The following is a 60,948-nucleotide window of genomic DNA, read 5'->3' as shown; positions in this document are numbered from 1 at the left end:
ATAGGTAGTGATCACTATCCTATATGGATAGAAGTAAGGAAACAGAGTATAAGGCTAGAAGAAAACTGGAGACCAAGATGGAAAATGAGAGAGGCCAATTGGGGGATGTATAGTTTTAAAGCAAGCAATAAATTAAACGAATGTATGGGAAATATGGGTGAAGATATTGAGGAATTAAACAACAGGATTAAAAACATAATACATGAAGTAGCAAAAGAAACAATAGGAAAAACAAGCGGAATAAGGAAAAAGAAAATGGTACCGTGGTGGTCTGACGAATGTAGAAAGGCTGTTAAAAGCAGGAAAAAAGCCCTCAAAATCATTAAAAATAATCACACATTTGACAACTTAATAGGATACAAAAAAGCACAAGCAAAAGCAAAAAGAGTTATAAAAGAGGCTAAACGGAAGTACTGGAGAGAATTTTGTGGCAACATCGGAACAGAGATACAAGTTAATGACATATGGGGAATGATTAGAAAAATGGGAGGCATAAGAAGGGACATCACAATACCTATTTTAAAAAATAACAACTTAGAAGCAATAACAAGTAGAGAAAAAGCCGAAATGCTAGCAAAAGCATTTGTAAGAGTACACAGCTCAAAAAACCTATCCATGCAAGAAATAAACAAAAGAAACAGGATCATAGAAGAAAATAAAGAGGCACTGGGAATGAAGCAAATAGGAGAAAACATATTAGACAAAAAATTCACACTTTTTGAATTAAAAAGAGCATTGATAGGCATCAAAAATACCTCACCAGGGAGAGATGAAATCTGCTACAAAATGATTGAAGAGTTATCGGATGTAGCCAAAAATGTAATATTGATGCTATATAATAAAATTTGGGAGCAAGGAAAATTGCCCACTGACTGGAAACATGCAGTGATAGTGCCCGTAGGGAAATCAGGGAAAGACAAATCAGAGGTCAAAAGCTATAGGCCTATAGCCTTAACATCTAATCTATGTAAACTGATGGAAAGAATGATGACCAAAAGACTATTGTACAGACTAGAAAGTAGAGGATTGATGTCACCCTATCAGAGTGGTTTTCGTAATGGAAGAACAACAATGGACCCAGTGATTTGCCTAGAGAATGAAGTACGGAAAGCGCAAGTTAATAAAGAAACTGTGCTCGCAACATTTTTTGATATAGAGAAAGCGTATGATATGCTTTGGACAGAAGGCCTTTTAATGAAACTGAATAGAATGGAAATTGGGGGTAAAATGTTTAATTGGATAAAGGACTTTCTAGAAAACAGAACAATCGAGGTCAGGGTAGGTGTGGAGTCATCAAGAACATTCACAATAGAAAATGGTACCCCACAAGGAAGTGTATGCAGCTCAACATTATTTAATATTATGATTAACGACATCTTTGATGGAGTGGATCAAAGGGTAAGCAGAGCGTTATATGCAGATGATGGGGCATTATGGGTAAGGGGTCGGAACATCGATAACCTACAGTATAGAATGCAATTAGCAATAAGACAGGTTGAAAAATGGTCATTTGAATGGGGATTTCATCTCTCAGTCGAAAAAACACAAAACATCTGTTTCACGAAAAAAAGGGTTAGACCTACAATAGACCTAAAGTTATATGGACAAACACTAAAGCAGGTCAGTGAAATTAGGTATCTAGGAGTGTGGTTCGACTCTAAGCTCACTTTTAAAACTCATGTACAAAAAGTAATTGATAAATGTAAGAAGGCCATCAATATACTGAAATGTCTATCAGGGTACAACTGGGGGGCAACAGGTCTCTCATTGAAAAGAATTTACATAGCAGTGATTCGATCAAAGCTTGATTATGGAAGTACAGTATATAAATCAGCAGCAAAATCCACAATAGCTGAACTAGATAGGGTGCAGGCCAAAGCTCTCAGACTGTGTTGTGGAGCATTTCGAACTTCCCCTATCCCATCATTACAAATAGAAGCAGGAGAGATGCCGTTAAGTCTCAGGAGGCTAAAGCTCTCTCTTGCATACTGGGTTAACTTGAAAGGACATGAAAGTTCACATCCCACAAAACAAGTTTTAAAAGAATGCTGGGAGTACGGGCACAAGGTGCAAAATAGTTTCGGATGGTATGGTGATAAAGAAGCAGAGAATATGGGAATTAGAAATATACAGTGCAATAAAACCGTTACCATGAGCACAATCCCGCCGTGGCTTTTCGTATATCCGGCAGTCAACCTAGAAATAAAAAATATAATCAAGATTAGAGGTCATCAAAACATTCAACAGTACCTTCATGAAACATATAATGAAGTAGTACAAATATTCACAGATGCGTCTAAAGAGCCAACAGATAAAACGGGCGTGGCAGTTTACATACCCAAATACAACAGAACAATAAAAAAAAAAACCACAGATCACATCTCAATATTCACTGCAGAGATGATGGCCATTATATTAGCACTACACTGGGTAGAAGAAGCTAAACCACATAAAACAGTAATTTGTTCAGACTCAATGTCCGCTCTAACAAGCATACAAACCGGTAAATCCACAAGTAGACAAGATTTGGTTGATGAAGCACATCAGATGATTTACATAATAAATCAACAAAATGTACAGTTACAGTTCACCTGGATTCCAGCACACATAGGTATTGAGGGAAATGAAAGGGTAGATAAGCTGGCAAAAGAAGCAACACAATCAGAACAGGTAGAAGTACAGATCCCACTAAGTAAATTAGAATTTAAAACAATAATTAAAGAAGGTATTCAAAAAGTATGGCAGGAAAAATGGAGTAAAGAAGGAAAAGGGAGACACTTGTATAATATCCAGCAAAAGGTAACAAATAGGAAAAACATCTCATTCTCACGGCAGGAGGAAACATGGATTACTAGACTAAGAATAGGGCACACAGGTTTAAACAGCGGCCTATACATTTTAGGAAAACACGACACTGGGATGTGCCCATACTGTAATGAGGTAGAAACTGTAAAACATGTATTACTTATATGCAGATATTATTCCAAAGAAAGAGAAGAATTAAAGAAGGCAATAAAGAAACCGTTAACACTGAATAACTTATTAAATCTAGAAACAGAATCCACAAGCAAAGCGGTCATGAAATTCCTAAAGGAAACTCAAATCACAAGGAGACTATACATTTTATTGTTTCTTTATTAACATGAAGTCCTAAAGTGATCACACATCAGTCCAGTGGATGGCGGTAATGCACAGAGAATGCAAACTGCCAATAAAAATCACAGAAGAAGAAGAAGTCTGTAGATGGCAGTAAAGCTCTGTGTTAGTAATTGTACAACTACAGAAGAAAAGCGAACAGCTAAAAGCGGGTTAAAGAAAATGGAGAAAATCACGAATCAAGAGTTGATCTTTGTTGAGCTGAGGCAGCGCCTGCAAAGTGGCTTACTGATTATACGGCAAGTTTATATCAACTTTCTTTATTAATATATATTATTGTTTTTAGCTGGTTGGCTGTCAAAGCTGTTTTAGTGGCAGCACTGTTTAATTGTACATATAGTGCTAAAGTGTACAATCATCAGTAGTATATGACTTTAATTTAACGCTGTTCCGTACACTTTGAAGTGATTGCGTGGTCTTTTTATAAGCACACCTAAATGTGAAGACGCTAGTGTGAGATGAGAGCTACATTTTAAGCATCTATTTTCCAGTTTTCGACAAGTAGAATTAAGTATAAAGTCCATTTTTACTGTCTGAATATGCAAATAAACACTGGTGTTAGTATATTAGTCTAAGTTTATTATCTAATTGCTCAAGTAATGTCATGGTATTCCGTACAAAGCGTCTAGCCCCTTAGCAGACATCCCAAGTTACAAAAAAGCAGCTCCTAACTTTTAGGAGCTGCTAACTGAGCTACTAAGCTAACTATTCGCGTCACAAACACATTAATGTGAACTACATAGTTTACTAGATAGTGTGAAAGCTAATAGATTTATGTTCCCTACATAGTGCACTAGATTGTATATTAGAAAAGAATTTATGTTCCTTACTTAGTGCACTAGATAGTGTACTGGATAATAGACTTATGTTTCTTACATAATGCTTTAGGTAGCATATTAGTTAACGGATTTAGGTTCCCTACATACTGCACTAAATTGTATATCAGATAACGGATTTATGTTCCCTACATAGTGCAGTAGATAGTAAATTGGACAATTGGTTTATGTTCCCTACACAGTGCACTAGATTGTATATCAGATCACGGATTTATGTTCCCTACATAGTGCACTAGATAGTGTATTAGATAACGCATTCATGTTCACTACATAGTGCACTAGAAAGTATAACTAGATGATGATTTGTGTTCCTTACATAGTGCACTAGATAGTGTATTACATAATTAATTATGTTCCCTACATAGTGCACTAAATTGTATATCAGATAACGGATTTATGTTCCCTACATAGTGCACTAGATAGTAATTTAGATATGAATTTATGTTCCCTATGTAGTGCACTAGAGTGAATTAGACAATTGGTTTATGTTCCCTACACAGTGCACTAGATTGTATATCAGATCACGGATTTATGTTCCCTACATAGTGCACTAGATAGTGTATTAGATAACGCATTCATGTTCACTACATAGTGCACTAGAAAGTCTAACTAGATGAGGATTTGTGTTCCTTACATAGTGCACTAGATAGTGTATTACATAATTAATTATGTTCCCTACATAGTGCACTAAATTGTATATCAGATAACGGATTTATGTTCCCTACATAGTGCACTAGATAGTAATTTAGATATGAATTTATGTTCCCTATGTAGTGCACTAGATAGTGAATTAGACAATTGGTTTATGTTCCCTACACAGTGCACTAGATTGTATATCAGATCACGGATTTATGTTCCCTACATAGTGCACTAGATAGTGTATTAGATAACGCATTCATGTTCACTACATAGTGCACTAGAAAGTCTAACTAGATGAGGATTTGTGTTCCTTACATAGTGCACTAGATAGTGTATTACATAATTAATTATGTTCCCTACATAGTGCACTAAATTGTATATCAGATAACGGATTTATGTTCCCTACATAGTGCACTAGATAGTAATTTAGATATGAATTTATGTTCCCTATGTAGTGCACTAGATAGTGAATTAGACAATTGGTTTATGTTCCCTACACAGTGCACTAGATTGTATATCAGATCACGGATTTATGTTCCCTACATAGTGCACTAGATAGTGTATTAGATAACGCATTCATGTTCACTACATAGTGCACTAGAAAGTCTAACTAGATGAGGATTTGTGTTCCTTACATAGTGCACTAGATAGTGTATTACATAATTAATTATGTTCCCTACATAGTGCACTAAATTGTATATCAGATAACGGATTTATGTTCCCTACATAGTGCACTAGATAGTAATTTAGATATGAATTTATGTTCCCTATGTAGTGCACTAGATAGTGAATTAGACAATTGGTTTATGTTCCCTACACAGTGCACTAGATTGTATATCAGATCACGGATTTATGTTCCCTACATAGTGCACTAGATAGTGTATTAGATAACGCATTCATGTTCACTACATAGTGCACTAGAAAGTATAACTAGATGATGATTTGTGTTCCTTACATAGTGCACTAGATAGTGTATTACATAATTAATTATGTTCCCTACATAGTGCACTAAATTGTATATCAGATAACGGATTTATGTTCCCTACATAGTGCACTAGACAGTATATTAGACAATTGATTTAGGTTCCCTACACAGTGCGCTAGATTGTATATCAGATAACGAATTTAATATGCGATCGGGGGAAAAAGTCTGTGTCGCCTTCTTGCACGTGTGTGTGCTCTTGGCCGCTTGTTCTACTGTAGATTCCGGGAGATTTTATCTGACTTGAGGGCATCAGGGAGCTGCTGTGGAGACTCCCGGAACTTCCGGGACACTTGGGATGTCTGCCTTAGTCCAGTACATTTAACTTTTGTCAGTGAATTTTAACTAAAATCTTTATGCCTGTCATTAAACTAGATAAATATTTATAACAAATTATAATTTGTTTTACTATTTATCAGTCGAAAGCTTACTCGTACCTTGCAGGTGTAAAGGTTTTGTCTTTGAGTGGTGTTTACAGGAGCAGAGATGGAATTCATATAATGTTGTGGTAATTTGAGGTAAAGATTTTCCCCTTAAACTTCCTTATGATTTTAACAATTACAGTGGACCCTTGACTTATGAATTTAATTGGTTCCGAAGGGCTGTTCTTAAGTCAAAATGTTCGTTAGTTAAACCTATTTTTCCCATAGGAAATAATGTAAAAACAATTAATCCGTGCCAGATCTCCCAAACCACCCCCTTACCTAACCTTTCTAATGTCTTAAATGGTCTTTTTTGTTATAAATACAAATATATTTTCCCTTAAATCTTAAATTATATAATAGACATTCCTGTAATAAACAATACTAAACAATACACAGTAGTACTGTACATAAAACACACACCACATTTCAGTACAGTACGTGTGCTTTACCATACACCATAATACATTTCCTTCTTTTTTTTTTTATAAAATGTATCTACCAGAAACAACAATGACTCTCATATCTCTCTATTATTTCCTTCTTTATTTCAATAGTGTTGTATTTTGTAGGTGTAATTGCACGAAAGAAAGAATACTTTACTCAGCGATTTCCTTCTTCTCTCTCACTAACTGTCCCCTCTGTCTGATACAGTGACAGCTACTGGCAGGAGTAATTATACAACACAACAAATAGTAATAGATTTGTTCATTTTCTCAGCACTACGATCCCTCTGCACCTTTGAGCCCATTTTAATATTTAATTTTACAAAATATAAAGAAAACACAGAAAAAAACACTGTTTCGGTTCGTAATCCGAAATTTGTTCGCACGTTAAGTTGAAAAAGATCGTTCATAACCCAAAATGTTCATATGGTAAACCGTTCGTAACCCAAGGGTCTACTATACAGACCTATGCAAAATTCCATGTTTTGTTCCATTTTGGAGTGGAAATAAATCCTCTTTACAAGATGCAAAATTATTACTGTGAAAACTAACAGCTTCATTTATGCCAATTGCACTACTTAAATGATTCAACCCTTGTTGCAAAATAGGTTTATTAGCAAGTTTTAATGATTACTGCAGTTGTATTTGGAGAAGCAACTTGTTCAATTTAACAATTGTTCTTGTTTGATTTATTGCAAATACACCTAATTTACTATGAGGATTGAATAATTTTGTTTGCAACTGGCAGCTATTACACTGCTAACTGAACTGAAGCATTCAATACCTGTTTACTGCCTTTTTAATATGTTCAGGGATGTCCTAATATGTTTGCCTGATTTTAAATGTATTTAATCTGTTATATTTTACAACCCCAAATCAGAAAAAGGTGGGACAGTATGGGAAATGCAAATAAATTAAAAATGCAGTGTTCCTTACATTTACTTTTATTTGATTGCAGACAGGATGAACCTGAAATATTTCATGTTTTATCTGCTTAACTACATTTCATTTGTTAATAAACCTCCATTCCTGCGTTTCAGGCCTGCAGCACATTCCAAAAAAAAGTTGACACGGGGGCAATTTAGGGCTAGTAATATGATGAAAAAACTAAATAATGATGTGATTCCTAACAGGTGATGTCAACAGGTGATTGTAATCATGGTTTGGTACAAAAGCATCATCCAGGAAAGAGTCCTTGATGAGCAAAGATGATCAGAGGATCTCCAGTTTGTAAACAAATGTGTGAGAAAATGATTGAAATGTTTAAAAACAATGTACCTCAAAGAAAGATTGGAAGGGATTTGCATATTTCTCCCTCTACAGTGCATAATATCATTACATGATTCAAGGAATCGGGAGGAATTTTAGTGCATAAAGGTCAAAGGCGCAAGCTTAAGCTGAAAACCTGTGATATTTGATCCCTTAAACGGCACTGCATCAAGAACCGCCACTCAACAATAGCTGATATATCCACATGGGTGAGGGATTACTTTGGCAAACCTTTGTCAAGCACTACAATACAGAGTTACATGCACAAATGCCACTTACAACTTTACTGTGCAAAAAAGAAGCCTTATGTTAACCATGTACAGAAGTGGCGGCGTGTTTTTTCATTATTTGTATTTTCCATGGTGTCCTAACTTATCTGATTTGGGGTTGTAAGTAATGTAGCATTTAAATGTTTACTACCTTATTTTATCTTGCATAATGTCAAAGTTGACTTGTGCACTTTCTTAGTTGCTGATTATTAGATTAATCTGGCAGTATATACTGGTGCTGGTCATAAAATTAGAATATCATGAAAAAGTTGATTTATTTCAGTAATTCCATTCAAAAAGTGAAACTTGTATATTATATTCATTCATTACACACAGACTGATATATTTCAAATGTTTATTTCTTTTAATGTTGATGATTATAACTGACAACTAATGAAAACCCCAAATTCAGTATCTCAGAAAATTAGAATATTACTTAAGACCAATACAAAAAAAGGATTTTTAGAAATGTTGGCCAACTGAAAAGTATGAACATGAAAAGTATGAGCATGTACAGCACTCAATACTTAGTTGGGGCTCCTTTTGCCTGGATTACTGCATTAATGCGGCGTGGCATGGAGTCCATCAGTCTGTGGCACTGCTCAGGTGTTATGAGAGCCCAGGTTGCTCTGATAGTGGCCTTCAGCTCTTCTGAATTGTTGGGTCTGGCGTATCGCATCTTCCTCTTCACAATACCTCATAGATTTTCTATGGGGTTAAGGTCAGGTGAGTTTGCTGGCCAATTAAGAACAGGGATACCATGGTCCTTAAACCAGGTACTGGTAGCTTTGGCACTGTGTGCAGGTGCCAAGTGCTGCTGGAAAATGAAATCTGCATTTCCATAAAGTTGGTCAGCAGCAGGAAGCATGAAGTGCTCTAAAACTTCCTGGTAGACGGCTGCGTTGACTTTGGACCTCAGAAAACACAGTGGACCAACACCAGCAGATGACATGGCACTCCAAACCATCACTGACTGTGGAAACTTTACACTGGACCTCAAGCAATGTGGATTCTGTGCCTCTCCTCTCTTCCTCCAGACTCTGGGACCTTGATTTCCAAAGGTAATGCAAAATTTACTTTCATCAGAGAACATAACTTTGGACCACTCAGCAGTCCTTTTTGTCTTTAGCCCAGGCGAGAAGCTTCTGACGCCGTCTCTTGTTCAAGAGTGGCTTGACACAAGGAATGCGACAGCTGAGACCCATGTCTTGCATACGTCTGTGCGTGGTGGTTCTTGAAGCACTGACTCCAGCTGCAGTCCACTCTTTGTGAATCTCCCCCACATTTTTGAATGGGTTTTGTTTCACGATCCTCTCCAGGGTGCGGTTATCCCTATTGCTTGTACACTTTTTTCTACCACATCTTTTCCTTCCCTTCGCCTCTCAATTAATGTGCTTGGACACAGAGCTCTGTGAACAGCCAGCCTCTTTAGCAATGACCTTTTGTGTCTTGCCCTCCTTGTGCAAGGTGTCAATGGTCGTCTTTTGGACAACTGTCAAGTCAGCAGTCTTCCCCATGATTGTGTAGCCTACAGAACTAGACTGAGAGACCATTTAAAGGCCTTTGCAGGTGTTTTGAGTTAATTAGCTGATTAAAGTGTGGCACCAGGTGTCTTCAATATTGTACCATGTTACAATATTCTAATTTTCTGAGATACTGAATTTGGGGTTTTCATTAGTTGTCAGTTATAATCATCAACATTAAAAGAAATAAACATTTGAAATATATCAGTCTGTGAGTAATGAATGAATATAATATACAAGTTTCACTTTTCGAATGGAATTACTGAAATAAATCAACTTTTTCATGATATTCTAATTTTATGACCAGCACCAGTGTATATATGTATGTACTGTATATGTACAGGGGTTGGACAAAATAACTGAAACACCTGGTTTTAGACCACAATAATTTATTAGTATGGTGTAGGGCCTCCTTTTGCGGCCAATACAGCGTCAATTCGTCTTGGAAATGACATATACAAGTCCTGCACAGTGGTCAGAGGGATTTTAAGCCATTCTTCTTGCAGGATAGTGGCCAGGTCACTACGTGATGCTGGTGGAGGAAAACGTTTCCTGACTCGCTTCTCCAAAACACCCCAAAGTGGCTCAATAATATTTAGATCTGGTGACTGTGCAGGCCATGGGAGATGTTCAACTTCACTTTCATGTTCATCAAACCAATCTTTCACCAGTCTTGCTGTGTGTATTGGTGCATTGTCATCCTGATACACGGCACCGCCATTGGATGCACATGGTCCTCCAGAATGGTTCGGTAGTCCTTGGCAGTGACGCGCCCATCTAGCACAAGTATTGGGCCAAGGGAATGCCATGATATGGCAGTCCAAACCATCACTGATCCACCCCCATGCTTCACTCTGGGCATGCAACAGTCTGGGTGGTACGCTTCTTTGGGGCTTCTCCACACCGTAACTCTCCCGGATGTGGGGAAAACAGTAAAGGTGGACTCATCAGAGAACAATACATGTTTCACATTGTCCACAGCCCAAGATTTGCGCTCCTTGCACCATTGAAACTGACGTTTGGCATTGGCACGAGTGACCAAAGGTTTGGCTATAGCAGCCCGGCCGTGTATATTGACCCTGTGGAGCTCCCGACGGACAGTTCTGGTGGAAACAGGAGAGTTGAGGTGCACATTTAATTCTGCCGTGATTTGGGCAGCCGTGGTTTTATGTTTTTTGGATACAATCCGGGTTAGCACCCGAACATCCCTTTCAGACAGCTTCCTCTTGCGTCCACAGTTAATCCTGTTGGATGTGGTTTGTCCTTCTTGGTGGTATGCTGACATTACCCTGGATACCGTGGCTCTTGATACATCACAAAGACTTGCTGTCTTGGTCACAGATGCGCCAGCAAGACGTGCACCAACAATTTGTCCCCTTTTGAACTCTGGTATGTCACTCATAATGTTGTGTGCATTGCAATATTTTGAGCAAAACTGTGCTCTTACCCTGCTAATTGAACCTTCACACTCTGCTCTTACTGGTGCAATGTGCAATTAATGAAGATTGGCCACCAGACTGGTCCAATTTAGCCATGAAACCTCCCACACTAAAATGACAGGTGTTTCAGTTTCATTGTCCAACCCCTGTATGTATATGTATGTACACCCCATCACATTTCTGCAAATATTTTATTATATCTTTTCATGGGACACTATAGAAATAAAACTTTGATATAACTTAGAGTAGTCAGTGTACAACTTGTATAGCAGTGTAGATGTACTGTCTTCTGAAAATAACTCAACACACAGCCATTAATGTCTAAATGGCTGGCAACATAAGTGAGTACACCCCACAGTGAACATGTCCAAATTGTGCCCAAAGTGTCAATATTTTGTGTGACCACCATTATTATCCAGCACTGCCTTAACCCTCCTGGGCATGGAATTCACCAGAGCTGCACAGGTTGCTACTGGAATCCTCTTCCACTCCTCCATGATGACATCACGGAGCTGGTGGATGTTAGACACCTTGAACTCCTCCACCTTCCACTTGAGGATGCGCCACAGGTGCTCAATTGGGTTTAGTCCATCACTTTTACCTTCAGCTTCCTCAGCAAGGCAGTTGTCATCTTGGAGGTTGTGTTTGGGGTCGTTATCCTGTTGGAAAACTGCCATGAGGCCCAGTTTTCGAAGGGAGGGGATCATGCTCTGTTTCAGAATGTCACAGTACATGTTGGAATTCATGTTTCCCTCAATGAACTGCAGCTCCCCAGTGCCAGCAACACTCATGCAGCCCAAGACCATGATGCTACCACCACCATGCTTGACTGTAGGCAAGATACAGTTGTCTTGGTACTTCTCACCAGGGCGCCGCCACACATGCTTGACACCATCTGAGCCAAACAAGTTTATCTTGGTCTTGTCAGACCACAGGGCATTCCAGTAATCCATGTTCTTGGACTGCTTGTCTTCAGCAAACTGTTTGCAGGCTTTCTTGTGTGTCAGCTTCCTTCTGGGATGACGACCATGCAGACCGAGTTGATGCAGTGTGCGGTGTATGGTCTGAGCACTGACAGGCTGACCTCCCACGTCTTCAACCTCTGCAGCAATGCTGGCAGCACTCGTGTCTATTTTTTAAAGCCAACCTCTGGATATGACGCCGAACACGTGGACTCAACTTCTTTGGTCGACCCTGGCGAAGCCTGTTCCGAGTGGAACCTGTCCTGGAAAACCGCTGTAAGACCTTGGCCACCATGCTGTAGCTCAGTTTCAGGGTGTTAGCAATCTTCTTATAGCCCAGGCCATCTTTGTGGAGAGCAACAATTCTATTTCTCACATCCTCAGAGAGTTCTTTGCCATGAGGTGCCATGTTGAATATCCAGTGGCCAGTATGAGAGAATTGTACCCAAAACACCAAATTTAACAGCCCTGCTCCCCATTTACACCTGGGACCTTGACACATGACACCAGGGAGGGACAACGACACATTTGGGCACAATTTGGACATGTTCATTGTGGGGTGTACTCACTTATGTTGCCAGCTATTTAGACATTAATGGCTGTGTGTTGAGTTATTTTCAGAAGACAGTAAATCTACACTGCTATACAAGCTGTACACTGGACATGAAACTTGGATATAACTTAGAATAGTCATAGTGTTGTCCCATGAAAAGATATAATGAAATATTTGCAGAAATGTGAGGGGTGTACTCACTTTTGTGATACACTGTATGTATATATATATGTGTATATTTATATATTTATAAATAAATAAATATTTATATATTTATATATAATTTAATGAATGAATGAATGTCTTGCATATTATGGGTATTTGTGACACTGAGGTCAATGTTTACCTCATGTTTACCACCTAAGCCCCCACCCCCAATTAAAAAAGAAAACTGTGCTTACATTCCCTAAAACCAGATCTCTGTACACCTCTGAAACACTGGGTCCAAGGCAGGAATATTCTAGACAGGGTGCCAGTACACTCATACATTGATCTTTATATTGCTTAGAAGTGTTTTCCCCTTGGTAACCTCTTATAAATCCCTTTTCCCTAGTCTTTTTAGGACTTATGTACACTAAAAATAGCTGTGTCTGGAGACATCTTTAGTCTTTGTGTTTCTGTGACTTTTATGACTTCCCAGATTTTATGATTTCCCAGAGTCCTAGAACATTAGAAAATAAACTGTAATAATTTCCAGACTTTTTTCAGCTTCTTTGGATTGTCATAGTGTTGTTTTGTACATTGTTAACCTAGATATTTTGGCTACTAAAATGTCTTATTGCAAGGTCAAAAAGCTGAACCACATCTTCATACGAGACAACCTTGAGCTAAAATCAGCCCTGCTAATTGTTGATGGCTGCTCTCTTAAATTCTAAAAACTATCATGTTAGATTGTTTGGAAATTATGGCAAGGTCACAGTGTTGTGTGCAGATAAGGGTTATTAGAACAGAATATAATTAAATGCCTTTGTCATATGTATGCTTGTTTCTACACTCACTGTCCATGTTATCAGCTCCACTTACCATATAGAAGCACTTTGTAGTTCTACAGTTACTGTAGTCCATCTATTTCATGCTGTTCTTCAATGGCCAGGACTCTCCCAGGGCCACTACAGAGTAGGTATTATTTGGGTGGTGGGACATTCTCATCACTGCTGTGAAATTGACATAATTGTGGTGTGTTAGTGTGTGTTGTGCTGGTATGAGTGGATAAGACATAACGATGCTGATTGAGTTTTTAAACACCTCACTGTCACTGCTGGGATGAGAATAGTCCACCAACCAAAAACATCCAGCACCCCATGGGCAGCGTTCTGTGATCACTGATGATCCACTCATACCAGCACAACACACACTAACACACCACCACCATGTCAGTGTAACTGCAGTGCTGAGAATGATCCACCACCTAAATAATACCTACTCTGTGGTGGTCCTGTGGGGGTCCTGGCCAATGAAGAACAGGGTGAAAGCAGGCTAAAAAGGTATGTAGAGAAACAGATGGATTACAGTCAGTATTTGTAGAACTACAAAGTGCTTCTATATGGTAAGTGGAGCTGATAAAATGGACAGTGAGTGTAGAAACATGGAGGTGGTCATAATGGTATGGCTGTCCATCTGTCCGTATACATTTACATTACGTATATATGTGTGTGTGTACAGTACAGTGCACATATCCTAGCTTGTTTAAAGGTGGTGTGAGAATGCAGGGTCAGCCATTGTACTCCATGCCTGGAGCTAGGAGGATTAAGGGCTTTGCTCCGGGGCCCAACAGTGGCTGTGTGGTTTTAAACCCATAACCTTTCAATTGATAGCCTAAGGCTGTATTTACTGAGCTACCACACAAAGGCATTAATATAAAATGGCTACACAAGGCTCCAATGCCCACACGTGTCTTACAGCACTTCAGCCAATATGCTATAAAATTATACCTCAGTGTACATTACCAAAGAAAATAATGCTGTTATTAATTCTTTTACAATCAAGTAAGATGAATTATGTCAAGCTAAGGCTTTGTGGCCAAAGGAAAGCTGCGCTTTTGTGTGTTTCCTAATATATTAGTTTGATATACACTGATCAGCCATAACATTAAAACCACCTTGTTTCTACACTGTCCATTTTATCAGCTCCACTTACCATAAACTGTAGAAGCACTATGTAGTTCTACAATTACTGACTGTAGTCCCTAATCCCCCCCCCCTTCCCAGGACCACTACAGAGTAGATATTATTTGGGTTTATTTGATTATTCTCAGCACTGCAGTGACACTAACATGGTGGTGGTGTGTTAGTGTGTGTTGTGCTGGTATGAGTGGATAAGACACAGCAATGCTGATGGAGTTTTTAAACACCTCACTGTCACTGCTGGACTGAGAATAGTCCACCAACCAAAAATATCCAGCCAACAGCCTGTGTCCTGTGACCACTGATGTAGGTCTAGAAGATGACAAAACTCAAACAGCAGCAATAGATGAGCGATCGTCTCTGACTTTACATCTACAAGGTGGACCAACTAGGTAGGAGTGTCTAATAGAGTGGACAGTGAGTGGACACGGTATTTAAAAACTCCAACAGTGCTGCTGTGTCTGATCCACTCATACCAGCACAACACACACCAACACACCACCAATATGTCATTGTAACCGGGCTGAGAATGATCCACCACCCAAATAATACCTACACTGTAGTGGTCCTATTGGGGTCCTGACCATTGAAGAACAGGGTGAAGGCAGGCTAAAAAAAAGGTATGTAGAGAAATAGATGGACTATAGTCAGTGATTGTAGAACTACAAAGTGCTTCTATATGGTAAGTGGAGCTGATAAAATGGACAGTGAGTGTAGAAACAAGGAGGTGGTTTTAATGTTATGGCTGATCAGTGTATAATGAAGCTCTAGTACATAATTAAAACATGGCTTTGTTGTTACTTTGCAGTTAGTGAGCTTAGTGTTCTGTTCATGGTTTGTTAATTCATTAAGCTGACCCACCACATTGCTGTATTACAGTATTACATGTAGTCTGCAAATTGGGCAACTTGTAACTAACAAACTGAGGTGCCTTCAGTATCAGCCTAGTAAATTATCTGCTTATCTTCAGGTTCAATGCATGTGTAATAAGTTTCATGATTCTGATTTTGTTATCTTCACCCAAAAGGAAATGCTTAGATGTATTTGCCATGTTGCACCACAAGATGGTAGTCCTTATTAACAGGTTAAAGCTTAATATTGTGGAAATTGTTTGCATATTGTCGTGTATGTTGTCTGGCTCATGGCCTGGTTCAGAGGATAATACCTGATGACATTGTTATCATAAACCCTGACTTAATCGTTTATTAATGTTTTAATAATGTGATCCTGCAAATGCGTTTTACATGCCGGAGCGGATTGCTCAGCTAAAACCAATTATATAAATCTGTGCTGTGAGTAAGACCACCAGCTTGCTGATATTCTGTCCTTGAATATTCTAACGTGGGTATTACAAACAATACAGCATCAAATCTACAGAGACTGTTGCATTGTCTGCTGTGCCCTCATTAAGATTACCATGTGAGCAGCAGGCAGCATGCAAGAAGTGGACTAAGGACAAAAGGATTTGATAAATAGCCTTTTCTTTTTTTCTACCTCAGGGAAATCTCCATACAAGTACATGGTCTAGATGGTCTTACTGAAGCCTGTGGTTTGTGTGTGTTGCTTTCTTACTTGTGTAGTTTTATCATTAAGCCTTAAATAAAGTCCTTTGTATAGGTACTGTACACTGATTGGGTACTGTGCCTTGCTTCAAGTATTGTGGACACCCAAACACCCTATTGATATATCCTTCTTTGTTTCTGTGATAGACTTTAGGACATTCAAGACTTACACACGGACATCTAAAAGGAGAACAGGCCCCAAAGTGCCTCCATTGCTCAACTACCCTATCAATTAAACATATTCTATGTGAATGCTATGTTTTTACCCAGGACAGAAATCTGTACCTGATGGGATCGGACATAAATGAAATTTTTATAAAAACTGCTCCGTTTAAGGTTTTAAAATTTCTGAAAAGCATAAAGTTGAAACATCTGTTGTAATTTAACCTCTACAGTTTTGATGCACATGTAAAGAACTATATATCTCTATGTTAAAACTCCTTTCATTGTTTTAACACCTTTTTTTTAATAAGAATGTTTTAAAACATACAAATGGCACGCCATAGAGATGGCTCTAAATACAGAGCTTATAATGGCGATAAAACTCAATCAAACATGATAGACTTTACTTTTATTTTCTTTCATTCACCAACAACATTAATAGTGGACACTGATATTGGTTAATTTAGATTTTTTTTAGATTAGATTCAACTTTATTGTCATTACACATGTACAAGTACAAGGCAACGGAATGCAGTTTAGCATCTAACCAGAAGTGCAATAAGCAGAAAGTGCAGGATAAACAGTATTTATGATGTACATTATTTACAGTGGGTAAATAGCAGTGGTATGAACAAGATCTATAAACTATACTATAAACAAGATATGAAGCTAAAAACAATATACATATAAAGTGCAGATTAAGATTAATCTATGCTATGCAGGTTAAAGTGATTAAGGTGCTATGGACATGATCAAGGAATGTATATGTAAAAACATAGTAAACAGATGTATACGGTATATATGGGATTTATGTACAAATGAGGTATGTTCCAATGAAATACTAAGCGGAAAAAGGATAAAAATGTTTGTAGTGCAACCTTGCCTGGAGGAGAGATGTGGGGGGTTAACGGGGGACTGAGTTCAATATGGAGACAGCTCTGGGGAAAAAGCTGTTCCTCAATCTAGTGGTCCTAGTCCGGATGCTCCTGAAGCGCCTGCCAGAGGACAGGGGGCAAATAGTCTGTGTGTAGGGTGGGAGGAGTCCTTAAGAATGCTGCGAGCTCGACGCAGACAGCGTTTCCTCTGGACGTCCTCAATGGGTGGAAGTGGAGTCCCTGTGATGCGCTGGGCCGTTTTCACCACTCGCTGCAGTGCCTTGCGGTTCGCAACAGTGAAGTTTCCATACCAGACTGTGATACAGCTGGAACTGAAGTCTGAAGTCTGACTCACTGTTAATTCACCAGTTCTTTCTGTTGGGTGTGGTTGGGTAATAATCCCTTAGACTGACTTGATTCCTAATCACACTTGGGAATAAATTTCCAACAACTCTACTTTAAATCTGTCCATTTAAATTGTACTGTTGCACAGGGTGATATTTGGCTTATCTGTGACTGCCTGTTAATGGAAACTTGGGCAGTTAAAACTACCCAGTGAACCAAGGACAGAGAATTTTACATGCTCAGTGTTCCAGTGCTTGTGTGGCCAGACCTCAATTTATGTTCACCAGCAACATTAATAGTGGACACTGATGTTGGTTAATGAAGTCTGACTCCCTGTTAATTCACCAGTTCCTCCTATTGGGTGTGGTTGGGTTACAGCGTCTATGTTGGCAATTAAATTCTTCCACGCTTAATGTTTTGCAAGGCCTGTTGTCATGATGAAACTGTTGAAACCACAAAAACAGCCTCGCAGCAAATTCTCTTTATAAAACTTTACATTTAGTACTAGTTTTTGGTTGGTTTTCTACAGTGGTGAATAATGCTATCCCACTAATGCTGGGATCCAGGGTTCAAATCCCTAGCAGAGCAATCAGTCAGTCTTGTATCTACATACAGCTTATCGGCTATGTCTGAGGGTGGATTGGAGGCCTAGCAAAGGATAGGATCAAGTGTTCTCCTGGCATCTGGCATACCCAGATTCATCCCTTAGACCAGGGGTGCCCACACTTTCATGGCTTGAGATATACTATATTAGTTGATAGGTCATTGCGATCTACTTTTTAAAAAGGTTCGCCTCATCATTTTTCAAAAAAGCTTTGAAGCTTTTTTTAAATGCACTTCAGGGCAAGAGACTCAAAAATCACACACACCTTATTCTGACGATGTGACACAATGGTGTCAGCCAGGTTTATGTAGTCTGGACAATAGCTGCTGATGCCAAATCTCAAGCAAGACTTCCAAGTGTTATGACCGATATTTAGACTTCATTATTTTTATGTGGGAAAAGGCTGATTCACACATGTAGGTTGATCAAAAAATGCTGTCAAATATGTGGCACATATTCTTATGTTTGGATATTTTTCCTCAGCCAGCAAGTTCCAAAATCTGTTTGTGTAAATTGTACTGTTGCACAGGGTGATATTTGGCTTATCTGTGACTACCAGTTAATGGAAACTACCCAGTGAAACAGGGACAGAGAATTTCACATACTCAGTGGTCCAGTGCTTGTGTGACCAGACCTCACTTTATGTATAAGCTGCTGTTGATCCTAGATGTTTTCATTTTACGAATAAAAAAAAACACCTACATTTGGCAGTGATGGTGTGGCACAGTTTAATAAGTCCATTAAATGTGTTAACCCACGCCCCCTCCGACACGTGGGCAGCATGCACGTATGCATCTTGTCACCTACACTTTGACAAGTGCAGTGCAGCTCAGCACCGTGTACAGAGAGACACACCCTGACAGCACTTTTTTCCCATCTTTGTGTAGGCGCCATCAATCAGCCAGCAGAGGTCGTAATTGCATTTGTTATGAGAGAGTCCCTATCCGGCTTAATCCTACCCCTATCTGAACAACAGGCCAATCGTTGTTCATGTGGCTGCTCAGCCCAGCCGGCCGGCAGAGCTGAGACTTGATACGATGTATTCGAGATCCCAGCTCTGGTTCCAGTGTGTGTTTTTACCGCTGCGCCACCTGAGCGGCAATAGATTCTTGTTTGATCTATTCTGCTACCAACTGTTATTTTGTTCAAATAGCTTTACCCACTGATGAGTGTCCACATACTTATCATGTAGAATATTTACTCAAATGTCTTGTTTACTGACCATGCATGTGTGTTTTTTATTCTTCTTCTTTCAGAAGTGACATTGTTAAAGATGGAGTGGAGGTGAATGTGGCTGGAGAAGAGAGGTCCTTTAAAATCATTTTACCTGATGCAGTCTGTGAGGTGAAGCTGCCCCAGATGATCAGTCTTGCAGAGTGGTCTTTTCCCAAACTGAATGATGACGGGCTGTATATCAGGTTGCGTTTGAAGGTGGACCAATTTTCAGGTAGGTTGCTCATGTATTATAATTATGTTCAACAAAAATCCATAAATAGAACACACAAGGCTCTGAACGCCAAAGTTGGAAGTTCTTTTAGCAGAACCTTGTTCAAGGACTAGGTAACCTCATTTGATGTGCATGAAGTATTTGAGTAATGGACGCTGGTCCTCCCATCATTGGGCTCTACACATCATCGGACTCCACAGATTAACTGACATTAGTGATAAATGTAGATCGCATGACCTTTGGCTTAAAGCCAATGCAGAGCTTGTTTTAGCATGAGCCCTGGTGGGTGGCCAAATGACCTCACACACCGAGAGTCTTGCTGCCATCCATTAACCGTGTTGTGTGATGCTTTTCTTAGTAAACAATATTCACTGTATTGTTTTATTTACACCAAACACACTCTGTATTGGAATGGGCGGTACACCGATAATTCAAATTTATTTTGTAATAAACTAATAAAGTAATAAACTTCTTGATTATTTAATACAGTGAGAACTTTGAATATATTTCTAAATTTTACAATTCCTTTTTTGATAAACACACACTGGAACCAGAGCTGGGATCTCGAATACATCGTATGTGGGCTGAGCGGCCACATGAACAATGATTAGCCTGTTGTTCAGATAGGGGTTGGATATTAAAAAGCCAGATAGGGACTCTCTCATAACTAATGCAATTACGACTCTCATAACTAATGCAATTATTGGCACCTGCACAGAGATGGGAAAAAAGTGGTGTCAGGGTGTGTCTCTCTGTACACAGTGCTAATCCGCATTTCACTCGTCAAAGTGTAGGTGACAGGATGCATACGGCATGCTGGCCACGTGTCGTAGGGGGCGTGGGTTAGATTCGTTCTCCTCAATCAGCGGGGATCGGCATTGGTGGAGAGGAAGCATGACTCAATCGGGCAATTGGACGCGCTAAAAGGGAGATAAAGGGGAGAAAAATGCATAAACAAAATATTTATAACACAAGTCATTTTAAGTTAGTTTACTGTGGCTTACAAAGCTACTAAACTGACCAGGATGAAGCAGTTGGTGACGACCCAAATACCCCCCCCTTCCCCCTCCAAAAAAATAATCCTCACGCAACACAAGAAAAGGATGTTCTGTGTTTTTTTTTTTTTTTTTTTTTTTTTTTTTGTATTTTTTTTTTTTTTAAGATTGGGCATCAGCTTGGGTCATTTTTGTGGTTCAGCGACAAAATTAGATTCCACAAATAGTGAAGAATATTCCATGGTGACACTGTGGGTATCGTGATTGCTCTAAAGGTCTTAGGAATCATGGGTTGAACCTTTTCTGAAACTTATCAATTCAAGATTTTAAAGGCTTTTCAGGTCAATTCAGCTATATACAAGTACGTATTGAAAGGAAACAATGTTCAATAGAACACATGTGCAAACAGAGGCAGGGAAAACAGAGTAATACATACAAGGACCTACAATAAATATAGGGCATATTTCAGGCTTTAAATTGTCGTGGCAGGACCAAAAGTGTGTTGTTGGCCAACACACAGTACTTAGTAATGCAAAGGGAGGAAAAAGAATATAATGCAGCCAATATGTTAGAATTTTGATTAAAATATTAAATTAAAATAGGTTGTTATGACCGTTCATCCTCTTCTTACAGTAATACAGGTAAAAACCAACAGACACATGTAAGTACCCATAAAGTGTATCATAATGTTAATTTATTGCATATTAATGTTATATCCTGTCAGCACGCAGCTCCGTAATATGCGTATTAATATGGTCTTTATTTTAATGTAATTCAATTCTGCTAATCCCAGCAGCTCTACCTATTGTAAGGCTGTTCAGTTGTTTGCTGATTGTAGACATTTCCAGTGTGTTTATCTTGATTACTCTGTTGTGTTTGCTGTTGCTAGAGGCTTCAGACAGTGTGATTGAGCATCTGAGCCCACAAAGGAAGTATTGTTTCTTGTGCCAGTCCTGTGCGACCATACTGCTTAAAGACAAGTGAGAAGCAAATTCATGTATTCTGTCTTGGTTTAAGAAATGACAATAATTAGGGCAGTAAATTAAGTTCATTGTGAATACTACTGAATGTATGTATGAAAAATAGTATGCAGCATTTTAACCTTATTTCTGCAGCTGTAGTGTATTAGCAATTACCATGGACAGTAATGTGGAATGAGAGGAGAGCATAAAACACATTTACACACAACAGTAGTAGTATTCTATTTCTATGTTTAGGAGAAGACCCCATACTTTGCAAAGAATGTCAGTCACCAATCACCATAAAACACATCCTGAATGAATGCCCAAAGTATAACTGTAAAAGCCGAAGACTACGTATGCCCAATATATTACCAAGAAGGATGGGTACCTGCTGAGTCTGGTTCCTCTTAAGGTTTGTTCCTGTAATTTTAAGGGAGTTTTTCCTTGCCACTGTCACCCTCGGCTTGCTCAACAGGGGTTTTGGTCTGTTGGTCCTGGATTTTGTAAAGTTGCTTTGAGACAATGTCTGTTGTAAAAAGCACTATATAAATAAAGATGACTTGACTTGACATTACAAGACATCCTCACCCAAGATAATACAGAAATAATCCTCAATTTTCTCAATAATATAGGACTGAAAACATATAACACAAGACCAATAAAACTAGCATAAAGCATCGATTCCTGCCATGAATATCACAAATGTGATAACAAACAATATTTCTATGTTAATTTTCTAAACAAAATCCCAAAATGGATGAACTGTTTTCCATATAAATACGAATTTTACAAATTCCTCTAGGTTTTTATTACAAGTGAGTTTTTGAAAAATCTATTCTCAGTACAGTTACTGTCTGTGGTAATTGTGGCTACATTACAGATGTAGTAGACAGTAATTAGGTTTATGTAAGCTAATACAACAATACTTGCTGCTTCAGGGTTTTTAAACGAGTACTCCCATTACCTAATGGAAACTGGAATACTTTGGTGGATGACTGGTGCTGCCACCCTGATCCGTTTGCCAACAAGAAGCTTCTCCCTAGACAAGAGGATTGTTTACTTGGTGACACATATTACCTTTTGAACCGGGACAGCAGCTGTGAGGAAACTCTTATCAATGAAATGAACTCCAGCTTTGATGTGCATTCTGGGAAGGTGAGTGAATCGTCATTATTAATATTGCTGCACATTTTTCAACTGAAACTGCTTCGAATGACAAAAATCACATTAACCACCGATTTACAAGTGCTCACCGCCCCTCTGTATGTAGAGTTATAAAGTCTGCTAAGAAGTCATCTTGTACCACTTTCCTTCACTTGATGTATCCTCATTTATGTTTAAAGGGCCTATTACTGCCTCTAGGCTGTCAAGGATGGGAAGAATGATATTCTTTCTTTCATAAAAGGTTTTTGAGGAGGCAGTATAACAATCTACCTTTATAAAATGAAATCTAACTTCCTCTGAACGATTGATTTTGCTTTCTCTGTCTTATTTTGTGGCCTGTCTTGGTTCTGTCTCCTCTGCTGCTGCAGTGAAACACAACACCCTATGTTGATTGAAACCCCGGTTTATATTTCATTTCAGTAAATGGTTCATCGCTAGTTATTGATTTTACGATCATGTGGCTTAAACCTGGCTGTGCTTTCAGATTGTCTATTTATTTTGGTTTGTTTTCATGTCTCACACCAGGTACCTGTCCACAGGAATGTGGAGGTCTTGTGTAAGAAGTGTAATGCAGTGCTGGGAGAAGCAGTCACGGCAGGTAGTATTCATAAATCACATGCATACCAGCATGTAATAATACCTGCTGTAGGCTTTAATCAAGCCTTATTCTAAGAATAAACCATAAATGACTTGTACTGTCATTTTAAGGATTTAAGTACAAATGCTTAACCCTTTCATAATTTTGACTTTGATGACTAGTGCCCCCCTGCATGTCATAGTTAGGAATATATTAAACCTACCTGTTATCAGGTTTTTTACATGCAACAGATATGGGCAGGGATGAAGACCTGAGTGACTTTGATAGGGGTCCAATCACTGTGGCCAGCTGACTGGGTTAAACTATCTCTAAAATAACAAAGGATGTGCATAGGTAGCTGCTGCGAGTACCTACTGACAGCGTTTTGAGGAGGGTCAAGCTCTAACCACCATAAGTTTATTAGGTGACTACGGGTGCGTTCACATGAGAAGTGGCAAAACCGCTTTTGTGCCGACTGTGTCGTTGTTTCTTATTGAGTGAGGCGGTACTGGTTAACTCGCTGCTGCGCTTCTTTAGGCAGCACGCACCACTTACTTTTACCACGTTGGGCTCCGCATTTTTGCGCTTGCCGCAAGTTCACCTGAGTCAGTTTGCCGCTGATCTTTTCGAAGCCCCTCTAATCAGACGAACTGTTTGAAGTGACGTAGTAAAGGCAACAAAGGTAGTATGAACAACGCTTAACATGAACAAGATTAACGTGACTTGCTGTATTAAAACAATGACTGAGGAATTCAGTTAGTGGAGAAAACATATAACCAGTAATAATTTAGATACATTTAGTGTTCCTGTATTGTTCTTTTAATACATTAATCCACGTTAAGCTTTTTTAACGATAAGTGCTTTAAGCCGATTCTCACAATTTCTCAGCACCCCGAGCTATAACAAGTTTAAAAGTAAAACAATGAGGAAAATACAGCTAAACACAGATGTATGTGGCTGCTTAAAGAGTGAATTTGACTGTTATTTCACACAAGTGCATATTTCTGTCGTGGTGCACTTTGATGACGTTTCACCGCTCAAGCCAAGCGCTAAGCAAAGCGGCATTTTGTGCAGAGGATCATGGTTTTGCCGCTTCTCATGTGAATGCGCCCTAACACTCTAATACCAGAGAACATGAAGGCTGTGGGATCTGGTGTAGACCAACAGAAGGGCTACTGTGGCTCAATATGTGGTACAGTGGGACAGTTCATCAAACCCCACCTTGTTTGGAGCTGCATAGTTGGAGGTCAGTCAAGTGGCCATGCAAACTCCTGTCCTGTTTAATGCAGGTATTAAAGCTGTACATCAGAGTGATAGAAAAAGGTCAACTGGTCCAATGAATTTTTTTTTCTCAAAGTTAAGGTGGACTGTCTTGCACATGTGCATTGTTTACTCTTGGAAGAGATGCCACCGGGATGCACTGTAGGTTGATCCACCATATAGAAGCACTTTGTAGTTCTACAATTACTGACTAGTCCATCTGTTTCTCTGCACTCTTTTTAGCCTGCTTTCACCCAGACACAGCAGCGCTGCTGGAGTTTTTAAAAACCGTGTCCACTCACTGTTCACTCTATTACGCACTTCTACCTAGTTGGTCCACCTTGTAACGTAAAGTCAGAGACGATCGCTCATCTATTGCTGCTGTTTGAGTTGGTCATCTTCTAGACCAGGGGTGCACAACATACGGCCCGCGGGCCAGATCCGGCCCGCCAAATAAAGTGCTGATGCATTTTTAAATAAATGATGCTGTCACTTTAAATTCACCGAGTAATTCCATGAAATTGCGACTGAAATTAAATGATGTAAATATAAGTTACCTCAGCTGCACCATGTGTTTGTCCAAACCAAGTACGAGTAAAAAAAGAAAAGTGGATCTCGAGCATATGAAATTTAACCCTGAATGGACATGCAGGTATTTTCTCATGTCTGCTGTGCTTGCGACCACATTAATCAGTTGGTGTCAGAAAGAACCTGCAGTATCTCCCACTGACCAACACATTTCTTCTAACTACCTGATGTTATGTAACTGTATTTAGTCACGATTAATTCGAATGAACGTTTTCACATGATGTTAGAAATGTGACAATCGCGATTGTTTACATACTTTATATTTTTATTAAAATACCAACATGTCACGAGACAGAAACTGACCAGACGCTCGCGAAATATAAATCAGAGAAAGTTTAATATTAAAAGGGCAAAAACAGGGTACAACATCCAAAACCAGAGGATAAACAGACAGGCAGGAAACGGAAGACAGCAAGGATTATACACGGTAACGGTTAGATTCAGAAATAAGGACACAAACACGATCAGCAAAACTTCACAACGAGACACACAAACAGAAGAGTTTAAATAAGATTCATGGAACCGAACACAGCTGAACTGAATCAAAACTCCTGAGACGGTGAGCGCGATCAGGATTGGCTGACCGGGGACATGTGATAGTCACGTGACAGTCCAGGGGCTCATGGGAATTGTAGTCCATATGGTTAGACGTGCAATGTGCCCCCTCCATCCACCCCCCAATCACAAGAGGACAAAATCAAAGCTGAGCTGAGTGCTTATTCGATGTCCCCCAGTGTAGATACTGATACAGACTCACTTATATGGTGGAAACAGTAAACAGGCTCGTGTTTCTTTTAAAAAACATGTAAAGAACTGTTTGTGGTTTTGCACTTTTCTTATGCTGCACATTATTTAAAGTGAGTTGTTTGTGAGTTTGTGAGTTTTTTATATAAAGGATATAGCTAATTAAGATTTCTATTTTGTTCAAATTATTGTTAATTATTGTTATATTGTTATAAAGTTTGAGTTCCTTGAAAGGATAATTATAGGTGGTGTTGTTACTATTTTTGCATTTCTGCAGTCTTTTAAATTAAAATTTTTCAATTGCATTATACAAAAAAACAAAAAACAATTTGCAATCGAGAATCAATAATACATTTGAAAATAATCGAATTTTTTTTTTTTTCAATATCACCCAGCCCTAACTATATTACAAATTCATGTGGACAGATCTGTAAAAATGAAATGTGTGGCCCTCTGGTTTAGGTGTTTATGTGAAATCGGCCCTTGGTAAAAAGAAGTTGTGCACCCCTGTTCTAGACCTTCATCAGTGGTCACAGGACGCTTCCCACAGGGCGCTGTTGGCTGGATATATTTTTGGTTGGTGGACTATTCTCAGTCCAGCAGTGACAGTGAGGTGTTTAAAAACTCTGTCAGCACTGCTGTGTCTTATCCACTCATACCAGCACAACACACACTAACACACCACCACCATGTCAGTGTCACTGCAGTGCTGAGAATGACCCACCACCCAAATAATACCTACTCTGTAGTGGTCCTGGGAGAGTCCTGACCATTGAAGAACAGCATGAAAGGGGGCTAACAAAGTATGTAGTTCTACAATTAGTCCATCAGTTTCTCTGCAAAGTGCTCCTATATGGTAAGTGGAGCTGATAACATGGACAGTGAGTGTAGAAACAAGGGGGTGGTTTTAATGTTATGGCTGATCGGTGTATGTGTGTGCGGATATGAAGACACAGACACAGGCTATAGTGGATTCAGAAAGTATCAGACCCTTTTGACGTTTTGCACACTGTGTTGTAAATTGGCTTTTGACACTTAATCACCCATAATATTAAAAATTAAACACAAATCTCTCATTTATATATGTAGTCACACCTTTTGTTGTGGCACTTGTATGCTGTTTGCTTTAATTCCATTTTATGTGTTTAAACCTAAATTGGTGAGCCCACCTGTTATTTTAATTAAGTCCAAATAGTCTGAATGGCACACACCTGAGTATTTAAGGGGCCCACATTTTACACTGCATTGCACAGCACAAAAACCCAATCATGAAGTCCAAGGACCTGTCTGTGGATCTCTGCAATCAATTCAAGGCAATCCTTAGATCATGGCAAGGATATGAAACAATATCTAAGTTTTGAAGTGTTCCCAGGACCATGGCAACCTCAATAATTTTGAAATGGAAAAAGCTTGGAACAACCTCGAGCCTTTCTAGTGTTAGAGAACCCTACTAAAGCAAAATTCATCCGATTTTGACACTGGCTGATTCCATTATAGCACTTCTAAAATGTAATGCATAATTTCAAACTGTAGAGGAAATTGGTTGGCTACATTCAGATGGCTTTGGTACCAGTGAGATAGAGCTGCTACTTTTAAGAATAACTAATATATGCAAAATTAAAGATTAAAGTTTTTAATACAGCTCTCAAAGTTATTTCATCACAGTAATAGATGTTGAATGTAGTAAGAAGTGATATACTGCAGTGGAAATGTTAAATATTTGAGACAAAGCCGTGAGCAGCTTATCACATTACTGTGTTCCAGTTTTCTCTCACGAACCCTGCTTTCTAGTATTCATTTCATGCAACTGTAATAATGCACAGTTTGATGCACTATGGTAAAATTGAATTATCTTTAAGCCTGTATCAGCATATTTTATTTAAACTATTCTTTTGTTTTAGATGTTTTAAAATTCTATATGACTGAAGTGGTGGTAAGGAAACAGGAGGATGAAACGAGGACTATTATACAGCATAGGCAAGTACTGTCTCATTCGGTTATACCTGTTGCTTAAATATAACTGAATTGTAAATACAGTAATTTTAAGGGTCTAATTCTTTGGAGAGCTGGAGCCCAGCCAAAGCTCCTGAGGCTGGGAATCTAGCAGATTTTTATTGACATTAGTTCTTATTTCACAATGGTGGGCAAAGGCATGATGTGCTCTGCAAAAGGGAATGGAATTGTTTTTGTAAAAGGAAGCACTACCTGCCAGCATGCAGGAACATGTTTTGTGTATGTGAGGGTTGGGTCTGTCACCTACATAAAATTGTGGGGGGTTTTTAAAGCATACATACACACACATTAAAACAAACAGCCTTAAACAACTAACTGTAGTGGCAATAAATGCTAGGGCTGCCGCGATTGGTCGACCTAGTCAATGATATTATAAATATAATATATAAGTCGATGCATCGTTTTTAAAACTATGTTTATAAATGATCCTTTTTAATTTCTACAACGTTTCCATTCATATAACCGTTCATATGATTTCCCTCAGCACTACTTGCTGCATGCATGACCTAAGTCATATTTGGTCCAGTCACTGGTTGGCGGCATTAAGCGCAGTCTTAAGAAATGCTATCTAGCAGTCAGAGACCAATTGTAGAGAGCTTTCAAAGAAAAGCTAAAAGTTTTCCAAGACCCAAATCATCAAAAGTTTGGTAATACTTAAAACTGGCACAAAACAAAAAGGTGGTTTGTACACTGCAAAGCTTTGATGATATACCACAGCAGCACTAGCACGATGTTGCACGTCTATATTGTTTCATTACGCTTCTTAATCGTGGAGATCTTGGAATATCGTATTCCTTAGCGAGTTCAGTTAGGACGCATGAGACGCAGTAAAACTTTTACCTCTATATTGTTTCATTAAGCTTCTTAATTGCGGAGATCTTGGAATACCATATTCCTTAGCGAGTTCATTTAGGACACATAAGACGCAGCAAAACTTTTACCTCTATATTGTTTCATTAAGCTTCTTAATCACAGAGATCTTGGAATACCGTATTTCTTAGCGAGTTCAGTTAGACCGCCGTGCACTTTGCTGCGTTGAGCTCATGATTTACTGGTAATTATAGGGCACAAGTGTGAGCTTGTGTCAACCCTGTGCACTTACATGACAACTGGGGTGTGTAAACCACATCTATCTCATGGTGCTTCTCAGCCAAGGTGCTCAACCAAAGTTCGCTGTCTGAGCTTTGGGGTTGGGAATTCAACACTCAGAAATCTGGCAACCACTTAACTGGACAGTGTACTCTTCCTTTAAGATGCTTTCTCAGTAACGATATGTACTTAATACATCAAAAAGTATCAATGCAAAAACAGATCAGAGACGTGTCTGGGAGACCAGCTGTTCAATACAGCACACAATTAAAGCTGCCATGTAAATGTACACATGGTCAAACAGTCTACAGACTAAAGCTTTCAATATGAAAACTGTTATGCAAAAATTGAACATGCACCATATGAGTATAACATTTAAAACTTGGCATCTACGTAGGTTGTGCAAGTAGCAGAAGTAAGACAACGCTTTATTCAGTGAGCTGGGGGGCTTGTGTCCCCAATTTACCAACAGTGTGCTTAAACTAGAAGCATCACCATTGGGAAAGAAGTGATTAAACATGATTATGATTTTGGCAGTAACAAGTGTTCTCTATCACATTTGTCAAATTTCCCATAGGTGTAGAATTAAGTTAAGATCTGGTAACTGTGAAAGTGTTTGTAAATTAATCTTATCATTTTTAAGCCTTTCAGTCCCCCCCTCACCCCTCAGCATAATATCCAGGCCACAGGAAAGAAAAACCCGCTGTGCTGTAGTCACCCAGTAATTTCCATTGTTGAATTAATTGCCTTAACCATTCTTGTTTTTGATCCAGAAAGCAGTTTTTAGAGAGAGCTATTGCTTCCAAACTCATTGAGTTGTCATCTGCTCAATGCATATTTCGTTTCTCCATCCAGACACCAGATGGAAAAGCTGCAATCATGGTAAGGCCATTCCAGATTTTATGCCCTGCTGTCAGTTGTTCTTGATTTAGTGACAGGGTAACGCAGGATAATGTCTCTTTGTACATAACCAGCTCTGGCTGCTGAACACAGATACCCTGATTGCATCGTTGTCTCAGAAAGCCATCAGCAGTGACGGCCTCAACTCCTCCAGTAACTGTCATCTTGACGAGCAGCAATCATGCCAGGCTGTTAATGCAATCAAAGTCCTTTACCTTCCCTGCACACCTGGCGAGCACCAAGAGTGAGTCATAAATTTACATTATTTACTGTTCTTCTTTTGTTTTTGATCATAAGTTCTGACAACTGATGTTATTCATTAGCTTCTTTGAATACTCATATCATTTAATACAGGATTATTGTTTCTGCTCTCAATGGTAGTTGAACTAAGTGTTTTCTTTTCTAGCTTATTGTCTTGTATTGGTAATTATTATTGCATATTCAACCCTAAAACATGTGAATGCACTATTTTTAAACAATTTGTACAGAGCTTTTTTAACATATTGTCGCTGTCCGATGAAAAACACTTATCTCCACTTTTAGCGGTTTTCACTTTTTTACATGTGTTGATTGTGGGTATAAATCTCTGTCTGTCCATAGCAGCGAATATCAAAATGACCAATGAAAAGATGAAAAATCGCACAATCTCTATAACGAGTATCGCCATTATCTGCTAGACCTGTCCATCAAAACCGCGTATCTTCTCCTTCTTCCCCTCCGGTACTGTTTGAGAAATGCGTAATGTTTGATCTATACAGTTTATTCAGGTTATTCAATTGCATGGTTGTAAACATGATTTATATTTGTACACGTAAGTCCATTTTACATATGATACCGACGGAATGATGACCTGATAAAGAAATACTTTTATTTTTGTGCTGAATTGTATGGAAATGTCACCATCTGTGGTTTGTTTGTGGTCTGAAAACGTTTTTCCTTTTCTTTGAGAAGTTGAGTTTTTGGGGATACATGTTTTTCATCGAACAGCGACGATATCTAGGTTCCATAATGTATATAGTATGCTATTGTAGAGTTACCATAGCATTCCACAACTATGAGGGATCTTCAAAAAGTTTCCGCACTTTTATATTTTGGTTGGAACCGGTAAGGATGGGAGGAGTAGTAATTGGTCATGTCTGAGAGACAGAGAGAGCTTATAGTCTGGATTTAGTGCCATCTGATTTTGGATCGCTCAAAGGGGAAGAAGATTTTCATGTGATGATGAAGTGCGGCAACGTTTTGAAGAACCCTCGTACATTTACGTTACATTTATGACATTTAACAGACACTTTTATTATTCAAAGCTACTTACAGTTAATACAGTTCAAGCAAATGAGGTGTAAGGACCTTGCTTTCTAACAGTGGCTACTTGGCTTGAACCAGCAACCTTCCGAGTACTAGTACAGTTTACTATCCATTGAGCTACCACTGCTCAATAAAACCATCATTCCAAATATGGTGGTGGAAGTATGATGGTGTGTGGATGAAATCCTGCTATAGAGCTTGCTTAGTCTTGCGAAACCAGCTGCCATCCTTCTGATGAGATTTGGTGTCTGGGGAATTTTCTTCACCTGCCAGACACAACTTCACACTTAACTGTCATATTATCTTGTAATTTTTACTAACACAAACATTGTTTACACACCAGGCTGCATCCTAAACTGAATTATGTTACAGCATTCTGTTTCACTTATTGCACATTACATGTTTACAGTGCATACAGTATACACTTTAATTGTTTATTTTGCCCATTTGTACTTTTATTTTTCTATATTTTTAAATATTTATTTATTTTTTACCTGACTACTCGTGTCACTGAGCAGTTACCAAAGCATGTCACTGCCAGTTGTACCATGTATGTGACAAACTATAATTTGATTTTATTTAGAGTCTATGCAAACAAATTAGACCTACTACGACCTACTATGGAGTGCAGTTTTAGATTTGTTTAGTTGTAATTAATTATATGCCGTATAATTGAAATGTACATGGGCAGCACAGTGGCTTGTTGGGTAGAACTCACAGCAAAGAGGTCCTGGGTTTGATTCCCTGGTGGAGAGGTCTGGGTCCTTTCTTTGTGGCATTTGCATGTTCTCCCTGTGCCTATGTGGGTTTCTTCTGGGAGCTCTGTTTTCCTCCTACAGTCCAAAGACATGCAAGTGAGGTGAATAAAAGATACTAAATTGTCCACAACTGTGTTCGATATAACCTTGTGAACTGATGAATCTTGTGTAACGAGTAACTACCGTTTCTGTTGTGGATGTAAACAAACAAACAAACATGGGCAGCAAACTGGCTCGTTGGGTAGCACTGTCGCCTCACAGCAAGATGGTCCTGGGTTTGGATCCCAGGTGGAGTTATCTGGGTCCTTTCTGTGTGGCGTTTGCATGTTCTCCCTGTGCCTGTGTGGGTTTCGTGTGTGTGTACGTGTGCGTGTGTGTGTGTGTTTTACGGATAGTTTAAGAACCCAGTTTTGTGTTTTCTGCAGACCCGCAGCACAGATGGCTAAATGTCACTGAAATGTCCTGGATAGATCATTGCCATAATGTGACAGAACATCAATTTCTCCTCTTCCCTCTTCCTCTCCCACATTCTCCTCCTCTGTTCAGCGTTCCTACTGACAGATTACAGGGACATAATTAAAATGGTCATATTTCAAACTGTCATTTTAATGTCATTTATTTTCACACTTGCTGTGCTTGGCTTCCTTTGCGCCGTCTCTTATCAGTCTCTCCCTCGCTCTCTTTTTCTTTTTGTAGGGATGTTAATGCCTGGGAGAAGGATATCAGCGTTCACCCTCTGATCCTCCCTCACGGTACATGTGAGGAGATACTGCAGCTCCTTAGCTCCTCTAACAAGGCACTGCCCTCCTCTTTGTGCTCAATGAACTGCTACCAGGTCAGAATCACCTTTTTTTGATACCACAAATAAGGTTTAGTTTTCCCCTTCCTATCTTTAACATATTCTGAAAAATCCTATTATTACACTATTATACATTTTTCTATGCTTACAACTTTAAAGCAACAGTTTAGGGAAGGCTGTTTCCCGTTTTAGCATAACTGTGCCCCAGTGCATAAAGCAATGTCAATAAAGACATGAAGAAAAGCTTGGTTTAAAGAAACTCCAGTGGCCTACCCAGAGCCCTGACCTCAGCCACATCACATCTCAGTCAAAAAAATCATGAAACAGTTCATGTCAAAAGTTTGTACAGGATGTAATAATGCAAGTATTGGGATTTTATAATTATTTCTGCAACTATTCCTTTGCTGTGACTAATTGGAACATAACAGGGTGGCACGGTGGCTAAGTGGGTAGCACTGTCGCCTCACAGCAAGAAGGTCCTGGGTTCAATCCCCAGGTGGGGTGGTCCGGGTCTTTTCTGTGTGGAGTTTGCATGTCCTCCCCGTGTCTGGGGAGAAAAGTCGGGAGAAAAAGGGGAGAAAATGAATAAACAAACTATAAAAAAAGACTGCATTTTAAAGAAAAACATTTTAACTAGGGCTGGCGATATTGGCCCAAATCACTGGATCGGATATCGGAAGGAAAAAAACGTGTAATCCGATCCGATACTGTTGCTTAATGTCAATTACACTTAATGTAAATAAGGCTATTTTTTGTGTGTAAAGCAAATAACACACGAAGATGCGTTTCAACAGTGTTGTAAAATAATTCAGTGTTTAAACATTCGAGTGGGGTTTCACGAGAACGCTACTTTAATGTCACAGAAGCTTGGAGATCTCTCACATCCTCAACGATTAATCCATTAGTGTTATGAAATAAAAAAACAAACTACACCATTTCCCATTTTGCTTTTCAAAATCCAGCAGGGTTTTTTAATAAGCGCACTTTGGTTTTTAATAAACTAAAAACGTGACAGAACCTTAACGAAAAAAAATCAACTCCATCACGTTTAATTGACATCCACATCTTCCATGTAGACACTTTTATTAAACAAGCCAAAAATGCTGCTAATTGTTGTGTGTAAAAGTTAAAAATAAAAACAGCAGTTTTGTATAAGTGTGATGTTGTAGGTTCTGTATTTAGAATATTTGTTTCAGTCTAAGCATTGTTATTTAGATAGCTAGTTTAACCATGGTGCATTGAGACATGTATTATTATTGCTTAGTTGTTTAAAAGGAGAAATGACTGAATCAGATTGGTATCGGTATCGGCAGATACTCAATTTGCAAGTATCGTATCGGACATAAAAAGTGGTATCAAACCAGCCCTAATTTTAACATTTAAACATTTAAAAAAAACGTTGATGATAGACTGATGTGAGAATTATGTACTCTTCCTGCTGTGAATATAACCATGGTGTAAACATGGTGTAAAACAACTGAATAAATAAGGAATTACCAATTAACTATTTTTTGTGTTAAATTTTTTTTTTATGTAATGAAGTGATAATAATTAGTAGTACATCAGTGTTTCACAAACATTAACAGTAATTGCCCAACCCCTTTTCTTAGAAGACATACAGGCATTTTATTGTTTTAAAAGTCCCAGTTAATAATTCATACATGCCAGATATATTTTTGTGTTATTTTTAGTGTAAAAAGTCTCATGACATCATTTATGATGACGTAATTTATAAAATTATTAACTAATGCTGTTATAACCAGGGACTTCATTTGCATGAAGCAGTTCTGTTCCGTTATAAACCAGCTGGATAAATAAGAAAGCTGAACAGAATGACAACAGCTCCATGCAATCCTTTGGAAAAAGGCACACAATTTTAATGACCAGGGTTTTATGAATTGCCAGTGTCCCTGAACAGGTGGGGAGTTTACACACTTTAACAGAGTGCCAGTGCTGATGACGTTGGGTAAAAGGCTGCGGTAATGAGAGGATGGGAGTCAGATAGAGTTACAGGAGATGGAACTGAGTTCTCTGTCTGGATACTTAACTGAACACGAGTCGTGTGCCGCAAGCATTTAACAGCAGACGTGGTGTACAGATGTTTATCTGCATAGAGTAGCCAAGAATTTTAAGAAGTTCACTTTCTTCTTCACCCTGAAGACTTTGTACTGTGTATTCACAATGCTTCATGTATACACGACACTGTCTGAGCTGGAAATGTATTTATAGCACAGAAAAGCTTTTCTGCCACTGTAAAGAATATTGGCACTTTTTATTAATCAACACCTGAATTGCAAAAACTGCTATCAAAAAATGTGAAGCTGAGATAAGCATGGATGGAATGTACAAAATGCTGCCGGGTAAACGCTCCACTATATGATGCTGATATTTACGTTGCCTACAGTTTAACCAGTAAGATGGCACTATTAGTGCTGATTTGAAAATAACATGTTCTTTATTTTTACTATCATCAAGCCTTCTCACTCTTCCCAGAAAGGGACTTTTCACTCCAGTATTGCTTCAGTCATTCAGTGTCTTTCATCAAGTGGAAAATTAGGCTTTAGTTACCTTGCCAAGTTTGAAGGGTTTAGATAATGAAATGTCAAAGCAGATCCATTAAAAGTCCATTCAGGATGACAGACCTTACTGGTCTAAAGCTTCTCCCACGTCTGTGCTGTGACGGCATCAACTTATTTGCCAAAAGGGTTATTGTTGGCCATCAAATAAAAGTCCTCAAGAATGTTTATTTGGATTTGTGGCAGAGGTAAAAGTTTGTCCTGAACTGGGTGTAACGGCAGATTACCATAAATGAATGAAAAGTGCCACCTGCGTCTGTCTAGTCTGTTCAGCTGGGCTTTGATGTTGCAGTTTGTAAAGATGTGGTGGTTATGTGTCCTTGTAGAAACAAGTTATATCAGCATTAGTTACAAATAGACACATGAATTGTTTATAATATTTAACAGAAGTGATTTAATGTAAAAAGCTTTCATAAATTGTTGTCATCCTCTAAAAATTCTATATAAACTTTAATCTTCTACAAGATCTGAATGTTGCAGAGTAATTTAGTTGAAACTTTAGGTCTCTTTATAAAAAAGTGCACTGTACATCTGTACATCATTTTACATATGATTACAAACTGTCATACAAAGGGATAAAGAACCTAACTTAAACCTAACGGTTTAAGAACTGAACTAGTAATCAGGGTGGTTTCTGCTGTTGGGCCCTTGAGCAAGGTCATTAACCCTCAATTGCTCAGACTGTACACTGATCAGCCATAACATTAAAACCACCTCCTTGTTTCTACACTCACTGTCCATTTTATCAGCTTCACTTATATCGTATAGATATAGATATCATATAGAAGCACTTTGTAGTTCTACAATTACAGACTGTAGTCCATCTGTTTCCTTTTTAGCCTGCTTTCACCCTGTTTTTCAATGGTCAGGACCCCCACAAGACCACCACAGAGCAGGTATTATTTAGGTGGTGGATCATTCTCAGCACTGCAATGACATGGTGGTGGTGTGTTAGTGTGTGTTGTGCTGATATGAGTGGATCAGATACAGCAGCACTGCTGGAGTTTTTTAAATACCGTGTCCACTCTTACCTAGTTGGTCCACCTTAGATGTAAAGTCAGACAATCGCTCATCTATTGCTGCTGTTTATCATCTTCTAGACCTTCATCAGTGGTCAAAGCACGGGGCGCTGTTGGCTGAATATATTTTTGGTTGGTGGACTATTCTCAGTCCAGCAGTGACAGTGAGGTGTTTACAAACTCCATCAGTGCTGCTGTGTCTTATCCACTCATACCAGCACAACACACACTAACACACCACCAATATGTCAGTCACTGCAGTGCTGAGAATGTCCCACCACCCAAATAATACTTACTCTGTAGTGGTCCTGGGAGAGTCCTGACCATTGAAGAACAGCATGAAAGGGGGCTAACAAAGCATGCAGAGAAACAGACGGACTTCAGTCAGTAATTGTAGAACTACAAAGTGCTTATTTGTTATACCACTAAATATTAGTTCAGTAATTTAAAGTAAAGTGAAACCTCAAACATTTTCAGTTTATAGATAAATTTTTTGAGTTTTTAAAGAAAAATGCTGGCACTGCTATTTTTTTGAACAGCCTAATATTCATTTTTCTTAACTTTCTGTAAAGGATTAACACAAACTGGCTAAATGTTGTTAATGTTTTGATTTAGAATTGAAAGTGTAGTATTTTCAGTGCATTTGCATTTATGGAAATAAAAGTTACTATAATGATTTTGTGCTTTATTTGCTTTTTTTAAATCACTGCTGTATGAGATATATGATTATGCATGAGAACCCTGGTGGCTGATTTTATTTTCTGTCGAAGCTGATTTAAGGATTTAGATTGAATTCCACAATCAAGAAGAGTAGATTTTATTGTCAAATTGAATTTCTTGTGTTAAGCAAATGGTGAAAGCAATAAATATTAGAAAGACATAAACTACATGTTTTAATGTAAGGCTCTTAGTTATAGAGAATTAAAGGTTATACCAAGGTTCTACACTGCAGGGAATGGTTTAATAATAATCACCCCATCAACTTCCATCAACAGAAACCTAGCATTTAAACACTTGATTAAAAGCTTGTCATTTTAAATGCTTAGTATATGTGCTTTATAAAGAATAATAGGCCTGTGTTACTCTTCATAGGCCAATTTTTATCATCATGTCCTTCATAGAAAGTAGACCTTGAATATGATTAATGTTCCTTTCAGTCTGCCCCTTGTGTTAAGGCAGATGGGGCATTACCATAGCTTTTTGTTTTTTAGTTATTTATTTTTAATGTTAATAGAATGCCTCAGATCTTGTAATATGCCATTACAGTCACTGATGCTGGGCTTCATAGCATTTTAAACTGTATGTACTGTAACTTTCATTAGGCATTAGAAAATATTTTAAAACCTTTTGAGAACATTAGAACATTTCCCCCTAGTTGTGTGAACAAGTTAGTGATGCTCTGGTACTGGTGCCCCATCCATTGTGTTCCTGCCTTGCTTTAAATATATAGTACAAAGACCAAATTCCCTTAGTTGTTTATTAAAAGGGGGAACATTAGACTATTTACACATCTTCTTAATGGATTTGCAGCTACACATTGAGTAGATTTGTTAAATCCACCAACCTTCAGAATCACAGTTTTGCAGCGGATGGTGATGTTTTGGTGTCAGTACTCCAGATCTTCAACTAGACCCCCTCGCCCATGCCAACTAATTCTTTTTTTTTTATTTGTATTTTATTTTATCCATTGTGCACTTTTATCCTAGTAAAAATGTGTTTTTCTTATTTATGCTTTGTTTCTCTAGGTGGCGTATTTGAGAAGATGAAGAAATGAAGTGGCTTGAATGATCTGAATCGATTTAACAAAAATAATGTTGTCCTGTTTAAATGACAGACTTGATACAACTTAACTGGATATAACTAAGTAATCTTTTTAAAAAATAGAGAGAATTACAGTGTGTATGATTTATACATCACTTATTGAATATTAAACAATGTAAATGTTTTATACTTTACTTTTAAAAGTCAGTTGGCAATATTGTCATTTCTTTCTCACACAATCCTTCAGTATAAATAGTCCTTACCATATACAAAATGTCATGAAGAGTTACCTGAAACAGTTTTGACAGTGCAATTGCAGTGCTAATGAAATCAGTGTGGAGCAAAAGCATTTCTGGTTTAAATCCTGTCTAATGTTTTATGATAAGTTGGCTAGGAGTTGCAAAACTACAAGGTATTACTTACTGAACTATCCCTCTTCCTAAAGACGGGTTGTGTCAGTGTTTGAATAACTATTCAGGTACAGTTCAGTAAATTAACTAATTATATTTTATACAGTCACCATCTGAATATTGCCACCCCTAGTAAACTTGGGTAAAAGGTTCATGGAAAAATTACAGGGTCATGGGCAGCCACGGCTCATTGATGCACGTGGGGAGAGAAGGCTGTCCCATGTGGTCCGATCCAACAGCTGAGCTACTGTAGCTCAAATTGCTGAAGAAGTTAATGCTGGTTCTGATAGAAAGGTGTCAGAATACACAGTGCATCACAGTTTGTTGTGTATGGGGCTGCATAGCTGCAGATCAGTCAGGGTGCCATGCTGACCCCTGCCCACCGCCGAAAGCGCCAACAATGGGCACGTGAGCATCAGAACTGGACCAGGAAGCAATGGAAGAAGGTGGCCTGGTCTGATGAATCACATTTTCTTTTACATCACGTGGATGGCCGGGTGCGTGTGCGTACCTGGGAACACATGGCGCCAGGATGCACTAATGGGAAAAAGGCAAGCCGGTGCAGGCAGTGTGATGCTTTGGGCAATGTTCTGCTGCCATCCATGTGGATGTTATGTTGACACGTACCACCTACCTAAGCATTGTTGTAGACCATGTACCCCCTTTCATGGAAACGGTATTTCCTGATGGCTGTGGCCTCTGTCAGCAGGATAATGCACCCTGCCACAAAGCAAAAATGCTTCAGGAATGGTTTGAGGAGCACAACAACGAGTTTGAGGTGTTTTCTTGGCCTCCAAATTCCCCAGATCTCAATCCAATCGCGCATCTGTGGGATGTGCTGGACAAACAAGTCTGATCCATGGAGGCCCCACCTCACAACTTACAGGAGTCAAAAGATCTGCTGCTAACATCTTGGTGCCAGATACCACAGCACACCTTCAGGGGTCTAGTGGAGTCCATGCCTCGAAGGGGTCAGGGCTGTTTTGGCAGCAAAAGCGGGACCAACACAATTAGGGAGATCTGTGTATAAATAATGCTAATGCATCATATATATAATGCTATAGCATTTTTCTTGCCAATGGTACCATTAGTTTTGGATTCCATTGTTCTTGAATGAAGCAATAATTGCTCTCTGGCGAGTAAACTGATAAGCACAGTGTCTCCACTTTAAGTGCAGTTCTGGTATGATTAGCATTTGCTGTGGAGTGTTACATGCAAACTCCCTGGAAAGCATGAACAAAAAGTTTCCTGTGTGGGTTTTCTTTTTGTCTTTAAGGGCATAATGGGCTGTTGGGTTTATTTCCACTTAGCTGGCAGGCGTTTTACAGTGCCTCATTTAGAGGAACATACAAAAAGGAAATATTCTATCTGCATTAGCATAAAGTGAAATCCTTTTCATTTTCTGACTACTACTGACTGAGCACCAAAGATACTAAAAGCAGGTTGTAGACCAAAAGTAGAAGTTTTGTCTAATCTTATGCAAATCTAGATTGTTTTAATATCTAGTCACTACACTTGGGGTACCTAATCCACATTCTGCTTATTTTTGGAAGGTGGAGTGGGGATGATGGAAAGATGATGCAAAATTTGACACAGACTATTTATTTATTTATTTATAAGGATTTAAACGTCATGTTTTACACTCTTTGTTACATTCATGACAGAACAGGTAGTTACTGGTTACACAAGATTGATCAGTTCACAAGTTTAATGTCAAACAGTCATGGATAATTTTGTATCCAATTAATCTCACTTGCATGTTTTTGGACTGTGGGAGGAAACCGGCTCTCCCCCACACAGACTCGGGGAGAACATGCAGAACTAGGGATAGAACCCAGGACCAGGTGCCGCCCAACACAGACAATAACTAGAAGTTATGATTAAACCTTGGTCCCCAGGGCCCGTTCTGCAGTGCACCACTCTCTGTACTCTCAGGCTATAAGTTTGTCATGTTCTGTTATATTTAATAAACTTGATTTTTTTATATATATATATATATAAACACATATTTATTTTCTAAGCGTTTCAGGTGTTCTAAAAGCAGACAACACTAGCAAACTCCTTACTGAGATGGTAGCTTGGTATTTGGCTATGGATACTGTCTTTAAAAAAATGTTAAAATTTAATTAGCAGTACACATTTATTAAAACTTATAAAATTGTTGTGAAAACATTGTTTCTTTTAACACATGACTTCAGCAGTAGTAAAAACAGGTATTTGTAAAAGATATTAGATTTTTAATACATTTACAGAAGCAACTCTATATTTTAAGCAGCACTGTTGACATTCTGACAGGTTGCTCAAGTCCCATTTTCTTCAAACTGAATCCTTCATTAAAACCAGACAGAGAATCTTGCTGAAAGACTGCTCACTTTAGAAAGAAAGTTTATTATACATGTCAGTGGTGTGTGGGGGTGGGGGTGGGGGTGGGGGGGTGAGTAACAGAATAAATATTTTAAATATACACCAGTCAGCCATAACATTAAAACCACCTCCTTGTTTCCACACTCACTGTCCATTTTATCAGCTCCATTTACCATATAGAAGCAATTTGTAGTTCTACAATTACTGACTGTAGTCCATCTTTTTCTCTACATGCTTTGTTAGCCCCCTTTCATGCTGTGCTTTAATGGTCAGGACTCTCACAGGACCACTACAGAGTAGGTATTATTTAGATGGTGGATCATTTTCAGCACTGCAGTGACACTGACATGGTGGTGGTGTGTTAGCGTGTGTTGTGCTGGTATGAGTGGATAAGACACAGCAATGCTGCTGGAGTTTTTAAATACCTCACTGTCCCTGCTGAGGGACTGAGAGTAGTCCACCAACCAAAAATATCCAGCTATCAGCTCCCCGTGGGCAGCGTCCTGTGACCACTGATGAAGGTCTAGCAGATGACCAACTCAAACAGCAGCAATAGATGAGCGATCGTCTCTGACTTTACATCTACAAGATGGATCAACTAGGTAAGAGTGTCTAATAGAGTGGACAGTGAGTGGACACGGTATTTAAAAACTCCAGCAGCGCTGCTGTGTCTGATCCACTCAGTCACTGCAGTGCTGAGAATGAGCCAACACCTAAAAAATACCTGCTCTGTTGGGGTCCTGACCATTGAAGAACAGGGTGAAAGCAGGCTAAAAAAAAAGTATTTAGAGAAACTGATGGACTACAGTCAGTAATTGTAGAACTACAAAGTGCTTCTATATGGTAAGTGGAGCTAATAAAATGGACAGTGAGTGTTTTTAATGTTATGACTGATCAGTGTAAGTGCATAGATGTGTTCGAGTCGAAAACTTCTTAGGTTCTTAATAGAGCAGAGGGCCATTTACTGCTCTTAAGCAGTCTGACCAGAGAAGCACTTAACACAAAGAACATCTGCCTCTCTTGTAACCTTTGTTATGCATTTAACCCCCCATTTAAACTCACCATTAAAAACATGGTTGCAACGTTAAGTTATATTTGGCTAACTGCCAGGTGACAGCATTTGACGGATATTAAAGGGGATTAGCACTCTGAAATTCAATTCCATATGATCGTTTAAAAGAGTACAAGGCAATGTGGGCGCCTGGATTGCAGATGAATCAGTCACAAAATCTAACCACTTTTCCTCAAGAGAAACTCACTGATGGGGAAAGCAGGCACTTAACAGGATAGATGCTTGATGACCTTAATGTACTACCACAAAAATAATGCATAAAATGAATAAGTACCTTCAAGACCTGATTTCAACTAAAACTGCACAGAGATTTGAACAGCTGGAATTTACAGGGTTGCCTTGAAACCTTTTGTATAATAAAAACCAGTGCACACTGACTTGTAACCTGGTACAACTTGGTGTTATTGTATTGTATTATTCAGGCTGTGTTAGCTCATCATTTAAGGTACTAAACTAGTAATCACAAGGTTACTGATTCAAGTCTTAGCACCAAGTTACCACTGTTGGGGGGTGGCTAAGTGGCACTGGTGCCTCACAGCAAGAAGGTCCTGGGTTTGATTCCCAGGTGGGGCGGTCTGGGTCCTCTCTGTGTGGAGTTTGCATGTTCTGCGTGTGTTTCCTCCGGGTGCTCTGGTATCCTCCCACAGTCCAAAGACATGCAAGTGAGGTGAACTGGAGATACTAAATTGTCCGTGACTGTGTTCGATATAACCTTGTGAACTGATGAATCTTGTGTAACGAGTAATGACTGTGTCTGTCATGAATGTAACCAAAGAGTGTAAAACATGATGTTAAAATCCAAATAACCAAACAAACAAACCACTGTTGGGCCCCTGAGCAAGGCCCTTAACCCTTAATTACTCGAAATGTATTAAGTAATAACTGTAAGTCGTTTTGGATAAAGTGGCTGTATCAGAACCCTCAAATATGAGGCTATTTTACACTACCTTGTGAACCCTGTAAGTTTGTTTATTTGTTTGTTTATTAGGATTTTAACGTCATGTTTTACACTTTTGGTTACATTCATGACAGGAGCGGTACTTACTCATTACACAAGGTTCATCAGTTCACAAGGTTATATCCAACACAGTCATGGACAATTTTGTATCTCCAATTCACCTCACTTGCATGTCTTTGTACTGTGGGAGGAAACCGGAGCACCTGGAGGAAACCCACGTGGACACGGGAGAACATGCAAACTCCACACAGAAAGGACCCGGACCGCCCCATCTGGGGATCAAACCCAGGACCTTCTTGCTGTGAGGTGACAGTGCTGCCCAGAACCCTGTGCGTAAAAGATTGTTTGTCCTAGGGGGTGTATCTGGCTATATACAATTGCTTCATTTTCTTACCCTATTTCTGAATGACCATGCCCCTATATAAGCTAATAACATTATCAATAACAAGAGAGGTTTAAAAAAATGCCAGGATAAGTCATACTCATTTCATGGCATTTGCAATCTACAGAAACACTAAAAAAACATAATTTCAAGAAGCAATAAAGCTTTTAACGACGGAGTGTAGCCATACTTATTATTTCCATCTTCATATTTATTTATTGCTACAGTTTTCAGTTATTTTATCATTGTCCAATTTAAATAAAGAAGCAAAGAATTCCTGGTTGTAAATGACTGTCATTTCTGTGTATTTCCAGAAATTCACTTTAACTGCTTAAATCAGAACCTAATTCACCTGCAAATGCTGTTTGCTAGTGGGTTCCACTCCATCAAGATCCTGCTGCTTATGTCTGAAGGTGCTTTTCTGGTGGGCTGTGGGGTGACTAGCTATGTGGTAACACTGTTAGCTAAGCTCTCCTAACGTCCTTCCTCAGACAGCACATATAGCTGTGACAAATGACACCCATGAACCAGGGGTAATACTTCCTGTAGATTGCCTGCTCAGGGCTCTGGGTCACGGGGTTTTTTTTTGTTTCTTTTGTGGCTATTTCATATACCTCGTTACATTGGTTTGTACATCAGACAAGCTCCTCATGATAGGTAAGTAATAGATCCCACATTCTAAAGAGATTCAAATACAGATGCAAAACAGTGTCACTGATATCTACCAATCAGGAAAGGGTTACAAATCCATTGATATAGCTTTGGAACACCAGCAAACCAGATTAAGAGCCATTATGTACAAGTGGAGAAAACTTGGAACAGTGTTTAACTTCTCTAAAAATATGCTCTTAAAAATATTTCATCAACAACGTATATAGGAGATCACAAAAGTTCCATGACTGAAAGAACTATAGGCCTCATCAATAGGAGAGTTGCAAGGCACAAACCACTGCTGACCCAAAAAAATCGAGATGACCCCCAAGATTTTTGGAATAATACTCTGTATGTAGAAAGCCATGGGTGCTGTTACATCTGGTATGAACCTAACAATGCAATTCACTATGGGTGTGTTCCCGCGCGCTCCCGAGAAGTAGGCTGTTCGAAATCCTAGATGCCTTAATATGCTCACTAGTAAGGTATCTTAAAATTTCAACTGTATTTTGACTCAAGGACGAATGAGCATCCGATGCTGCCTTAGCGGTGAAGGCAATCCCAGCATCCATTGCAGAATAACTTTTCTCACAGAAAAATAAAAAACATGGCAGATGGTGTGGAGAAACTAGTTATTTTTAAATGTAAATAAATTATTATTGATTTTTAATTTGTAGAAACTTGCACAAGTGTTTTTTCATTTGCAATTTCGGGCTTGTCAGCGAATTTAACCATTTTCGGTACACGGAGGGAGATGTTAGTTGACATGTTAGCGTGTTGTGCCACTTCATCCCATTGGTTTGAATGGCATGCGGCTAACGGTGTTAGCTTAGTTAGCGAAAACTGATGGAATCGCTGTCAAGTAGTGCGTTCGAATAACCTGACTTATAAGTCGATGACTTACAGTAGACCCTTGACTTACAAATTTAATTGGTTCCAAAGGGCTGTTCTTAAGTCAAAATGTTCGTTAGTTAAACCCATTTTTCCCATTAGAAATAATCTAAATAGAATTAATCTGTGCCAGACCTCCCAATCCACCCCCTTACCTAACCTTTCTAATGTCTTAAATGGTCTTTTTTGTTATAAATACAAATATATTTTCCCTTAATCTTAAATTATAGAATAGACATTACTGTAATAAACAATAATAAACAACAATACACAGTAGTACTGTACATAACACACACCACATTTCAGTTCAGTACGTGTGCTGTACCATACACCATAATACATTTCCTTCTTTTTATATAAAATGTATCTACCAGAAACAACAATAACTCTCATATTTCTCTATTATTTCCTTCTTTATTTCAATAGTGTTGTATTTTGTAGGTGTAATTGCATGAAAGAAAGAATACTTTAGTGAGCCGAATTTCTTCTTCTCTCTCACTCACTGTCCCCTCTTTCTGATACACAGTGACAGCTACTGGCAGAAGTAATTATACAACACAACAAATGGTGATTTATTTATTTTTTTTCTCACCACTGCACTTCCTCTGCACCTTCTTTGGGGACATTTTAATATTGAATTGTACAAAATATAAAGAAAACACCAGAAAAACACCATCCGCTGTCCGAATGTTTGCTCACTGTATATATAGAGAGAGAGACAGTTGGAGTCAACTTGTTCGTGACGTCACGTGTTTAGCGAATTTCTGTTTGTAATCCGAAATTTGTTCGTACGTTAAGTTGAAAAAGATCGTTCGTGACCCGAAATGTTCGTATGGTAAACCGTTCGTAACTCAAGGGTCTACTGTATTACAATTCTCTCTACTTAGGCAGCTGCCTATGTAGACAATAAGACAGCAAGGCAGCTCACTAGGTTTTGGAACACACCCTATATTTCAATATCATACCAGCAGTCAAACATTGTGTTGGTAGATTGATGGTCTGGGCTTGCTTTCCTTCTGGAGGACTTGTCATAACTGATGCAACCATGAATTATTCTCTCTATCAGAAAATCCTGAAAGAGCACAGTTGGGTTTGCAGCAAGACAAGAATCTGACGCACACAAGCAAGTACATCTGGCTTAAGAAAAAAATTACGCTTTTGCTGGAGCCGACAAAGTCCTGACCTGAATCCCATTGAGATCTTTGGTGGTTCATACTCGAAAACTCGAGTCTTTTACATCATCGTGGAGTATTTTAGGCCCAAACATTAGATTGTACAGTGGGGCCAAAAAGTATTTAGTCAGCCACTGATTGTGCAAGTTCTCCTACTTAGAAAGATGAGAGAGGTCTGTAATTTTCATCATAGGTACACTTCAACTATGAGAGACAAAATGAGGAAAAAAATCCGGGAAACCACATTGTAGGATTTTTAAAGAATTTATTTGTAAATTATGGTGGAAAATAAGTATTTGGTCAATAACAAAAGTTCAACTCAATACTTTGTAACATAACCTTTGTTGGCAATGACAGAGGTCAAACGTTTCCTGTAAGTCTTCACCAGGTTTGCACACTGTAGCTGGTATTTTGGCCCATTCCTCCATGCAGATCTCCTCTAGAGCAGTGATGTTTTGGGGCTGTCGCTGGGCAACACGGACTTTCAACTCCCTCCACAAATTTTCTATGGGGTTGAGGTCTGGAGACTGGCTAGGCCACTCCAGGACCTTGAAATGCTTTTTACGGAGCCACTCCTTCGTTGCCCGAGCGGTGTGTTTGGGATCATTGTCATGCTGGAAGACCCAGCCACGTTCCATCTTCAATGCTCTCACTGATGGAAGGAGGTTTTGGCTTAAAATCTCACGATACATGGCCCCGTTCATTCTTCCCTTAACACGGATCAGTCGTCCTGTCCCCTTTGCAGAAAAACAGCCCCAAAGCATGATGTTTCCACCACCATGCTTCACAGTAGGTATGGTGTTCTTGGGATGCAACTCAGCATTCTTCTTCCTCCAAACATGACGAGTTGAGTTTTTACCAAAAAGATCTTGGGCCCCAGATCGAGGGAGATTATCAATGGTCTTGTATGTCTTCCATTTTCTTACAATTGCTCCCACAGTTGATTTATTCACACCAACCTGCTTGCCTATTGTAGATTCACTCCTCCCAGCCTGGTGCAGGTCTACAATTTTCTTCCTGGTGTCCTTCGACAGCTCTTTGGTCTTGGCCATGGTTGAGTTTGGAGTCTGACTGTTTGAGGCTGTGGACAGGTGTCTTTTATACAGATAATGAGGTCAAACAGGTGCCATTAATACAGGTAACGAGTGGAGGACAGAAGAGTTTCTTAAAGAAGAAGTTACAGGTCTGTGTGAGCCAGAAATCTTGCTTGTTTGTGGGTGACCAAATACTTATTTTCCACCATAATTTACAAATAAATTCTTTAAAAATCCTACAATGTGATTTCCTGGATTTTTTTTTTCTCATTTTGTCTCTCATAGTTGAAGTGTACCTATGATGAAAATTACAGACCTCTCTCATCTTTCTAAGTAGGAGAACTTGCACAATCAGTGGCTGACTAAATACTTTTTGGCATCACTGTAGGTGTTTCAGCCAAGGGTGGTTTAGGTTTAGGAAGGCAATTACTTTCTCATATGGGTGATTTAGTTTTTAAATAAATCTTTATCTTTAATAAATGGAATGATCATTTAAAAGCTGCATTTTTTATTTACTCATGGTGTCTTTATCTTATGTTAAAATTAAAACAAATAGAAGAAATTTGTACACAGTACTGTAGGTTCATTTGCGAGTCATGTAGCAGTAGTACAATACAGTCTTGCAGTTCAGGAGCTTTATTTTATGTTTACATCATTAAAATAGGTCAGAGCAGAATAGCCAGGCTAGTTTGAGCTGACAGAAAGGCCACAATAACTCAATTAAGCACTATTTACAACAGTAGCAATTAGAAAAGCAACTCTCTACTGTTGTAGGAATCTCTGAAGTAGATTCCTACAACAGTCGAAGACAACATCTGGTTTTAGTACAAGAATACAAGGCTACAGTGAGCACAGACTAACTAGAACTAGTAAAGAAATCACCTGAAATAAATAAAACTTGAATTCTGATGTGCCATGCAGATGGTATGGTCAAAATGTGCCATAAACACAACAAATCCATTGATTCAACCAGACCTGTGTCAACAATTCAGACTGTTGCAGGCGGTGGTGTAAGGGTGTGGGGAATGTTTTCTTGGCACATGCTGGTCTCTTTAATACAAGTCGAGCATTGTTTAAATGCCACAGTTTTCTCATCCTGGCTACATACAGGTTTTGGAGTGATGTTAGACCACAGCTAATGATTTTCTCCTGGGAGGATGCTGCTCAAAACCAGATGGTTAATAGCTAAGAGTTATTTTTATGGTGGTCTTTTTAAATTTGCAACACTTTAGCCTAAGGCAAACAATATGGTCAAAGCTTGTTGGACGTCCCATTCCAAAACCATCAGCATTGATATTGAGTTTAGTTGGGTAGAGGTTAGGGCTCAGTGCTGGGGTCCTCTTTATATACAGTATTATATACTTTTTCTAATATACAACCGATGCAGAGCATCCAAAGGTTAACCATTAGTCAACGCAGTTTTGGTAGAAAGTAGCACACAGGAGACCAAAAAAAAGAAAATACTTGTGAATTTAATTGGTTCCAAAGGGCTGTTCTTAAGTCAAAATGTTCGTTAGTTAAACCTATTTTTCCCCATAAGAAATAATGTAAACAGAATTAATCTGTGCCAGACCTCCCAAACCCCCCCTTACCTAACCTTTCTAATGTCTTAAAATTGTCTTTTTTGTTATAAATACAACTATATTTTCCCTTAATCTTAAATTATGGAATAGACATTCCTGTAATAAACAATACACAGTAGTACTGTACATAAAACACACACCACATTTCAGTTCAGTACGTGTGCTGTACCAAACACCATAATACATTTCCTTTTTTTATAAAATGTATCTACCAGAAACAACAATAACTCTCATATTTCTCTATTATTTCCTTCTTTATTTCAATAGTGTTGTATTTTGTAGGTGTAATTGCACGAAAGAAAGAATACTTTACTGAGCCGAATTTCTTCTTCTCTCTTACTCACTGTCCCCTCTGTCTGATACACAGTGACAGCTACTGGCAGAAGTAATTATACAACACATCAAATAGTGATTTTTTTTTCTCAGCACTACGCTTCCTCTGCACCCTCTTTGGGAACATTTTAATATTGAATTGTACAAAATATAAAGAAAACACCAGAAAAACACCATCCGCTGTCCGAATGTTCGCTCACTGTATATATATATAGTCCACTTGTTCGTGACGTCACGTGTTTCGTGAATTTCTGTTCGGAATCCGAAATTTGTTCTTACGTTAAGTTGAAAAAGATTGCTGGTAACCCGAAATGTTCATATGGTAAACCGTTCATAACTCAAGGGTCTACTGTATAGACCGAAGTGGAGCGGCAACCATAAAAACCGGCACGCGTCATACCCAAACCTGAAGTTGAATGTGGGGTGTTCCCGGTCTGCAGTGGTCAGTATCTATCAAAAGTGGTCCAAGGAAGGAACAGTGGTAAACCAACGACAGGAACTTGGGCGGCCAAGGCTCACTGATGCACGTGGGGAGTGAAGGCTGGCCCGTGTGGCATCCAACAGACGAGCTACTGTAGCTCACACTGCTGAAGAAGTTAATGCTGGTTCTGATAGAAAGATGTCAGAATACACAGTGCATCGCAGTTGCATGGCTGTTTTGGCAGCAAAAGGAGGACCAACACAATATTAGGAAGGTGGTCATAATGTTATGCCTGACCGGTGTATTTCAGTGCTTTAGTGTCCTGTTCTGGATTTATTTTTTGCCTCGTTCCTACTGTTTCCAGGTGGTGCAGATTCAGTGTTGCATAGAAAATGTCATTGTATTATATATACAATGATGATAAAGGCATTCATTCATTTATGAACCTTGCTTTGTGCAATGGCACTTTTATGCTGGGATACGAAACTGTTGCCGCAAAGTTAGAAGCATATAATTTATGTACCTGATTTTATACACCATATAGCAATCAGTGTGGCTAAAACAGCTGAACTTGTGATATAAGAGATGTATCCTTTGTTGACTGTTCTTCTTGCTATAGTAGATGTGCGTCTTCAGTCTGACATTACAAGTGATAGTTGTATCCAAAAACTGATGTGACTGTGCTGACAGTTGACTCCGTGAGGATGGATGATGGCGGGAAAGATGTGTCTTTCTGTGTGTTTTTTTTAGATGTATGATAAACTTTTTTGCTTCTTACCATTTTTCTATTGAATTAATGTCCTAACACCAAAGGCATTTCTCAAATGCCATTTTCCTATTTTCTAGTATACTATGTTGATGGACGACTACGGTATTTTTGAACACCTCTTATGTATGTATACATCAGTGAATTATAAAGTCATGGAGCACGGCTAAAGAATCTCAGGCAGGCTTTTACCATTATATGATCTTCTAAGGGTGCAAGTAATTGTGGCACATGACGGTGTTTAATAATATTTATAGCCCATGCTTCTGCTGTTAATTTCTTCCTTAGGCTGCCCCACAATTTACTGGATGCTATTCTTGGCCTCATTTAGCAATATGTAAAATCATCCGTCTCAACTGCTTCATCATTTTAATGCATCATAATCTGTCAACTCCTCCCTCTCTCTTTCTATTTCTCTCATTTTCCTACTTTCATTATTTCTTCTGTTCTTCCTTATTTTCTATCACTTTTTTAAATACATGTATCATCTCTTATTCTTTCCTTGTTCTCTCTCTCTCTCTCTCTCTCTCTTTCTCTCTCACACACACACACCTTTACTCTGACATGCATCACTATTGTTTGATTCCCTGATGCCTCATTAGTGTTTCAGGAAACCTACACAAATGTCCAGAGGCAAAGTTTGCCCACTCAGCCTTGGGGCAAAAAAAAAACAAAAAACATCAGCTTACTGTCCAGAACATTCAAATGGAAATAATGAAATGCTATGTTTGCACTGCACACATAATTAAACAGTTATAAACAGCCAGTATGCCATAAAACTGTGTAGTTGTGTACATGGTAAATAGGAACTTTTAGTGTAAGTGCTGCCTTAGAATGTGTAGTGTGTTTCAGTGCTTTAGTGTTCTGTTCTGGATTTATTTCTTGCCTTCTTTATTTTCTGTTTCCAGGTGCAGATTCATCATGACCCTGATCAGGCTACTAAAGATAAATTAACAAACCAAACTAAACCTCTGTGCATTTTTATATTAAGTTTTTCTTTTGTCAGCACTGTGGCTCAGGTGGTAAAGTGGGTTGTACAGCAACACATGTTTCAAGAACCTGATTTTTTTTTCTCGTGTCCTTGTGGGCTTCATCTAGGTGCTCCATTTCTTTCACCAAAAAGGGGCCAAAGGTGGATTGACTGATGTAATTTACCTCTAGGAATGAATAAGTGAATGTCCACTGCAATCAAGACCTGGTAAGGAGTTAGTAAAAATGAATTACAGTGGAACCTTGTAACTCGATGTCCCCTAAACTCAAAATCTTTGAAACTCGACACCCTTTGTTGAGAAATTTGTACCCTTAAACTCGACTTTTCCCTTAAACTCAGCATGTGCAACCACCACTTTGCTCAACGCTTGGCTGGAGCAGTGCGGTAAGACGTTATCAAGGTGAGATGAATCTGCATTTGTATGGAATAACCTTCAAATCCACTCTGAAAGCTCCACATGTATCTGTGTTTAGCTGTATTTTTCTCTCTGTTTCACTTTTAAACTTGTGTTACAGCTCAGGGTGCTGAGAAATTGTGAGAATCAGCTTTTCCAAGAGAGTCTACAACGCTTATCATTTTAAAAAAAGCTTGTCATGACTTAATGTATTAAAAGAATGACACAGGAACACCAAAACTCTCTTAATTATTACTGCTCATAAGTTCTCTCCACTAATCAAATTCCTCGCTCGTTGTTTTAGTACAATGTCACTTTAAGCTTCGTGCACCGGCACACTCCATAGGAAATAGCGGGCACAGCTGGCGCAAAAGCTATTGTGCAGCTTCTCATGTGAATGTGCCATTACTAAGCAGAATACTGTATTTCAAGATCAAGCATCTCCACGATTAAGAAGCATAAAGAAACAATAAGAAGTAAAGGTAAAGTGAAGTTTTTATTGTATTTTTATATATATATTTTATTATACTTGTGTTATTTTTATTTAAGTGTCAAAAACAACCCCATTATTTTACATAAGCCTAAAGTTCAGTATATGCAGTTCCATGGAACCATGGAACACTTTAACAGGTTTCCTATACATCCCTGAGAAAATTCCTTGAAACTCAACGCCTTTTAAATTCAGTGCCACTCCCAGAACCAACTGACGTAGAGTTTCAAGGTACCACTGTATTAAATTAATGACTCCTTAATGTATTTTGCATTGTTATGGAAGTAAAAAAGAGTTCATATTTAGACTTTTATTGAAATAAAATATGTTACAAAAAATATCCAGTGTAGTGAAATAATGGACATTAATTTTAGGTTAAGGTTTATAGTTATATAAAAACTCTACTCTACACATCCAATCACACTCAAGCTCATGTTAAATAGTAGTCAGTGACACCTGCCATCTATTAAAGTCACTCTGATTCTAGATACTTACTTTGTTGCATCTTACAGCAAAAGTAAGGGTTTGCAAAAAGCTTACAAAGCATTAAAGAGATCTCACTGTTAAAACATATCAGTCAGAAGAAGGATACAATATGGCACAATAGTGACATTACCAAGAATTGCATGTCCCTTCAAAATTGATGAAAAGACGAGAAAACTGGTCCAGGAGGTTAACAAGAGCCCTAGAGTAACATTAAAGAAGCTGCAGAAATTTCTGCCATGTAGTGATTGTGTATTATATGTGACAACAATATCCCACATTCCTAATTTCTCTGGACTTTGAGGGAGGGTGTCAAGAAAAACAACCAAGCCCATATATATTTTACAAATACCTGCATTGTGTCTGCCAGAATCATGTGGGAAAATGTGTTATTGTCTGATGAGACCAAGGTTTAACTTTTTTCTATTCTAAAAGTATATCTGGTGCAAAAACAACACTGTGTATCACCAAAGAACACTACACCCACAGTGAAGCATGGTGGTGGCAGCTTTATGCTTTGGGGCTGTTTTTCTTTGACTGGATTGTGAACAGTTCCAGATATCAGTCAATTCTGGCACAAAACTTTCAGGTGTTCACTGATGTAACGCGTTACTCTAATCTGACCACATTTTTCAGTAACGAGTAATCTAACGCGTTAGTATTTCCAATCCAGTAATCAGATTAAAGTTACTTATCCAAGTTACTGTGCGTTACTATTTTTGTCATTTTCCTTAGTAAAAAGATATATTTTTGCTTTCTTCTTGCGTCTCGGGGAGTGACGTCTGTCCTATGCGACAATTGAGTCACGGGCTGCGTCCGGAATCGCATACTTACAGAGTACGTACTAGATTGGAGGAAGTATGCACTACTCGGCCGGTAAAGAAGTACATCTTACCAACGTCAAGTGATGACGTGGGGACGTGATGACGCAATATCACCATAGTTACAGACTCATTACAAACCCCACTCGCCAAAATGTAGGATATTTATTGTCTTTTTGTTATTTATTTGTCTTTAACATTTTTTATTTTATTTATCTTACTTGCACTTGTGAACAGAGGACTCCGTTTTCCGCTATCTTTCTTGTTTCTTATTCCACTTCAATCGCCTACGCAGCTCCAGTTGCATTATGGGATACATTAGCGGACCGCATTATATAACTAATAAAGTAACTTGTAATCTAACTTAGTTACTTTTAAAATCAAGTAATCCATAAAGTAACTAAGTTACTTTTTAAAGGAGTAATCAGTAATCAGATTACTTTTTCAAGGTAACTATGCCATCACTGCAGGTGTTTGCTAAAAAGCTGAAGATGAAGAGGAATTCTACCTTTCAGCACAACTCAAAGCACAACCCTACATCAAATAAGATTTGCTTCACTAGAAGCAGATCAAAGTTTGGGAATGACTCAGCCAGAGATCAGATCTGAATCCAGTTGAAAATCGTGTCGTGACCTAAAGAGGGCTGTGCACAGGAGATGCCCTTGCCTTGCCCTGATTGATTTTTACATCACAAAAACCTGGCACTGTAACAGGCATGTGTAGAATTTTTATATCCACTGTATGTATAAAACTGTGTGAGGATGGTCATACAATAAATACAATTCATTTGGTTAGTTTGTATTTAGGTTTCTGAGTTTAATAATTCACTTTAGCTTCTGCCTAAGTGGAGTTTGCTATTGTTGTTTTGGGTTTCCTCTAGTAATCCATTTTCCTTTAGCATCCCACAGTAGGTGGAATGTCAGTAGGTGGACTGGCTACAGTAAATTGCCCTTGGGTTGAGTAACAATAAATGTGTGATTGTGATGTCCTGTGATTATTATAGGCCAATAATAAAAATATAGGATTATTATGTTATGATGTCATGTTAAAAGTCGTGCCCTTCTGCAGTGTCACTTTGTCAGGCAGAGGGGGCACGGAGACACAGGATTAATGTGTCAGTTTCTCTTGATTGACTATCACCTGTGCCTCGTAAGTGTTAATCCACCTCACAGGGAAGTTTTTCTATATAACACAGCTCTCACAATCGCCAGCTCCTATGTTGGCAAACCTGCTATTTTTCTGAAGCTGTAATATGGGGCTGCTTGGTCTAGGTTGGCTTTCTCTTGGCGTGTGATGCCAGCGTACCATATTTTTCTGAAAGTAGATTGCCTCTTTTCTGGAGCAGACTGCTTGTAAATCCAGGGTACACCAGTTGGTGTGGACGGGGTGCCACTTATGTATTTTCGGTCCTGACTGGTTCTAAAGGTGTTGTCACAGATGGCTGGGGCAGCCTTTCATATTGTGACAACCACTTCTCAGTTCTGTGCTATCCCTGTTCTATTCACTTTCTCTGTTGTAGGCTGTGAATATTTTGGTCTTTGTTTGTTGCTTTGTTTCTATTATTTTGGCCAGCTTGTTTATTTGCCACTATCTCTGTTTTGTTATTGGCTTTTTAGCCACAGTATTGTTTTATCCTGGTTAAAGCATTTGCGCCTGGGTCCGTTTACATGCTTGCATGTGCAGGGCTTCACTTCACGCTTCAATCGCAAGGCACAACCCATCCTGTTACACAATTTTTTTTTCTCTTTTTCTCTGACCCCCCCCTAAATTTTCTCCCCAATCTAGTCATATCCAATGACCCTGATTGTGTTACGCTTCACCTCTACCGATACAACCCTCCACTGCTGACTGAGGAGCTTTGCAACTGACACACCCCGTTCGACACGTGTGCAGTACCGACTGCCTCTTTTCACCTGTGCAAGGCGAGTTTATATGTAGATTAGCCTTGCGTACAGAGAGCCACACCCTGATCAGCATTATTTCTCGACTCTGTGCAGGCGCCATCAATCAGCCAGCAGAGGTCGTAATAAGATAAGATAAGATAAGATAAGACTTTATTGATCCCCTTAGGTAATTGCACCAGTTATGAGGAACCCTGGTCCGGCTCATTCCACCCTGAACAACAGCCAATCGTTGTTCATGTGCCCGCCCAGCCCAGCCGAATGGCAGAGCTGAGATTCAATACGATGTATTCAAAATCCCAGCTCTGGTGACATTACATTATTTTTACATAAACGTTGTGCATGTGACGAAGCGATTTGCTTAATACTGTATCATCTATAATGCCTCAGCATTAACCTGTAGACTTTAGATCTGTTTGAATGCTAACTTGTTTTGATTTCCAGTACTTCAAGAAGCTTAGGCAGTATAAGTGATGAGAACAAATGGCTGAAAAAAGAGCTGACGAAGCAGAATAGAAGCACACTCTGAGAATGAAGATTATTTTTTTGTTTAGCCCTGAGGCAAAAAGAACAGCCTGCTCACCTCCAGAGATTGATTATCAGAACTGAAAAGTGATCCTGCTCCTGTCTACGCTATCTACACTAACTCCACAAATGAGCACAGCAACAACATTATAGACACTGTATATATATATATATACCCTAGTGAAAAAAAGTGTACTTAAATGTACTTAAAATATACTAAGATTCGTCTAAGTATACAATAAATAAACTACTAAATGTCTGTACTTATTTCAAACATGTTAAAAATATATTAATGTCATACTTTGAGCAAGTAAACTTTTATCATACTATATCATATATACAAAAAGTATACCTTTAATAAATACATTACCATGAAGTATACTTTTAGTTACATTTAAGTTTCATTTAATTTAATATACTTCTCATATACTTGTTTTCAAATACAAGTTTATCAGTATATTTATTTATGAGCACTGTAATGACATATGTAGTAATACCAACCTTATATAGGTATACTTATAATTATACTTTTAATAAATACATTACCATGAAGTATACTTGTAGTTAAAATTAACTTTCATTAAATTTAATATACAACTCATATACTTGTTTTCATATATATATATATATATATATATATATATATATATATATATATATATATAAAGGAGCTGTAATCTACGTAGGTATAGAGTAGGGAAGGGTGATTTTTAAAAGTTTAACATGTTTGGAGTTTGGTGTTTCGTTATTTGATAACATAGTCTGATATCAAAGATTGGCAAAGTTTAGTCTTACATCTTGAAAGTTTTCTTTGGGTCATTTAATGAAAGTCACAACACTTGTAACCTTGACTTGTGTTGAGTTATGGATTTGCAGTATGATTGTTGTTTGGTATTTGTTAGTGATGAAAGGAAGGCTGCTCTATAGAATCCAACTTCAGTGGTTATACAGTTTGAAAATTTTTTATGGGATGGTCTGTACTAAAATGACACATTACACATCCCTAAATGTTGTAAATGTTGTATCAACATGTTTTTTCTATTATATTTGAATAAAAAACAACTAATGTGAGATTTATATCCACTTATCACCCTCTCCTGTTAAAAAAGTAACGTTTACATTTTAAATGAGTTACTTTTTACTTTTTACTTGAGTAGATTTTTAGACTAGTAATTTTACTCGTACTTAAGTAAAAATTTATTAAAGTAATAGTACTTTTACTTGAGTACAATATTGTAGTATTCTTTCCACCTCTATATATATATATATATATATATATATTTATATATATATATACAACACTACAATATGTCAGAAATATCAGCTATGAAATATATAAGCGAGTGTTGTAACTCTCCCGGCAGAGCTGGCTGTTAGTCTTAGGTGTCAGCAGAATTAAACAATAAGCTGCCTTGACCTCCGTAGGGGGTGTCCTAATGATGGAGAGACAGCGAAGCAGGGTGACAATCTGTTAGCACCCACACAGTAAGACGAATAGCCCAATTTAAGCTGGCCAGCATCTTCAACAACAGCTCCACCGTCTCCTTGCAGCAGCTGTGCTCACTTCCTGCCTAATTTGAAGCATTGCCACAAGCAGAATAGCACCACAGTGGTTGTCTTTTGTTGTTTAACACGAAAGTCAGTGTAGTTTTATTGCCAATCCCTTTTTGGTCAACAGTATAACAAAATATTGTGCAATTTTTAGATGATAGACTAATTAACAGGAAGTAGAAAAACCAACGTATTGTCATTCTATCTGATAAATTAGCTCAGAATCTTTAACTTCCTTTTCAGTGATTAGAGTAAAGTTATCTTACATGTATCTTTGGGGTTGTTGTCTTTATAAACCATCTATATGTTTTCCAAATTAAATTTTTGCCCAGTGAGATTGTAATATATTACCCTATAATACACTGATCAGCCATAACATTAAAACCACCTCCTTGTTTTTACACTCACTGTCCATTTTATCAGCTCCACTTACCATATAGAAGCACTTTGTAGTTCTACAGTTACTGACTGTAGTCCATCTGTTTCTCTGCATGCTTTGTTAGCCCCCTTTCATGCTGTTCTTCAATGGTCAGGACCCCCACAGGACCACCACAGAGCAGTATTATTTAGGTGGTGAATCATTCTCAGCACTGCAGTGACACTGACATGGTGGTGGTGTGTTAGTGTGTGTTGTTCAGGTATGAGTGGATCAGACACAGCAATGCTGCTAGAGTTTTTAAATACCATGTCCACTCACTGTCCACTTTATTAGACACTCCTTCCGAGTTGGTCAACCTTGTAGATGTAAAGTCAGAGACGATCGCTCATCTATTGCTGCTGTTTGAGTTGGTCATCTTCTAGACCTTCATCAGTGGTCACAGGACGCTGCCCACAGGGCGCTGTTGACTGGATGTTTTTGGTTGGTGGACTATTCTCAGTCCAGCAGTGACCGTGAGGTGTTTAAAAACTCCATTAGCACTGCTGTGTCTTATCCACTTATACCAGTACAACACACACTAACACACCACCACCATGTCAGTGTCACTGCAGTGCTGAGAATGACTGACCAGCCAAATAATACCTACTCTGTAGTGGTCCTGTGGGGGTCCTGACCATTGAAGAACAGCATGAAAGGGGGCTAACAAAGCATGCAGAGAAACAGATGAACTACAGTCAGTAATTGTAGAACTATAAAGTGCTTCTTTATGGTAAGTGGAGCTGATAAAATGGACAGTGGGTGTAGAAACAAGGAGGTGGTTTTAATGTTATGGCTGATCAGTGTATTTTCTGCCACATAACATCATTTATGTTTCCTCTGATGATGTGAAGTGTTAATGTGCCCTAGTACCATTTGTAGAAAAGCAGCCCCATATCATAATGTTCCCACTTCAATACTTCACTGTGAGTTTGCTTTTCCTGGAATTATATGATCAATCCAAACATGACAAGATGAATCACTGCCAAAGACTTTTCATTTTGTTTTGTCTGACCAGAATTTATTGTTTCTTAATTGTCATGAGTGACCTAAATGCTTGTTTGCATTTATATGATTCTTGTTTTATTAGAGGGGATTTGTATTGGACTGTGGGAATAAAAAATAATTGTGATGCAGTTAATTGTGTAACCATTGCTGCTGCTTTCAGGTCATCCTGGCATCTCCTTTAGTCACCACTGGTTACTTCTGTACCTTCCTTATCATTAGTCAGAACACACACTGCAAAAAGTTAAATATGGATGATTACTTGTTGTTCTATGAATTTCCTTAGGCTCTTTAAGGATGCTTAAAATGTTAGAATTTATAGTAAATGAAAATAAAATGTTTTATTATTAACTTGTTAAAATGATAATGCATGAAAAAGTACAAATGATTACTCACAAATATATTGATTTGTTTGTTTATTTATTAGGATTTTAACGTCATGTTTTACACTTTGCTTACATTCATGACAGGAACGGTAGTCACTCATCACACAAGATTCAACAGTTCACAAGTTTATATCGAACACAGTCATGGACAATTTTGTATCTCCAATTCACCTCACTTGCATGTCTTTGGACTGTGGGAGGAAACCGGAGCACCCGGAGTAAACCCACGCAGACACGGGGAGAACATGCAAACTCCACACAGAAAGGACCCGGACCACCCCACCTGGGGATCAAACCCAGGACCTTCTTGCTGTGAGGCAACAGTGCTACCCACTTAGCCACCGTGCCGCCCCAAATATATTGATGTTGATATAAAACTATAATGCAAAGCCGCTCAGGTGGTGCAGCAGAAAAATATGCATGCACACCAGAGCTGGGATTTTAAATGCATCATACCGAAACTCAGCTCTGCCATCTGACTGGGCTGGGCGGCTATATTAACAACAATTGGCTGTTGTTAAGGGTGGGATGAGCCGGACCAGGGTTCCTCATAACTGGTCCAATTACGACCTCTTCTGGCTGATTGATAATAATAATAATAATACATTTTATTTATATAGCGCTTTTCAGGACACTCAAAGACGCTTTACATAAAAATAGTCATAAAAACAATCAAAAAAACAATTCAAATCATAATACAAAATCCACACATCATATCAATCAACAACACGATAATGAAGAGGAAAAAAAAACAAAAAAAACCATCTAGACAGGACATTAAAACAAAAAAGGCGCCTGCGCAGAGTTGAGGAATAATGCTGATCAGTGTGTGGCTCTCTATGCACAAGGCTGATACGCGTATGAACTCGCCTTGTGCAGGTGAAAAGATGCAGTCAGTACTGCACATGTGTCGAAGGGGGCATGTGTCAGTTGCGAAGCTCCTCAGTCAGCAGTGGATGGTTGTATCGGTAGAGGTAAACGCAATCAGGGTCACTGCATACGACTAGATTAGGGGAGAAAAAGGGGGGGGGGGGAACTAAGATGCAAAAAACTATGAGTTTTATGTAGTGAAACTGCTGCTGATTTACCATTGGTCACATTTTTGTGTAAAGCAACAGTTTTAGAGCCCAGAAAAGCCCTGCAATTGAGGGAACAGGTACTTCGAGCTTTTGAGGAACAGTTTTGAGGTTATTAGAAATTGTAATGCAATCATTATTTAAATCAGTTATGTACACCATGTATGCAGTTTACTTTATTTATTTCGATTTTAAAGTACAGTTTGTGTGTGTATATACGATTTGTTTCCCCTATTGTAATTCCTCTTCCACTCACATTACTCTCGAGCTGGCTGAGGAGAGCCGCAGCCAACAGTGAATCATGCTGTGCCCCATGTGAATCCTCCACTGACCATGCCGATGCTTCCAACAGATACAGAGGGCAGAAGCAATGATGAAAAAATTACCTTTGCTCCCTCAGGCATGGCCTATCGTGTCTATCAGACACCCAGCCATGTCTGTGTCACCCCGTAGATTCAAGCCAAGGAACCTAAGCTCTCTGCTGTGGTGAGCTATAGTATTAGACCTATTTATTAAGCACCTGCCTCTCAAAAGGTGGTGCAGAATATGAATAATAGGTCTTATATACAAACCTAAATCTCATTGTATTTCTCTTCCAGTAGAAACTGTAGTATATACAAACCCAAATCTCTTTGTATTTCTCTTCTAGAAGAATCTGTAGGATATACAAACCCAAATCTCATTGTATTTCTCTTCTAGAAGAAACTGTAATATATACAAACCCAAATCTCTTTGTATTTCTCTTCTAG

General features: G+C 38.6%; 1 protein-coding gene across 1 annotated transcript; it reads left to right on the top strand.

Moving 5' to 3' along the window:
• Window positions 1-3,297: 3,297 nt before the first annotated feature.
• On the top strand, window positions 3,298-38,331 carry ube3d (ubiquitin protein ligase E3D). The gene is made up of 10 exons (XM_062992114.1): window positions 3,298-3,395; window positions 19,424-19,614; window positions 21,499-21,589; window positions 22,510-22,726; window positions 23,261-23,333; window positions 27,806-27,881; window positions 29,780-29,888; window positions 29,981-30,150; window positions 32,666-32,804; window positions 38,109-38,331. The coding sequence occupies exons 1-10, from the start codon at window positions 3,319-3,321 to the stop codon at window positions 38,127-38,129; spliced, it is 1,164 nt and encodes a 387-aa protein (XP_062848184.1). The 5' UTR covers window positions 3,298-3,318; the 3' UTR covers window positions 38,130-38,331.
• The last annotated feature ends 22,617 nt before the right edge of the window (window positions 38,332-60,948 follow it).

The sequence above is a fragment of the Trichomycterus rosablanca genome, chromosome 3 (assembly GCF_030014385.1).
Source record: "Trichomycterus rosablanca isolate fTriRos1 chromosome 3, fTriRos1.hap1, whole genome shotgun sequence".
Classification (NCBI taxonomy): domain Eukaryota; kingdom Metazoa; phylum Chordata; class Actinopteri; order Siluriformes; family Trichomycteridae; genus Trichomycterus; species Trichomycterus rosablanca.
This window is presented reverse-complemented; position numbering and strand designations above follow the sequence as displayed.

Coding starts and splice junctions, on each gene's coding strand:
- ube3d (XM_062992114.1), top strand. CDS start 3,319: ATGGAGAAAATCACGAATCAAGAGTTGATCTTTGTTGAGCTGAGGCAG. Junction 22,727..23,260: donor TTGATGTGCATTCTGGGAAG/GTGAGTGAATCG, acceptor GTCTCACACCAG/GTACCTGTCCACAGGAATGT. Junction 23,334..27,805: donor GGGAGAAGCAGTCACGGCAG/GTAGTATTCATA, acceptor CTTTTGTTTTAG/ATGTTTTAAAATTCTATATG.